The sequence below is a fragment of the Tiliqua scincoides genome, chromosome 3, assembly GCF_035046505.1.
Source record: "Tiliqua scincoides isolate rTilSci1 chromosome 3, rTilSci1.hap2, whole genome shotgun sequence".
Taxonomy (NCBI): domain Eukaryota; kingdom Metazoa; phylum Chordata; class Lepidosauria; order Squamata; family Scincidae; genus Tiliqua; species Tiliqua scincoides.
In genome coordinates this window covers 33,907,645-33,968,592 of record NC_089823.1, presented here as the reverse complement: position 1 = coordinate 33,968,592, position 60,948 = coordinate 33,907,645, and the positions used below count along the sequence as shown (strand labels likewise).

The 60,948-nt window shown below is 43.0% G+C and overlaps 2 protein-coding genes across 3 annotated transcripts; one reads left to right on the top strand and one right to left on the bottom strand.

Annotated features, from left to right (window-relative positions):
• Positions 1 to 459: 459 nt before the first annotated feature.
• CCDC191 (coiled-coil domain containing 191) lies at positions 460 to 29,942 on the bottom strand. Its single transcript, XM_066620756.1, has 17 exons — positions 29,838 to 29,942; positions 28,215 to 28,253; positions 27,159 to 27,300; positions 25,767 to 25,913; positions 24,168 to 24,346; positions 22,776 to 22,999; positions 21,514 to 21,676; positions 20,396 to 20,586; positions 18,610 to 18,862; positions 17,656 to 18,110; positions 17,069 to 17,145; positions 15,919 to 16,001; positions 15,033 to 15,134; positions 14,120 to 14,263; positions 12,784 to 12,936; positions 6,142 to 6,296; positions 460 to 2,154 (listed from the first exon to the last, which is right to left on the bottom strand). Exons 1-17 carry the CDS (start codon positions 29,907 to 29,909, stop codon positions 2,022 to 2,024), a joined length of 2,712 nt encoding a protein of 903 aa, XP_066476853.1. The 5' UTR covers positions 29,910 to 29,942; the 3' UTR covers positions 460 to 2,021.
• A 271-nt stretch (positions 29,943 to 30,213) lies between these two features.
• On the top strand, positions 30,214 to 56,185 carry QTRT2 (queuine tRNA-ribosyltransferase accessory subunit 2). Of its 2 annotated transcripts, none has more exons than XM_066622331.1 (9): positions 30,214 to 30,336; positions 34,579 to 34,792; positions 36,650 to 36,705; positions 39,167 to 39,243; positions 41,302 to 41,511; positions 44,987 to 45,186; positions 50,296 to 50,447; positions 52,807 to 52,924; positions 54,537 to 56,185. In XM_066622331.1, the coding sequence occupies exons 2-9, from the start codon at positions 34,593 to 34,595 to the stop codon at positions 54,766 to 54,768; spliced, it is 1,245 nt and encodes a 414-aa protein (XP_066478428.1). In that variant the 5' UTR covers positions 30,214 to 30,336; positions 34,579 to 34,592; the 3' UTR covers positions 54,769 to 56,185. The 2 variants fall into 2 exon arrangements, with proteins under 2 accessions (XP_066478428.1, XP_066478427.1); XM_066622330.1 differs by having other exon boundaries at positions 50,296 to 50,450.
• The last annotated feature ends 4,763 nt before the right edge of the window (positions 56,186 to 60,948 follow it).

Sequence of the window (60,948 nt, the reverse complement as noted above, 5' to 3'; positions counted from 1 at the left end):
AAAAAATGGGCTTAAATATTTGACATTTGCTTGTTTTTCCAAAACATGGTTTTGATTAGCACAGTACTGGATTCCTCCTTAGCCACACAAAGCTGGTCTATAAATCTAAATGTGTTATTACCTCTCTGAGCCTGTTCATTGGGTACGCTGCCCTTGTGGTTGTAACCTGGGTTGAGTGTGGCAGTAGGCTTGAAGGTTTTTCCCCCTATACCGTAGGAAAAGGATAAGGACCTGAACTGAAATATTTGTTTATAATGAGGCACTCTTTCTCCCTCTCTGAGAGCCAAGTCAGATGTTTAGATAGCATTCTCTTTTTTAAAATCCAGACACGCTTACGTCCCACTGAAATCTCTGCCAATGCCTGGATGGATCAGGCATGTACCTAAATGGAGAAGTTTAGTCATCCTCAGTGTGGCTATCTAAATGAAATCAGCAAGGAATAAGGCTGAGTACAGGTATTGGTAGTATATTTCATCTTCTTGAACTTTGCCCAAAGCTAGACAGAGAATTACAAGTAGTAAATCATACCAGTCAGTTTCACGGCTTCCTGAGAATTCAACAGACTGCTGTGCTAAAATATACAGGTGTGCATCACTTAACAGGGATACATTCTCTGATCCCCAATGTTATGCAGCAGCTAAGCAAACATTCAGCCCAATCTGGTGCCTTTGTTGTGTAAACACTCCCTGCTAGACACCAGCTGGATGCACAGGCTACAGTGAAAAAGCAAGCACCAGCCACTTATTCCCTGCCCTTCTCCCACCCAAAGTTGGGTGCACAGCTAATGCCAGAGACTCATTAATGGCTTCAACGCTATTGCCAATTTTTAGCTTTTAGCCCAAAGAGCCAAACTTGACTGAAAGGGGCATTTGCAGATTATATTTGAACCCATGTCACTTCTCTTAATTTACTGTCAGGTACTCCAACTGGCTTCCAACACAAGTATCAAAATGGCTTTGATAATCAAGGGCATTTTAATGAGAATTTTTCCAACCCACTGACAGGATTTTTCTGACATTCAAAAGTTCAGGACACCCCCTACCCATCTCTTTCTCCTGATGTAGTCAAATTTTGAAGGAGCTTTGTGTCTCAAGAGTTGGCCAATGACAGAGCCACTCACTGTTGCTCAGATGTTCAGGATTAAAAACCATCATTGTATCAAATGCAGATTAAATACCCTTCTCTGTACTTGAGAAACCCTTGCATGACTTTAGAGTTGGTAACCAAGCAAGTTATCCCTTGCTTGGGATATTAAAGCATTTTAAAAATAGTGTATTATTTCAACTTCCTATGAACAAACATAAAATATAGTCATTTGCATAACGGGAGAAGTGTAAACAGTGAACCACAGAGATCCTGAACAAAAAGTGACATTTCAGTACCAAGAGCACATAGCTTACAGCAGAAGTCCATTTTGTGGCACAACAGAGTCACTGGAACCGATATGCTCTCAATACATACATATATGGAAGCTATTTGCCTATGGTGCACCTGTTATCATTGATGAATATGTGTGAATATTCACTATTCCAACCATGACTGTGAGAATCTTCCCACCCAATCATTGCTCTTCTTCCTGATGCGGTAGTGTATGTTTGGAAAATACCAATTTTTACTTTTTGCCCTACTTTTATAACTGTGGTTTTCACATTCATGCTGCGGTTACAGGATAGTACCACAAATAATAATAAATATCCCATAGATCTATGTGTCTGCATGTATGCAGAGGGGCAATGGTATTTTCATGCTATTGGTTGTCATTACAAGCAAGCCAACGGATGTAGACCGGAAGCTGGAAAAGAAAAGCACTGACCTGAGTCTCCTTTTGCTTGCAGCAAAAAGCTGGAGTTGATATTTCACTGGAACAGCAAAGATGCTGCAACACTGTGGAGAGAGACAAACATACACACAAGACTACAACTTCCTGGAATGTCTTCACAAATTCATTGACAACCAGTGAATGGTGCACATTAACTCTCTGCACCCAATTTTGCAGGCCTTAATAGTGTGGAATCCATAGGTCATCTTTGGAAGTCTGGGAGAATTTCAGCAACTTTCTTCCTTAACTGTTCTAGCCGCTTTTCCTTTTCCCTTTCTTCTTTCATCAGTGCTGGGAATTGCTTCCAGACCCTGAATGTACTCTGCATTATTCTCCTGTATGAAAAATTGTACAGGGAAAGACAAACCCAAAATACCAGAATTAAAAAGTAGCATGCATACGTCTGTTAAAACATGTATTAATAGGTTTCTTTCTTTTTATCTTGTTCTCACATTCTTTGTAAAAAAAATCCTACATGATTCCTGTGAATGCAAAGCTCACCATAAAGTGAAAGGAACTTAACTATTCACTGCACAACCTGGGCAGAGTTGAATGCACTATATGTTCTAGTTTACTAACAGAGGATGCAATTATTCCTACAACTGCCACCTGTTAAAATGGGTGTTGGGAGGACAGACGGACAGGATACTAAGATGAGCCCAGGGTGAAGACTGAAACTATGGGTGCAATCCTAACCCACTTTCCAGCACCGACATAAGGGCAATGCAACTCCGAGGTAAAGGAACAAACGTTGCCTAACCTTGAGGAGGCCTCCACGATTGCCTCCTAACTGCAGGATACAGCACATGCCCCACTGGCACAGCTAAGCCAGTGCTAGAAAGTTGGTTAGGAGTGCGCTCTAAGTCTTCATTTAAAAAAACACAATGCTTTTAAAAAAGAAACCCCCAAAACCCCTGGGGGCTAATGACAGTCCCTGTACCAGAACCAAAAACTGAACTGCATCCCACAGTGGCCAGGCTTGACTGTTGGACTGAAGTAAAGTCTGCAGCCTATGGCTTACTTCCTTTCAACCTGGAGCCCAAATGAGAGAGAGAAGAGACAATTTAATACAATTAACGCCAACATGCTTCTTAATTATTATTAAAAAATGAATGCCCCCCCCCTTTCTTCCTATATTTGCATTTCCCTTTTGTTATGTTCTGACAATATGCAGGTAAGAGAACCTTACACAGTGAATGCCTTGATGTCTCTGCTCAATTCTGGACTCTTTGGCCCCAACATCTTATTACTCCTTAAGTACCAAGGGAGAGCAAGTTGAGGCTTGTAGTAGATACCAATTATTTTTATAGAAAGGTAGGGTAGGAACAAAATGAAATAAAATAACTGAGCTGACCAAAAAGTCTTGTATCTCATTAATGGTAGATGAATCAGCTTGTTAAGACTAAAATCTTAATAATAAACTGAATTAATAACTGGTTTTAGCTAACAGAAATAAGTTAAATTATAGAAAGCAAAGATCACATATAGGCATCTCCCCCCATACTCACAGGGATTGTGCTCTGGGGCCCCCAATGGATAGGTAAACTGTGGATACAGGAAACCCTATATAAATTACAATGCTCCTTCCCCCCCACCCCCACATCCATTACCCTTTGTTTTTCTTTATTAGCAATAGAAACATGCATTTTCTTGTTTCTTGCAGGCAGCCTGCATGCTAGAAGGAAGAGACTAACAAAATGTTAACTGGAAGCTTCTTGCTTTCTGTTCACGTTCTGGCTGTGTCCCTTTAGCATTCAGGCTGCCTGCCTGTCATGTTCCTCAGTTAAGCAAGAAACTATTCCTCTGTTAAGCAAAAAATGTATGCTTCCACTGCTAATAAAGAAAAACAAAGATAATGGGCGCAGGAGCACAAGTGGAGAAGCACTGATAAGCAAACCTGTGGATACTGGATTCATGGATGGGGGATGCCGGTAATCATATCCAGAATGAGTCTAACATGGTACAGTTATTAGGTGAATGAACTATATAAATTAGGGAAACCAAATATCTTCCTGTAGGTGTACTGAAAATCTCTTCAGAGCCATCTTTTCCATGAGAACAGAGTGCTGGAGAGAATGCTCCAAGCTCTTCCCACACTGACATGATAGGAGGAACGAATGAGGCAAGTTTTAAAAGACTTGTTAAGACTACAGTGATCCCTTAGGACTCCAAAATCTTTGAGCAGCATGTAAAGCTCTTCTCCAACAGAGGGCAGAAAATAAATCCATTCTCCCACTGATTCCCGGGGGAGTCTGGGAACATCTGCCAGTGCAGAGAACAGAACAAATTGGAACAAGACAAATGCCAGCTCAGCATAATTCAGTGGGCATTGTGCTGGCTTCAACTGCTATGGAGAATTATCCTGCAAACTATATAGTGCATTCTTAATTCATAAGTGAATATTACCAACCACTAGTACCTCTTTTTTGGGGGGTGAAACTGCACATTATAACAACACATACAGGCTGGTTTGTAAACATGAATGCAGGAAAAGGGGACATTTGTAGGGAAGAATATGTGGGGGGTTTAAACCTCCAGTGCTCGATTCTCTCTTGCAAATGTTCCTCCCCTCGCATTACCATTATGATGCAAACACAGGGTTGGGTAACACTTGTTTGCTTTGTAACATGGGATTCTGCCCTAAATAGTTGTAGATTGTCTAGCTTGCATGGAGAACTTGGATCTCGTTATTCTATTTCCATCTGCACATATCCAGGACACCTTACCTAAAAAAAATTCAAAGACTAATACTTCTCATTACATAGCACAGCATTCTTCATTGTACTTTTGAAGCAGATCTTCAAAGTTTACAAAGAAAGAAAAGCTGGAGGAGTCAGCAAGAAAAATTTACAAAAGGAGGGAACTTGAGGCTCTATGGAAGAGTATTATTGACAGGGTATTGGACATTCAGTGATTTGCCACTTCCTTCCTCCATACCTGCCAATTCCAAAATATATTCAAAGGATTATGTCTGTGAACAGTTTGAATAGACAACTGACACTATCTGATATACTTCTAATATCAAGTACTCAAAACGGAAATGCACTTTAAAATGCATGCACTTTTAATAAAAAATGAAAAATGCAACAATTGTGGACTAACAGCCTAATCCTGAGCTGCCCAGAGCGTCCAGGCTCAGTGGCACCAAGAAGGGCTGCTGCCGAATCCTGCGCCTTCCGCGCTACCGCAGGAGGCTCCTCCAGAGAAGGGGACATTCGTTCCCTTCCCCCGAGTAAGGTAAGCAGTCCTGCAATGGGGCTACTCACTTTACTGCCGACCAAAAGGTCAGCGGTAAGGAAAAGGTGCTCGTGTAGGTTGCACAGCCCTCCACGAGCGCCCTGGGTCCTGCAGAGCACAGCTCCACGGATCTTCCTCCTGCCCATTTCCCCGGCACACCTCCCGCCTGCCCCTTGGCACGCCTCCCACCCGCCCTCTCTCTGCCCTCGTCGACCTCCCCCCTCGCCCCGTCCACACCCCTGCCTGCTGTTCTGGTGCTCTGTGGTCCGCTGAGCGGAAGACCGCTGAGCCGCGGAACCTGGGTGACCACCCCACACGCCAGCCAGTGCTGGGCTAGCACCGGCGGGAGCCTGGCGGTGAGCCCCGCAAACGTGCCTTACGGCAAAGAGCCATGCCGCCGACCACAGGATTGGGCTCTAATACTGTAAAATTTATAAAGGATGTTATTGGATATGAGATCCCAAAGAATCCAGTAACAATATTGTTAGGGCACTTGAAAGGACATTTCAGATCAAAACATTTTGTGATGGTGGACACTGCTTGTATTTTGATTGCAAGCATTGGAAGACTCCATGAAATTAATTTGCTGCCCCCCACCTTTTTTTTTTTTTTTGTCCTTGAAACAGTTTTGACATTTAAGTGAAGTTTTTGTTCACTATTACTCACACATTTTGGCCTTCGCTTTGTTTGTTCTCCTGTTTTTCAAGGTCAATGACTGATACTACTAGTTATAACTTTTCCCACTTTTTCCAATGAAGTAATATGCTCTTAAAAGCAGTTTTGTGATATGTCCTACTCTCAGTTAATGATTATGAGAGATTCAGAACCCTCAGGAAGTTAGATTCCCTTGACATCACTAAAGAATAGAAAAAGAGTCAAGACCTGGTGGACGACCATCTGAACATCACTAGGTTTTGAATACCTGCCATTCTTTAATTCTGTAACTAAAATATCAATAATTGCTTTACATTCATTTCTCCCAAGCATGCCCATTATGAGGACAATACATACAGGAAAAGGGTGAATATTTTTGGCAGAAAATACAATTCGAGTGAAAACAAGAAATATTGTATTTCTATAGTCACCTGTCACTATAACGATCTGCAGTCTTCTGCTTTTCCCAGAATGCACTTTTCTCTTCATTGAACACATCAAACCAAGCCCAAAGGACCTTCTTCTTAAGAGAAGTTTCATAGAGCTTATTTGCCTTCTCTTCCAGGGCAGATGAAAAATCCTTGTACTAGAAAGCAGGCCCAAGGAAGAAGAAGGGAAAACACATTTGAGCAATGGTTCAATAGTGAAACTGTATGTGTGTGTACAGGAAAACAAGACACTCAATAGACTTAGGATAAGAAAAGTAAAGTGTATGACCATGGCCAGAAACTTATATATAGTGGGTTCTCCTTATCCATGGGCTCAACATCCGTGGATCTGAATATCTACAGATGATGAGCCCACTGCTGAAGGGCCTCAGAGGATCTCCCAGTCACAAGCATAAGTGGCTACCAGAAGAGGCCTTCTGAGGAGGCGGCGTACTACTTCTGGAGGGCCAGATGCGGCCCCTAGGTATGTTACTGCAGTGCTGCACCCTTCCTGCAGTACCCACCAGGGGTCCTGGAAAGGATCCCTGCGAATACTGACAGCCCATTCTATTCCACAGAAGCACAAAATTCAGTATTGAATGTACAATTTATCATCTTGAGAATCTCAGCCTCTGTTTTTTAAAAGAAAAATCTAGGAAACAATCCTTCCCCAGCCAAATGTGTTGGATGAACAAGGAGCTATTGTTCCACTCTCCTCCATGCACACTGGAAACTGTTTGAAACTGCCACACAGGCTGATCTTGATCCAGCTCCTGGGTGCAATGCATGCAGAGTCCCTCAACACCACAATGATGTTATAGCAAGACAAGGACTGCCTGAATCTACAGGTCTGACCTTGGTATCTGTGGGGTATCCATTCCTGGACCCCCCCCCCCATAGATACTGAAACCTGCAGATAATTAAATCTGTGGGTTGCAGACCAACAGGTCGTCCAAACACGACTGGAACCTTGTTCCAGTTGGGTCCAGATTTAGGAGTCGTTCTGATGCCTCTGGAAGCATCAGAAGGGCACTTCCAATGCTTCCAGGGGGCTTTCTGAGGCCCACAGAGACACATGCAATCTCCACAGGTCTCAGAAAACCTCCAGGACATGACTGGAATGAGTCATGGGTCTGGGACATCTTCAGTTTTGAAGTCACGCCCATCAGCAGCCATTTGCCTTCCTGAGCTTTTGTAAACTCACCTGGGAAGGCCAGCCCCCTTTCAATCAGGAAGGAAGGAGGGGGGAGGAGCCAGCCAGGAGTATAAAGCTAGGCAGGCCATCGCGTGAGGCTCTCTGCAGACGCGTGTGGCCTCTGGGAACCCAGTGCCTCGGGAACTAAGTGCCAGGTAAGGCACAAGAGTTTAGCGTCTGGGCGAGTTCAGCAGCAGGGCGAGGAGGCCAGGGCCCCATACACTGCCCTTCCTCTTCCCTAGGGAAAAGGGCTGCTATCCAGTGTACGGTTTTTAAAAGGACCCCTAAATAAAACAACAACAACAACAACAAAAAAGCTATGCAGTCAGACAGCCAGCAGCAGGGTGGGGGCTATCCAGTGTTCTGCATCGAGTGCCACATGTATGATTATATGCCTCTGGGGCATAAGTCATGGGTGTGTCCTCGATGCAAGGAGCTCCAGGCTCTCAGGGAACGCATCCGCTCCCTTGAAGCCTTGGTGGCCGACCTGGAGAAGCGCAGGCAGCCAGAGGAGGACCGTGGGGAGACTTCTGGGGACGATCAGGCTTCGTCCCAACCTCAGGCGTGCAGCTCCTCGGCTGCCCGGGTGGGAAGTCTCGGGACTGGAGGACGTCATCCTGGAGAGGAGGGAAACAATCCCCTAGGGGGGATCCCTTCTCCAGGGGATGGGCCCGTATGCGAGCGCACTCGGGATACTCCTCGGCGGGAGGGGGGTCGGGGGCTTCTTGTAGTGGGGGATTCGATTATTAGAAACATAGAGAGGGGGGTTTGCGACGGATGTGAGGACTGCATGGTGACTTGCCTGCCTGGTGCGAAGGTTGCGGACATCACTTCTCGTCTAGACAGGCTAGTAGACAGTGCTGGGGGAGAGGTAGCGGCTGTGGTGCATGTCGGCACCAACGACGTGGGCAAGTGTAGCTGGGAGGTCCTGGAGGCCAAATTTAGGCTTTTAGGCAGGAAGCTGAAAGCCAGGACCTCAAAGGTAGCGTTCTCTGAAGTGCTACCTGTTCCACGCGCAGGGCCAGCTAGGCAGGCGGAGATCAGGGGTCTCAATGCGTGGATGAGACGGTGGTGTAGGGAGGAGGGGTTTAGATTCGTTAGGCACTGGGGAACGTTTTGGGACAAGCGGGGCCTGTACAAGAGGGACGGGCTCCATTTGAACCAGAATGGAACCAGACTGCTGGCGCGTAACATTAAAAAGGTGGCAGAGCAGCTTTTAAACTGATCCCTGGGGGAAGGCCGACAGGAGCCGAGGGGCATCCGGTTCGGGACTCCTCATCCCTATGGGATGAGGATGGGGAGGTTAGAGAACAACAAGACAAAGGCAGGGTAGGAGAAGAAATTGGGAAAGGTAGGGTGATGGGATGTGATAGACGGTTTGGCACAATGAGAGGATGCGGGGACAAAGGAGCGAATAAGCAGCCCATCCTGGGGCATTCCGTGTATAAATGCTTTTATGCGAATGCCCGAAGTCTACGAGCAAAGGTGGGAGAACTGGAATGTCTGGTGACAAGGGAAAATATTGACATAGTGGGCATAACGGAAACCTGGTGGAATGCGGAGAATCAGTGGGATACCGCAATCCCGGGCTATAAACTCTACAGGAGGGACAGACAGGGGCGTGTTGGAGGTGGGTGGCCCTTTATGTTAAGGAAGGGATAGAATCCAGCAAAGTAGAGATTGAAGGTGGGTCCGACTCCACCGTAGAATCTCTGTGGGTTAAATTACCAGGCTTGTGCAGCGATGTAATACTGGGGGCGTGCTATCGTCCTCCAGACCAGAAATCTGATGGGGACCTTGAAATGAGGGAACAGATCAGGGAGGTGACAAGGAAGGACAGGGTTGTAATCATGGGGGACTTCAATTATCCTCATATTGACTGGGTCAATTTGTGTTCTGGTCACGATAAGGAAACCGCATTTCTTGACGTGCTAAATGACTGTGGCTTAGATCAGCTAGTCATGGAGCCCACCAGAGGACAGGTGACTCTGGATTTAATTTTGTGCGGTACGCAGGACCTGGTTAGAGATGTAAACGTTACTGAGCCATTGGGGAACAGTGATCATGCTGCAATCCGTTTTGACGTGCACGTTGGGGGAAGAATACCAGGCAAATCTCTAACAAAAACCCTTGACTTCCGACGGGCGGACTTCCCTCAAATGAGGAGGCTGGTTAGAAGGAGGTTGAAAGGGAGGGTAAAAAGAGTCCAGTCTCTCCAGAGTGCATGGAGGCTGCTTAAAACAACAGTAACAGAGGCCCAGCAGAGGTGTATACCGCAAAGAAAGAAGGGTTCCACTAAATCCAGGAGAGTGCCCGCATGGCTAACCAGCCAAGTTAGAGAGGCTGTGAAGGGCAAGGAAGCTTCCTTCCGTAAATGGAAGTCTTGCCCTAATGAAGAGAATAAAAAGGAACATAAACTGTGGCAAAAGAAATGTAAGAAGGTGATAGGGGAGGCCAAGCGAGACTATGAGGAACGCATGGCCAGCAACATTAAGGGGAATAATAAAAGCTTCTTCAAATATGTTAGAAGCAGGAAACCCGCCAGAGAAGCGGTTGGCCCTCTGGATGGTGAGGGAGGGAAAGGGGAGATAAAAGGAGACTTAGAGATGGCAGAGAAATTAAATGAGTTCTTTGCATCTGTCTTCACGGCAGAAGACCTCGGGCAGATACCGCTGCCCGAACGGCCCCTCCTGACCGAGGAGTTAAGTCAGATAGAGGTTAAAAGAGAAGATGTTTCAGACCTCATTGATAAATTAAAGATCAATAAGTCACCGGGCCCTGATGGCATACACCCAAGGGTTATTAAGGAATTGAAGAATGAAGTTGCAGATCTCTTGACTAAGATATGCAACTTGTCCCTCAAAACGGCCACGGTACCAGAAGATTGGAGGATAGCAAATGTCACGCCTATTTTTAAAAAGGGAAAGAGGGGGGACCCGGGAAACTATAGGCCGGTCAGCCTAACATCCATACCGGGTAAGATGGTGGAATGCTTCATCAAAGATAGGATCTCAAAACACATAGACGAACAGGCCTTGCTGAGGGAGAGTCAGCATGGCTTCTGTAAGGGTAAGTCTTGCCTCACAAACCTTATAGAATTCTTTGAAAAGGTCAACAGGCATGTGGATGCGGGAGAACCCGTGGACATTATATATCTGGACTTTCAGAAGGCGTTTGACACGGTCCCTCACCAAAGGCTACTGAAAAAAGTCCACAGTCAGGGAATTAGAGGACAGGTCCTCTTGTGGATTGAGAACTGGTTGGAGGCCAGGAAGCAGAGAGTGGGTGTCAATGGGCAATTTTCACAATGGAGAGAGGTGAAAAGCGGTGTGCCCCAAGGATCTGTCCTGGGACCGGTGCTTTTCAACCTCTTCATAAATGACCTGGAGACAGGGTTGAGCAGTGAAGTGGCAAAGTTTGCAGACGACACCAAACTTTTCCGAGTGGTAAAGACCAGAAGTGATTGTGAGGAGCTCCAGAAGGATCTCTCCAGACTGGCAGAATGGGCAGCAAAATGGCAGATGCGCTTCAATGTCAGTAAGTGTAAAGTCATGCACATTGGGGCAAAAAATCAAAACTTTAGATATAGGCTGATGGGTTCTGAGCTGTCTGTGACAGATCAGGAGAGAGATCTTGGGGTGGTGGTGGACAGATCGATGAAAGTGTCGACCCAATGTGCAGTGGCAGTGAAGAAGGCCAATTCTATGCTTGGGATCATTAGGAAGGGTATTGAGAACAAAACGGTTAGTATTATAATGCCGTTGTACAAATCGATGGTAAGGCCACACCTGGAGTATTGTGTCCAGTTCTGGTCACCGCATCTCAAAAAAGACATAGTGGAAATGGAAAAGGTGCAAAAGAGAGCGACTAAGATGATTACGGGGCTGGGGCACCTTCCTTATGAGGAAAGGCTACGGCGTTTGGGCCTCTTCAGCCTAGAAAAGAAACACTTGAGGGGGGACATGATTGAGACATACAAAATTATGCAGGGAATGGACAGAGTGGATAGGGAGATGCTCTTTACACTCTCACATAATACCAGAACCAGGGGACATCCACTAAAATTGAGTGTTGGGCGGGTTAGGACAGACAAAAGAAAATATTTCTTTACTCAGCGCGTGGTCGGTCTGTGGAACTCCTTGCCACAGGATGTGGTGCTGGCGTCTAGCCTAGACGCCTTTAAAAGGGGATTGGACGAGTTTCTGGAGGAAAAATCCATTATGGGGTACACGCCATGATGTGTATGCGCAACCTCCTGATTTTAGGAATGGGTTAAGTCAGAATGCCAGATGTAGGGGAGAGCACCAGGATGAGGTCTCTTGTTATCTGGTGTGCTCCCTGGGGCATTTGGTGGGCCGCTGTGAGATACAGGAAGCTGGACTAGATGGGCCTATGGCCTGATCCAGTGGGGCTGTTCTTATGTTCTTATGTTCAGTTGGTCTTCAGCCGCTGATTCGGGATCCACTATGGATAAAATCTGCAGGTCCAAAATCCACAGATAAAGAGGACCCATTTCTACCTAGACTTTGAACAGTCTGTGCCCTCAAGCAGTCCTTAAACAGGAATACATTTTGTAAAGTCACAGCCCAAGAATATAACAGCACAGTGCCACATCACCGCTACATTGGTTGTGAGGAATTTTGCTGATTGGCCTATAACTCCACATATCCCCACCTTCATTATTCCACAACCTACTGGTAAGTGAAACAAGTCTTCCTCAGTCCATAGCAGCCCAGATTAAAATCTGTCAACCAAGTCTGCAGTTTGATTCTGCAGTCCTATGTATTGTTTACTTGGAGGCAAGTCTCACTGTAGTCAGTAAGGCTTACTCCTAGAGAAGTGTGCCTAGAGCGACTAAGATGATTACTGGACTGGGGCACCTTCCTTATGAGGAAAGGCTACAGCCTAGAAAAGAAACGCCTGAGGGGGGACATGATTGAGACATACAAAATTATGCATGGGAAGGATAAAGTGGATAGAGAGATACTCTTTACACTCTCACATAACACCAGAACCAGGGGACATCCACTAAAACTGAGTGTTGAGAGGGTTAGGACAGACAAAAGAAAATATTTCTTTACTCAGCTTGTGGTTGAACTGTGGAACTCCTTGCCACAGGATGTGATGACGGCATCTGGCCTGGATGCCTTTAAAAGGGGATTGGACAAATTTTCGGAGGAAAATTCCATTACGGGTTACAAGCCATGATGTGTGTGTGCAACCTCCTGATTTTAGAAACGGGCTATGTCAGATGCAAGGGAGGGCACCGGGATGCAGGTCTCTTGTTATCTGGTGTGCTCCCTGGGGCATTTGGTGGGCCGCTGTGAGATACAGGAAGCTGGACTAGATGGGCCTATGGCCTGATCCAGTGGGGCTGTTCTTATGTTCTTATGAAATGTAGCTCCAGACTCAAAAGCTGTTTTAGGAATAAACTTTTTTCCCTTGCTCACCTTTATCCAGACCCTGAAAAACCTCCTCAGTAGCAAAGAGAAATAAAGCTCCTCAGCCTGTGCTGTTTTCCTAGCGAGGGTCTCTTGGATATGATGAAGCCAAGCAAGCAGACAAGTCCTTTGCAATATGAAGCAATGATGCCTTTGAGCCATCTAAGCACAGAGACAGGAGAGAAAGACAAACACAAAAGTTTCTGAACTGATTGCTGAGAGCTGTAGCCATGGAAGTCCCACTGCAACATTACTCAGACTTAATATTTAAGCTTCCATCACCACTAACCTACAGTCTTGCTGTTTCTATTCATAATTCCACATTCACGTCATGTCTTCAGAGCAAGCATGCAAACCTTTCCACTTTGTGGTTTAATAATAGACTGCATTTTCTTCACTACTTGTGATATGAAATAAACAGCAAGTTCTTGATTGGTGACCAGAGTCACAAATATCCCTGACAGGGCCAGCTTTTTGGCAATTAGGCCATTTTGGCAGAACTGGGCCCTGTGCTTCAGAGGGGCCTCAGCATGGAATTGCCCCTGCATGGAATTGCCCATGCCTCAGCATGGAACAGCATGGCATGGCAAGCAGAGCAATGTCAGCCCACCTGCCCAAATGTCTAGCCTCTGAACGGCCCAAAATGGACCTCCTGCAAGCATCTGGCAGTGACATCAGCATGTCATCACCTATTTCTGGGTGCTTTGCACCTTCAGTGCATTCAGCGCAGGTGCATGTGAGTTGGGCCATATGGTGCTCCACTTTGGGCCCCACTGTTCCTGGGGCCAGCCCTGGTTCCTGACTTTGGGTGTGAATACAGATGACTATTATTTATTTATTGGTTCTATTTCTAGTTCATCCTAAGGGCAAGCAACATGAAAATCACAGCCTAATAAAACAGAAGGTAAAATACCCACATAATACAGTGCTTGATTATATCTTGCTGATAAAAAGCTAGCCCAAAATGAAATCTAACAGATTACCCATGATAAACATTAGGTGAGAAATTACCTTGCATTACTCAGTACGCATGCATTGAGGACTCACCTTTTGCATTGTTATATCCATGTCATTTCCTTTACCCTTTTAAATTTCACCCTGGTTGTTACTCACATCCCATGTTAGAAACAGTATGACAGAGGATTTCCCATAGTCAGCACATCCATGATGTATGAGCAAATCAGAAGAGATAGGGAGGAGGAAGTAATTCCTTCCTGCTGCTTGCAGAGACATTTATTGATGGACTGGACCCTTCACACTCCTGCTGTGGATATCCTGAGGAACAGTGGGAAGCTGGTTGAGGAGTTCTTAGGCAAGTGTACAAGGAGGCAACATTTTTACTTACCACCCAATTTTGCTGAGTTTGTTCTATTAGTCTTTTCCAGGGCTCCAGACCCCATTTTTTGAGAAGAACCTTATCATAATGTGCCTTGGCTTTTGACAGGAGCTCTTGCTCCCTCTCTTGTCTTCTCTTTTTATCCAGTTCCTTCTGCATGATTAAGGAAACAGAAGAGATCCAATTCATTCATTCATTCATCCAGGACACATCATCATCAAATTAATATTTTCAATTTGGTCTTGAAACATATTAGTAGTGTAATGAGGGAGTTGCTACTAAGAGTAGCAACTAAGAACTTCTCCAGACACTGTACAGCATCAAAATATTTTCACTTTCAGTAATTATTTACACACACGCAGGTCCACTAACTGCAGTTGCTGGTTAACAGCAATTCTTCTCTTAGCTGGTGCAGCAGTCACACATCCATTTCTACAGGAATAGAGACTGTGCTAATGTCACAGGCACCTATTAGATGGTGCAATGGCTTCACTGCCAGACTCACCACAAGACCATCACACACACAAATATAATTTTGAATGATCCAACAGTTTTTTACTGTGAGATCCCATTTATATGATGTGTCTACTCATTAAGAACAATTGCTTACCAATTTAAAAACAACAATCGGAAACCCAGCCCACAACAACACTAGCCCTGCTCACTTTGTTACATGAGGACATGAAGATGGCTTATATCAGTGACTGCCAATAAAGTTCCGAAAAAATAAAATGACTGGAATGGCAATTACAAGAGGAGAACAAAAGCAGGTGGTTTCTTCACCTCTGAATATCACTTTACAGAGACAGATTAGAGTCGCACCCCCAACTTATCACCAAGTGGCCACTGACTGTCTAGTAATGAGTGCACTCTCTACTGCTAGAGGTGTGAAACAGAAATGAGTTCACAATATTCAGTTCACCATTTTCTGCAGTCTCCTTTCCTCCCGCCTCTTTTCTAGCTGAGCTTCCTTTTCTGCTGCTTCTTGCCTCTGACGCTCCTCCTCTGCAGCCTGCATCTTGACCTGAAAATGGAGAAAAAGAACAAAGCGAGCTAAACCCACCACATTTGAATTCAACTATCCCCAGCCAAGGAATAGAGAATCCGCAAACCAGATGACTGCCTAAACAGTCTTAAAACATAAGAATCTAGACAATAGAAGCTTAATGTCTTGGGCCTGCCGAGTTCTATTACGCACAGATATTCTAGGATACAAGAAGATGATTTTCCTTTACCCTGAATCAACAGATTGATGCATGCTTCTGTATTCCTGAATGTTATTAATAATTAATAACAATAATTAATGTTAATTTAATAATTACAATAACAGTGATTAGCCATGAAAACAAAGTGAGATCTCCAGGCTGAGAAGCAGTATACTCCTCAAGTACCAGACACTGGGGACAAACAACTGGAGATGGCTACCATCATCATGCTCTGCTTGTTTTCCTTCTAGAGAGGCAACTGGCTGGCCACTGAAAACAAAATGAAGAACTAGATGGACTTCAATCTGATCCAGTACATTGTCAAACTTCTATAAAATAAGACAGTACTTTGTCAAACTTCTATAAAATGCTTCATGGTATACCTTGTAACTTATGAGGCAGACCATGAAGCGTTTTACCATGAAGAATTTGGTTTTCATTTTCAGATAAGATACTGGGCCTGCACCTTTGGTTTTCTTACTAATTTTTACCTGGCTTGATACTACTCTGCTTTTCATTCTGTTTTTTGTTCTCCAACCACAACAACCTAAAACTTCCCTCATGGGAAGAAAAGACTCAAGGCTAGCATTCAATTTTATTTACCAGATTCTCCTCTTCTCGTTTTTTCTTTGCTTCTTCCAGTTCCCTCCTTCGTTCTGCTCGCTGAATTGCCCTTTCTTCCATGGCTAGGGAATTGAGGCAAAAGGGGAATTGCTCCATTAAAGCAAATGGAGCTTTGGGACACAGATAATGTATCATTCTGTTTGTTGTACTTGACTTGACCTCACAATACCAATGAAAAAGAAAAACCTGCCCTGCTGCAGCAGACCGATGGTCCACTTAGCTTAACATTCTACCATGACAGTGCTACAGAGACAGAGAACATGATGTGCAGGACAAAATGGTGACATTATCCTGTAGTCCCCAATACAAGGTAGTTAAAATTCTATTATGTCAGAAAATGGAGCAGAACTGAGGAGGAACAGAATGTGACTGAACTTACTGGTATTATGGATGTGTATTGTGACTGATGGTTTCCTACATCCATTTCAGACAGAATTAGATCTCATCCCAGTCATTCATCCTAACTAGTATTCAACCATCCTGAACACCTGTCCCTCTCTATGCTACACCAGACACAAAACCCTGTCACCAAGATGGGGTTAACCAAAACAAGTCTTTGTAAAAGTCATGGGAGTCTCATGGAAGATCCTAGGGAGCAAGAGGTAGCAAGCAGGACAACATCAGTTCAGGTTTCACAATACTCTGTGAGGCAGTTTACAGAGAAGACAGTGGCTCATCCAAGGTCACCCAGTAAGCAACACATGTTCACACTGTGACTCATCATGTGTAAGTTCACACCACTTTGGAAAAAGCTCTGAAAGCTATATAATCAACTATCTTGGGGGCAGAGCCTGAACTAATACTGAATTGTGAAGATCTGGTGATGCTTTGTCATTCCTTAACCTAATGCAGCAATTGTCAAATTTTTCAGCATTGGAACCCAACTAAAAAAATGTTTCACTTTACCAGCAGCTAAAGTCTCTGTGGTTATAAAGATCAGTGGACAGCAGACACAAGTAGCAGGTTGTTTAACCCCTGATGCACAAAGCCTCATCTGCCCTGTCAGTTTCATGAACCATCCAAAATTGGGTTGTGACCCCACTGACTTAATGTGCTGTACTGCATTGTCTGTTCATTTACCGGAACTTCCCACAAGCATCCCAGGAATGGACATAAGCAAGGATTATACCTTTGAGTATGGGATGGGGTGAGGAAAGCACCTTCAGGTTCTTCCTGCTTTGTGCAGCTGGTTGGTGATTTTCTGACCTGAAAGAATCAGGCAGTGAAAAAGAGACAGTGCAAGAAAGCAAACATTTCACCTAGAGAAGGAAGACATTTATGCAATACAAAACAATCAGTGATTAGTTCTCTTTAAAATAAAAAAACCACCTACTCTCCTAGTCTGTAAAGCCATGTTAACTACAGTCCTCCCTTCACAAAGGAGGAGCATATGTAAATCCGCTGAAATTTATTTAACAGATTTATATCCCAGCAAGACGAAGCGTCACTATCACCACCTATATCAGCTGGTATCTTTTTAAGCTATACTGTGCCCTTCCCCTTCACAGAGAAACACCAACTGCCTTGGGAGGAAGACAAAACTTTTGCATTCTAAAATCATGTATAACAATACTGCACCACATTTAGCAATGTTCATCTTCTAACAAACCCACAAATAAGTTTCAAAGCATCACAGTGTTGCTTTGAGGCCGCTACCCCAATTGGATACTGTGTGGACACACTGGAGAACTAGATCTATGTGTTCTTGGTTCTTACCTTAAGGGCTGTGTATTCTTGTAATTTGATTGATTCTGATTTTCTTCCCTAGTCTTTGGAATAGGATTGTCAAGTACCATAGTAACAGCTGTAGCTCGCTCAGCATCCTCCCTGGCCCTCTTCAGCCTCTCGTTTTCCCGAAGTTCAAGAATTAGCTTTTGCTGCTCTTGAAGTTGCCACCTCTGTTCTTCAATCAGCTGCTGCTGGAAGGCATGACGATGTTCAAAGGGTCTCAAGAAGGCAGGACCCACTTTTTGACTGGGGGTAACGAGACGCTGTGTGGAATTTTGCAGTTGATTTCTAAACATGGCCCGGTCCTGTGCATTCAAAGCAGCATGCTTCAGGGTGACCTGCCATGCCCATTTGGGCTGCTTTGGTGAATGAAGATCCAATTTCTGACCTGTTTCTGGAGAAGAGGAATTTGCTCTTTCAACTTCTGCAGTTGAGGGCTCCTCCTGAAAAAGGATGAAATGCTTTTTACCAATAATAAAAATCAAAATCTCAGTTCTCACTCAACTAGCATTTTTGATATATGAAGCTGTAACTGCTCCCAGAGCCTCTCAGAGAGTGCTCCACTGGAGAACACCTTTGCCATATCCTATCCACCCAACTGTAGAATTTCCCAACTGTAAAAGCTGTCTGCCACCAAAACGGCCTCATGCAGCAGTGGGCTGTCTCTCTCTCCAAGCAGAGGCTGGACAGTCAACTGCCAGGGATACTGCAGTATTTGTCTATACTGAGCATGGGTTGAACTACATAATCGCCAAGGTCCCTTCCATTTCTAACATCCTATGAAATTTTGCAGGTAGAACGTCTCAAGTTCTCTCCCTGGCACCTCTACTCAAGGCTGGGAGATCCCTGTCAGAAACCCAGGAGAACCAGTTACTGTTGACAATGCTGGATGGACCAAGGATCTAACTACATAATGCAGTTTCTTATAGTTTTGTGACTTACTCTTTGTGATTTATTTACAGGTTGATCCTGGAAATCTTTAGTCTCATTAATTTTTTTGATATCCAATAAGCCATCCATAGCAAGTTTCCCTTGCACCACTCCCTCCAGTAACTTTGCCATTTTCCTCTTTGTTTCCTCCTTTTTCAACTGCAGCTCTCTCTTTTCCACTTCTGTGTGGCTCCAGCATTGCCATTCAACAAAACAACGGCGCAAAATGCATTTGTGATTAAACTCTGTAGCCAGTTGTTTTTTTCTGAAACAAACAACAACATGCCCATTAAAGTTAATGGGACCCACCACCACAACCTACCCTGGAATTTCCACCTAGACTTTAGAACTGTTTCAGTTCCAGTAATACCTTTAGCAGACAAAATGGGCAAATGCAGACTAAGAAAAAATACATGCAGGAACATGTGTTTACAAAAGTAAGGGCAGACTCCTAAGCAGGTCTACTCAGAAGTAAGTCCTATTGTGTTCAATGGGACTTACTCCCAGGAAAGTGAGGTAAGGATTGCAGCCTAAGAGTCATAGCTCTTTTTTTTTCAAGTAAAAGAGTTATGACTCTTAAGGCGCAATCCTAACCCCTTATGTCAGTACTTTCCAGCACTGGCATAGCTGTGCCAATGGGACGCGTGCTGTATCCTGCAGCTGGGTGTCACTCACTGAGGCTTCCTCAAAGTAAGGGAATGTTTGTTCTTTTACCTCAGAGCTGCATTGCCCTTATGTCAGTACTGGAAAGCACTGACATAAGTTGTAAGGATTGCGCCCTTACTTGTGTAAACACGTGTTCCTGCTTGTTGATTACAAGCTTTATAACTATTGCAGTAACACTGAGCAGAAAAGAGGCTGGCGTTAAAAGAGCTCAATTGGGTATACTCCCCATCAGAGGCATTAGGCCAAGGAAAGCAACTCAGGATATGCTGCCTGCAAAAAGCCTTCTCTGAAATGACTAGCCTATGGGCAAGTTATCATGCAACAGCCATACAAGACTGCATGGCTCAGATCATTCATTTAATTGATAAATTTATATCCCATCTTTCCCATGCCAAAGCAAATGCCTAAGACAGCTTACAAAGCTCCGTAGTAGAGCACACATGAGTTTTTACAATAATTGTTCTACGGGCAGCTCGCAGAACCTTTCTCTTCCAGATGGAATCCTTCACGGCATCGTCGTCACAACTGGCATCTGGATATGCCTTCCAAGCTTCCAAAAGGAGCAGTTTCAGGTTGGCCAAGCTATAAACAGCGACTCCTTCTGGCTTTGTCGTCTCACGACAGTTTTACCAACTTTCAGTCACCAATCCAAAATTCAACCAAGACTGCTCCTGCTTCGCATTCTTCAGGCAGTCTTCTGCTCAATGCCCAAAGCACACCTGCTGCCATATATATCTCATGTGCCTTACTCTGCCTATCCCTGCATTAGGCAATCAGATTCCTACTTTATAATCAGTGAAAGAATAGATTCTTTCAAAATGGCATTTACTTATCAAGGTTTTGTGACCATCAAGACCGTGAGTTTAGGCTCATACCGCAAGGTCCAAGAAGAAAAACACAAACAACAACAACATCATCAGAAATAGTTGACAAGTTTTACTCTTCGCAATAGTAGTTATAGAAGCTTATACTATGCTAACCGTGGTAGGCTTTGTGGGAGGGACACAGGGAAGTATGGCCTTCACAGTTTAAAACATAACTTCCAGCAGAGCCAGCCATGACATGAAGTAAAGTCAAACAGTTGCTTTGAGTTGAAGATTCCAAAGGGAGAAATCATGTTAAATGCTACTACCTGTTTTGGTCCCGAAGTTGGTTCTCCATTTTCTGAGTCTCCTGCTCCAATTTCTGAGACCATGTGTAGTCTCTCCAGGCCCGCAAGGCCTTCAGTTGGCACTTCCAGTCAGCAAGGGCCCTTGCTTTTCCCATCTTAAGCCTGAGATCCAGAATAACCTTATACCAGGCAGAAAAGTACTTCTGAAGGCACTGCATTATTAAGATTAAGGAAATAATTATATACCATCATGACACTCACTGCTCAGTCATTCCAGTTCTCTTAGTCCAACATTCTGAAGACAGCAGCAGGTGCTTCAAGCTCACTTGATGCTATACCTCTCGTCTTCACCAGTATCACAAACTCTCTGATTTGAAAACAAAGGCGCCAACAGGAGCCTTTTAAATACAAAACTAAACATTTTGTTCCTGTCTTGCCTTCATAACAGATTGCTCCTCCCTTCACCTTGTCCGAAATAATCTTAAGTGTGACAGTAACAAAGGGTAGTTATTGAAATGTCATTTTCTGTTTCAAGTTTTCTCCCTTTAAAAACCTTTAAAATATCTTAGATCTACTCAGGTCTTTAAATACTTTCTCATTACCTTTGTGGCACCATAATTACATAAATCACTGTAGCTACATGGGCATGCAAGTGGGATCTCCCAGCTAGAGAGTAGGCACTCAGGTGAACAAAGCCAGAACAGATACAACTCTTCACTGACTGTTAAAGAAGGGAGATGAAAAGAAGCATATGTGCATAGCCAAAGTGACACTGGCCTTGTTTATCATTACAAGTGCTCCTCCCTTCCCTTCCATCAGAGAAAGAGTGCATGAACCCAAAGTTCATGCTTGTAACACTAGACTATGATGTAGAGTTACATCTGAATTAAGCCATGGTGTTGTATTTCCATGTACGAGGTGGTTTTTACAGCAAGTCCCAGCTTTGCCATTCATCAGCTCACTTGCTACCAACAATGCTTTTTTGCCTTTTCTCAATCCTTAAGCTCTTAAGGAACATTCTGCGATCTCTGTGACTGCTTTTTACATGTATTAAGACAGCCTGATGAGCAGAGTTTCTTGGCTGAGTGAGAGCTCCCCAAAACCCAAGTTGGGATAAAACAGAGGATGAATATTCTCACCTTATGGTTTGCAGTGTCAATCCTGCTCAGTAGTTCTTGCATTCTGCTTTGTTTCTCCTTCCTTTGTTGTTCTTTCTCACAATCCAGATGGGCTGGCACAGCAAGAGGCAGGCCAACTCCTACCTGCTTCTGCATGTGATTCAAATTGTGCCGCTTCCTTTCCCTAAAAATAAAAAAATTCATGAGAAGTCAAAGGCAAATATTAGAGAGCACATCTCACTCTAAATTAGTTCTCAAGACTTTACGTTTAGGTCTGGAATATGGGGTATCTATGGCATCTCAACTTTTAATCTACATTATCTCTCACTCTTACTGTTTCCTACACCAGTAATATTCAGTGCATTAATATCACATAGTTCAAAAGAGTACTGTTCTAATAATATCATATAGCAAAGAATTACATTTCATAAAAATAAAAGAAAATATCAGTTAGAAATTGTATAAAATCATTGTTTCAAATATTGCTTAATAACAGTGGCAGTATAATGGTTTTAAGCTACAAAGGCAGCTGGAAAATGAACATATGCCTTATACCGAGTCAGACCACTGGCCCATAAAGCAACTGCTTCACATTGCTAAACCCATAATGAAGAGTAAAACTGCACTTTCTTTTAACTGCACTTAAAAGACATTCCGTATTTGACTTTTCATCAGGACCTTTTGATGTTGGCCCTTGAATGGAGTGATGCCTAAATTTTATGACTGAGATCTTTAAAAAAATTCTTGGAAGAAAGCTCATTAAACTTAATGGGACTTCCAAGTATGCATGCATAGAACTGAGTGGCATTCTCATAATTTTGAGAAAGATTATGTAATGTAGGACATCCTTAATAAACATGTTTTGGCTCCTGATTTAATCTGTACAGTATAAACGAAGGTAGCCATTGAGCTTTCCTGGATAGTTGTTTCAAACTGCAAGCTGAGAAGATCTAGGAGCCAGAAAAAGCAGTTTCCACCAACTTCTCAAAATCAGAATAAGATTTCACTGTGTCCAGGAGCTGAAGACAGGGATGGGACAGGACAGAGACTAAGCTTGGAGGAATTTGCAGAACCTTTGTTACAGGATATTTACATTAATTACATATATATCCCTAGAATTCAAGAGAGTGAACATAGTATTCCCATTCAGGCATTGACCACAGCCTGTCTTCAACAAGATTTCTGAAGCTTAAGATTGCTTAAGCTTCAACAAGATTTCTGTATCATCAAACCATGGCCAGAACCTAAAATGTACTTAACTAACCATGTTCTCTTAAGCTTACATTTTACGTGCTTCTTCCATGATGTGCCTTTTCTCGACCATCTCTTTTCTTAGCATCACCACCTGTTTTTGAATTTCCTCTTCTTCCCTCCTAGCTTTTAGCAATTTCTTCTTGTTCTCCTCTTGGAGCTGCTTCTGGGCTTCTGACACTGCAGCTTTTTTCAGGGCTTTCTCTTGTTTCTGAAGCTCTAACTCCTGCTGCCGCCTCAGACGTTTTTCTTTTACCTGAACACAAACAAAGCAAAAGTTCAGAGCAAAGACAATAACTCATTGTTTTATACTACTGGAACTCCTAGAGTAAAAATAGAATTTAAATGTGTTATTCAAAACCAATTCATACTTGCAAATGAGTATGTTCTTTTTCAAAGACATCTGTTCTGACAGTTGCATGGACAAATGGAATGTATGAACCAGAGTCCCACACATATCCTCTTCTTGCAGTTTACATGCCTACAGTGGCATCCTTAGAATCCTTGAGGACAAAAGCTGTGCGGATGATTAATGGTGAAATCTCCTCATATCTCCATGTGATCATTTCCTCCACAACCAGCACGTACAAAATTCTAGCTAATATGTGGGCTTACAAACTATTGGGCAAAAACAATAAAAAATGGAAGTCATGGGTGCAATGGTATTCTAAAAACTGGCCTCTGTTGCAGCACACAAAAATACATGGTGAGGGATAAGAGGACCTTGAATACACACTGATATCATCCACAGAAGACAATTTATCAGGTACTGGTGGGGCCTTGGTATCCACAGGGGATCCATTCTCAGACCCTATGGATACCAAAAACCGTGGATAATGAAATCTGCAATTTCAGCCCCTTTTAACCCACTGGAGGCAAATGGTGCTCCAGTCACCTCTGGAGGGCTTTCTGGCCTCTGAGGGCTTCAGAATGGCCATTTTGGCCAAAAAAAAAACCCCGCAAAAAACCCAGAAGTGACTTTTTTGCCCTTATAAAGCATTCTGAGGCATGGAGAAGCCCTCTAGGGGCTTCCCCGGATCTCAGAATAAGGCATAAAAACGTAGGGCAAGGTTGGGCCAAGTCCGGGGGACCTGTATTGAGCCAGATTCAGAATCCATGGATACAGAGGATACAGAGGCCCCACCTGCATTTAGTTTTGATCTCAACTGAACTACAGCACAGCAAGCAATCAGTAAACTCCAACTTAGAGCATAATCCTATGCATATCTACTCAGAAGTAAGTACTGTGGTGTACAAGAGAACTTACTCCCAGGAAAGTGTGGATAGGATTGTAGCCTGAGACAAAATGTTTCAATACTCCATCCAATACTCCAATACTTTTGGCAATTGTACCAGTGTACCAAAAGGTCATTCTACTCCAAGTTAAGGGTTTTTAATGTATAAATAATGCTTCTTTTCTTCACCTGCTTATGCCTCAGCTCCATGGTAATCCGTGGGTCCCTGGATTTCCTCTTCTCCTTGAAATCTTCAATTCTAAGGTCTTCCAATATACCACTGTCCACAACTTCACTTTGCAAGAGATGCTGCAAAAAATCTTGCACTGCGGTACTTTCCATTTCTTGTTCCAAATAACCATACAAATCTAGAATGTATAGGTCATATTAAAGATTGAGAAACTACTGCAATAAAATCCCTGTAGGGCTATATGACCCAAATCAATGAAAAGTGTGAATTGCTTGAAGTGTTTATACACTTTGAAAGGCATATGCTCCTTTCTCTGTAATTTATCTTGCTAACATTACATGGAAAAGTATTTGGGAGAACAGGTTTCCTCATATGGTATTATTAGAACAATTAACTTGAGTATTTTAAAATCCACAAAGGCAAACTGATTAATAAGGGAGCTGACACTTAGCCTCTGGAGGCCCTGACACTTTGAACATTTTTTATTGATTTTATTTAGAAGACTATACAACTTTGTGTTTCACAAACATTTTTGCCCCTACAACCACTGCCCCTTGTGAGCTATTTTTTTAAGGAAGGGCAACAAATAGTAATCACTTTCATTCTGAACTGGCATCGTTTCTTCAGACTGTGGCCAAATCAGATTGACTACATGGAGCCATGACATCATCATGTTCACAATGTTCACTGAAATCATGGTCTTGAAAAGAGGCAGTTTAAGGGGGAAGACTACCAGACCAGCTGCCAAGAGGAGTTCTAAATACCAAGCAAAAAGGTCTAAAAAAGCTTACTACGGGAGAGCCTTGAGGAACATTTTCCCCAGCCTGCAAGAGTCCCACTTGCATGCCAAAAAACGTTTACTGGGAAGTATCTGGAATAGTCTGAAAAAACATTTTACCTGACAATCGGTTTCCTTACATAATATGTGCAAGCGCATGGAAAAATATCAACATTCATTTTCCCCCCACAATATCTGATAAAGCTTAAATCATGGATGTATTACTAAAAACAAATAAAAGGCATTTTTTGAAAGACACAAGGCACAACCACAGACTAAAAATACACACACACAGATGGAAAACATCAGTTGGGCTAAGAGCACCTACCTGTGTGAATGGAGAGAAAAAAATTTCAAAGATACAGAACAAGGCATTTCCAAGCAGAGCAAACCAGAAATAAACTTATTTTATAACATCTTTTGCTTTTTTACACACACCATTCTTTTAGCAGTACCAAGGGAAATACTTCAGATCCACATGTTAAAGTTAAGGGAATGTTTTGTTTTTACAAGAAATGCAAACTAAGATATTTCGTTACTACAGCTTTTTGCTTGTAATGTTTGTACTGCTCAATCAATATTAATTTTCAAAGCAAATACAGATTTCCCTAAGCATTTTTAGTCACTATGTGTCACAAACAGAACAATCTCAACACATCACCATATTATTTTCTTGGAAAGTATATTTTCCAAATTCAAGGTTGTGACCTTAAGCACACTTACTAGGGAGTAAGTTTCCTAAGACTCATTCTGAATTCATCCCAGTTAAAACTGCTTAGGGTTGCACTGCCCTATTTGAAATCAGATCAAGTTCTCTCACCATCAAACTTCTCATACTTCTGAAAACCAACAGAGGGCTCCCCAGAAGGAACAGAGCGAGCAGATGGATCTTCAGCAGTGTCTTCTTGATCACTTGCCAGTTCTAACTTCAGTTTTGAATTCATCCAGTCACTGAGAAGCTCCTGAGCTACATTGATGAAAGTGATCAACAAGGAAAATGGGGTCAGATGAGACTATTTATTTTGATGACATTTATATAGCCATCAACAATAACAAGACCTGCTGGGTGGGAACAAAGGTCTATCAAGGTTAGTATCCTCCACAGTAGCTAAGATGTCTCTGGTAAGCCCACAAGCACAAGATGAAGGTAAACTTCTCGTCTAGCTGTTACATGCTAGTAACTGGTATTCAGAGGCATCCTGCGTAATGTTTCTGAATGTGAAGACTAGGAGCATTGATAGCTTTTTCATCCATGAATTTGTCTGATCTCCTTTTAAAGCCATTTATACACATCATACCTTGTGACAATTTAGGGCCCAATCCTATCCAGTGGGATTTCATATTCAAGGGCCGGTGCAGCCGTGCCAATAGGGCATGCACTGCATCTTGTGATGGGGCAGCAGTCACAGAGGCCTCCTTAAGGAATAGGAACATTTGTTCCCTTACCCTGGGGCTGCACTGTGGTTGTACCAGGGCTGGAAAATTGGATAGGATTGGGCCCTTAGTGAATTACAAAAGTGAATTAAGTACTGTGAAATGTACTTCAACTCTTCTGAATCTCCTGCCAAATAGTTTCATTGGATGGATGATCCCAGGTTAAGTGATGAAAATGGGAGAAAACTTTCTCAGCTTATTCATTTTCTTCATATACTGCATAAATGTATAAAACTTAACATGTCCCTTCTTAAGTCCCTTTTTTTTGGTAAACTAAAAGCCTCAGATGACATAACATTTCCTTATAACAGAAAATTGACCACTGACAACCACCCCCAATAGCAGTACAAGTAGTCAATCTCCAGCAAACTTCAGGTACACCTTGGAGCTGCAATTCTCAAAAGGCAGTTTGCAATACAGCAGGGTGCATGTCTCTTATTTTCCAATTAAACCATCTCAAAAATGCCAAAGGTGCTTTTGGGTGCACCTCACACAGCACACAGTATGTGGCCAGTGACTGCAGGTGGATGATTACAAGTTTTTTTCTAGATTGGAGTGGTCAACCTTTCAGCTTCACGGCTCTTAGACCTTTAACAATTGTGTAGAGGTGAGAATTTCAGCAGGTGCACCTTGTCATCTGTGAGATGACAAGCTGCACCTACTGAAATTCCCTCTTCTACACAATTGTTAAAGGTCCAGGACCCCAAAAGTTGAAAGGCTGACCACGCTTGTTCTCTCTAGATCAAAAGGAGCTAACAGTATCATGGTTAGGAAATACCTTCGACATATGCCTCATCATGATCTTGCAACTGCTCTGTTGTTTCCAAATCCAGCGCTGGACCATGAAGACTTCGAGAATAAGATGACTTTTTATTAGAAAGGGCTTCAGAAACAGCAAATTCAGAGGCGTGCTCCACTCTCTAAGAAGAAAAGAATGAGATACAGAAAAATACTGTAGATACAGCTGGATATACTACAGCAGGGGTGTCCAAAGTTTTTGGCAGGAGGGCCACATCAGCTCTCTGACACTGTGTCGGGGGCCGGGGGAAAAAAGAATTAATTTACATTTAAAATTTGAATAAATTTACATAAGTTTACATAAATGAATATATTAATGATGAACTTATATTAACGAATGAAGGTCCTGCAATAGCTCAATGCCTATAAAATGCCTTGTACAAAGCAAGGCGGGCCTTTCCTTTGCTTCCGCTGCTGCATCACAGATGTGAAAGAGCAAGCAGTGGAGGGAGCTTTCATCCCACAGTTCACAAGAGAGGTCAAACAGTTGCCCTCATGCTGAGAGAAGTTGTGTTGGGCCAGTGTGGGCTTCAACAAATCTCCAGAGGGCCAGAGGCTCATTGGAGACTGGGGGATCTCTGAGGGCCGCATTGAGAGGCCTTGAGGGCCACAAGTGGCCCCCGGGCCGGGGTTTGGGCACCCCTGTACTACAGGGCAGATAGCGGGAGTAAGATTAACATGCTTTGCATACCTAAAGTCCTAGGTTCAATTCCTGACATTTTTAGTTAAAGATTTCTGAAACAGCAGAGCTGAAATATGATGAAGAGGAAAGTTGGAGACTAAAACCCAAATGAGGTATTTTTTTACTTCATACTTCTGCTCTGTCCCCTATTCCTCCCACTCCCTGGATTTTGAAAAAGAACTGAGGCACACCCATTAAATGGGAAGAGCACTTGGAATACTGCCTCAGGCTTCAGGAAGCCTTGGGCCAGTCCTATTAGGATCACAACCTTGTAATCCAATCTTATCCAGGATGATTTTTTGGAAGTCCCACTGAATAAGTAAACAAACACACCACATCACTTTTCACTCTTACCTTAATCCAATGCTCCACACTGTCAGGATCAAATTTTGGCTGGGAGACAAAAGAGATTAAAAACAGTTTAGCATCAACTCACCCCTTGAGCATTCATATTAACATGATATTTAAGGACCTTTTTGTTTAAATTGAAGATTGTACTTCCTTACAAGGCCGAAGGCATACCAGGGCTATAATTACAAACAGAATACATTACAGAATAATAGTGCAATTATTATTCTGCATTACAGAATAGTGCAATTCCATTCAAGTTTGCTCAGAAGTCCTACTGTGTTTAGTGAGACTTAGGGCACAATCCTAACCAGATCTACTCAGAAGTAAGTCCTATTTTGTTCAATGGGGCTTACTCTCAGGAAAGTGTGGTTAGGATTGCAGCTTTACTCCCTGGAAAGTGTGCACAAGATTGCAGTGTTCATCTCTCACTGAAATGACTGTGACTTACTTCTGAGTAAATACAATTAAGATTATGTTGCTTAACAACTGCAGAAGCTCCTTCAACCATGTTCCCTTTCAGGGCTTAGCACTGCTGGAAGGGACATTTGGAAGTGACTTGCAAGAAACTATTTCTCAGTGCCTGAAAGTACTGAATACCCTTTCACTTTGCATATTGTCAACAGCCATGTTATAAAACAAATTCCCATTGAAACAATGTAATGGTGTCCTCAATGATATTAAGCCATCCAGTGCGATAATGACAAAGTTGTGTGGCAGTCAATAAACCGCATTTTGCATATTTCAAGCCATATAGGATGTTATCAAGCCATCTTTCCTTTGGTCTTCCTCGTGGTCTTTTCCCAGTACTTGTGGCATCATATACTTGCTTGACTAGGTGGGAGGTTCGTACACAGTGTACGGCCAAAACAGCGCAACCTGGATTTTAAAACCTGCACTGAAGGGGGTTTCTCATCTGCTTGGATTCATACAGCTTTATTTCTCCATTGATACCACCACCTAACTTTCATTATTTTACACAGACAGTGGGTGGCAAAACTGTCTATTTTCTGTTGATCATGTTTCTTCAGAGTCCAGGTCTTGCAGCCATGTAGTAAAGTAAGAAATGCCACTATAGGCTGATATTGAAAAAGCCAGTCTGCAGAACAAATTACACAAGATGATTCGATAAGCTGAGGCAGTAGACTTCTGGCCTGTTCCACTTCAGAGAGTAGGGCCATATTTTGGAATCCTTCCTCCATGCAAAATAACATCACTGCCTATAGTAAATGAGCACATCAGGGAAAAGTCTTAGCATGTTTCTTGGTTTGCATACAGGATTTTGTTGTTTTGTGCTTGTAGGAGGCTTTCTGAATATGACTCCACTGCAGCCTTAAGCAGACAGAACAGAATTTTACCCCCACTCAGAGCCCCATCCTATGCTTGTCTACTCAGAAGTAAGCCCATTAGAGTGAATGGGGTTACTCCCAGGAAAGTGTGGACAAGACTGCAGCTTCAGAGCCCCATCCTATGCAGGTCTACTCAGAAGCAAGCCCATTGTAGTCAACGGGGCTTCCTCCCAGGTAGCGGTGCCCAGGACTGCCACCACGCATAGTGACGAATAAAGGCTGGATCCAAGCGGCGGCAGACCGGCGAGACTTCAAGGGCTTTCAAGGCCTCGCCTCCTACCTTCCGCCGCGGCGAGGGCCGGCAGAGACGCCGCCAGCGGTACAGTTCGGGTCGGTGCCTGACGACGTCCATAGCAGCAGGAAAGAGACGCGCGCTTTCCTCTTGCGGTCGCCTCTAGGCAGGAGCGCGCGGGGAACAATGGGAAATAAAGTCCTTCCCTTCGGGAGAGCGCCGCAAACTGGGAAGAATCGCAAACTACGTCACCCAGGCCGCCTCGCGAGCCCGAGGCCGGCGTACTCCGGAGTCGCCATGGCAACGCCGCCCTGGGGAAACCGTTTCTTCTCGCGATCGTCGCTCCGTGATGACGACGGGCATTCTGATTGGCGAGCCGGCGCGTGGAGGTTGCTGCTGCTCTGAGTGCGCGCGCAGACGTTGGTGGGGCTCACGCGCTGGGCGAGGTGGCGCTGAACTCACTCGCCCCTCCCGAGGTCCCCGTGGCCGCCGGGTCCTGCGCGTCGCAAACCAGCCCGTCTCTGCTGTGCCACACGCGAGGAAGCGGGTGGGTGTGGGCGCTGTACCGCGAAGGAGACAAGAGCTTCCTTACCCGGCGTGTCGTTGAGCTGTGGGACTCCCTGCCACAGGACGCGGGGAGGCGTCTGGCCTGGGTGCCTTTAAAAGGGGGCTGGACAGGGTCCTGGAGGCAAAGTTCATCACAGGTTACAAGTCTGTGGAACTCCTTGCCACAGGAGGTGGGGAAGGCGTCTGTCTTGGATGCCTTTGAGAGGGGGCTGGACAGAGTCCTGGTGGAGGAGGCCATCACGGGTTACAAGTCTGTGGAACTTCTTGCCACTGGTTTGGTCTGTGGAACTCTTTGCCACAGGATGTGGGGATGGCATCTGTCCTGGATGCCTTTAAAAGGGGACTGGACACAGTCCTGGAGGCACAGTTCATCACAGTTTACAAGTCTGTGGAACTCCTTCCTGCTGGATTGGTCTGTGTAACCCCATCAGGGTTATAAGCCCTGATGGGTATGTGCAGCCTCCTGGTTTTGGAAGGAAGCTACCTCAGAATGCCTGATGCAACAGAAGGCACCAGGATGTGAGTCTCTTGTTGTCTTGGGTGCTGCCTTGAGGCACCTGGTGGGCCACTGGGAGATACAGGAAGCTGGACTAGATGGGCCTGTGGCCTGATCCAGCAGGGCTCTTATGAAAGCACTCCCTTGCAACTGGTATTCAGAGGCACACAGCTACTGAACCTGAAGCACATAGCAAGTGGTTCTTACACATTTAGCACCATTTTTTAGAATGAGAATCTGTCAGGTTCTGCAGTGACATCATCAAGCAGGAAAATTTTTAACAATCTTAGGCTGCAATCCTACCCACACTTACCCAGGAGTAAGTTCCATTGAATTTCATTGTTAAAAGAATATACATAGCAGCTTGTTAAAAGTACAGGGCTGTAACATTTCCCCAAATGCAGTCACATACCATGGGAGCATTAAGTCTAATATATTAAAAATAAAATATTGAAATGACCCTGGTGGGTCCCAACACACAGTTTGAGAAACACTGGAGAGTGTAGTGATTAGAGTAGTGATTGATAACTTGTTCTCCATTAATTTGTTCAAACTCCTTTTAAATCCATCCAAACTACAGGTTGAGACTAATTATTGACATGGGTTCCATTCCAAGCACTCACGTGGATGGCAAAAATGCATTATAGCCAATTTAAAAAACAAAGTTTCTTTGCTCCTGTGATTTAAAAACAGCCTTGCTGACCTTTGTGATGTAAGATAAGAGTCATTAAAAAGACAGTCCATCAATCAGTCCTCCTCCAAGAGCTTAGAAAGGAACTTCACTCAGCCCCTCCCTTCACCAATGCAAAGTGATCACTTTTCTTTCACGTGTTCAGGGGGAAGGGAGGGGTCCCCTGGAGAGAGAAGGATTGATGGATTGTCAGCCAGCTGCCCCGCCCCCCTCTCTAAGGAGGCTATTGTTAAAGGACTGTTCAGTTTTTTAAACTGATTTTAAAGGGATGCATTTTTCTCCTCCAGGAATCAGCACATTCCTTCTCATTTGCAGGGGCCATTCATGTTGAGTCAAATCTGTGTATAAAAAATCCATGTATAAATAGGCTGGACCTGTATCACCATATCTTGGGACAACAGATTCAAAAGACTAATTATGTGCTATGTGAAGAAGTATTGAATCTCCTTTTGTCTCTTGCCAGTCAGTTTCATTGGCTGAGCCCTGACTCTCATATTAGAGCAATAAATCTTCTCTGTATCTCTGTATCTTTTCCACATGATTCATAATTTTATAATAATTTATAGTCGTGTTTTCCTTTGATCACCTTTTTTTCCAAGCTAAAAAGCCCCAAGCATTGTAACCTGTGGGCCAGTATTTTATCACCTCCGTGATGGTGCTAAAGTTGCATTATGAAATGAATTTTTTGGGGTATAAATTAACATATGTTCTGGGGACCCATGGAAGATGGTAGCAGCTTCCATAAACAGGAAAAAAGGCATCATTATTTGATTAGCCAGATAAATAACAACTACTCCCTCTTACCATTTTAGACTGAGCTGGTCATGCAAGTAGCCCATGTGTCTACTTGTGTGAGCAGTTACTGCATCTGAATAAGGGCCTAATCCTATCCAACTTACCAGCACCAGTGCAGCAGCAATGCAGCCCCAAGATAACAGAACAAACATTCCCTTACCTTGAGGAGGCCTTTGGTACTGTTTCCCACCACAGGATGCAGTGCACACCCCATTGGCACGGCTGCATGGAGCTGGAAAAGTGGATAGGATTGGACCTTACTCCGTAACATCTATGCTGACACAATATGATCCTATGTAAGTTTACCTAGACATAAATCCAAGTGAATTTAATGTAGACTACTCTCAAGTAAGTGATCATGGGATTGCCAGTTTATACTGCAATTGTATGTGTGCTTATTTTTGAACAAATTTCTTTGAACTCAGGGGCTTGCTTCTGACTAAGCTTGCATGCTGTTAATCTTTTCTCTAATTTCTTAGTGCATATACAGCTGTAAGAGGATCCTAGGCAGTGTTTCTCGAGGTTTGTCCTCCGCTGTACCACTTCGCGTAGTCCTATACATACATACTCAAAGCATACATACACAAAGCATACTCCTATACGTACTGCGGAATAAGAGTAAGAGAAGGAAGTAGTCATGGTCACTTTGGAGGGGAACATAAAACAACAAAACAGGAAAAGAAAGTCTGATTGATTGGTGAGGTGAAGGAGATGCCTGCACAATTTGAGACTCTCATAGCTCAGCAGAAAACCCATTGGCTAATGCATGAGCTGCATCAGTACAGAATTTGTGGAAGAAAATGTAGAGTTGTGTGGTGATTCTGTACTTTCCTGTATGTTAGTTGCAACCTCTTCAACCTCCCCAGACTGAGAGCAAAGTCCAAAGTCCAGCTGAAATGTCTGCGTGACTTCCTCTTTGCCGACGATGCAGCTGTCACTACCCACTCTGCCAAAGATCTCCAGCAGCTCATGGATCGTTTTAGCAAGGCCTGCCAAGATTTTGGACTGACAATCAGCCTGAAGAAAACACAGGTCATGGTTCAAGATGTGGACTCACCTCCCTGCATTACAATCTCTGCGCATGAACTGGAGGTTGTCCATGACTTTGTGTACTTTGGCTCAATGATCTCCGACACTCTTTCTCTCGATACTGAGCTAAACAAACGCATCGGTAAAGCAGCTACCACGTTTTCCAGACTCACAAAGAGAGTCTGGTCCAACAAGAACCTGACGGAACATACCAAGATCCAGGTCTACAGAGCTTGCGTCCTGAGTACACTTCTGTACTGCAGCGAGTCATGGACTCTCCACTCACAACAGGAGAGGAAACTGAACGCTTTCCACATGTGCTGCCTCCGGCGCATTCTCGGCATCACCTGGCAGGACAAAGTTCCTAACAACACAGTCCTGGAACGTGCTGGAATCCCTAGCATGTATGCACTGCTGAAACAGAGACGCCTGCGTTGGCTCGGTCATGTCGTGAGAATGGATGATGGCCGGATCCCAAAGGATCTCCTCTATGGAGAACTCCTGCAAGGAAAGCGCCCTACAGGTAGACCACAGCTGCGATACAAGGACATCTGCAAGAGGGATCTGCAGGCCTTAGGGATGGACCTCAACAAGTGGGAAACCCTGGCCTCTGAGCAGCCTGCTTGGAGGCAGGCTGTGCAGCATGGCCTTTCCCAGTTTGAAGAGACACTTTGCCAGCAGTCTGAGGCTAAGAGGCAAAGAAGGAAGGCCCATAGCCAGGGAAACAGACCAGGGACAGACTGCACTTGCTCCCGGTGTGGAAGGGATTGTCACTCCCAGATTGGCCTTTTCAGCCACACTAGACGCTGTGCCAGAACCACCTTTCAGAGCGCGATACCATAGTCTTTCGAGACTGAAGGTTGCCAATACAATAGTTGCAAAGGACACCTTTCACCTCTTAGGTTTAGCAAGGGGAGAGCAACTGTCCCTCTTCACCTCAGCATAGCTTTTTTTCCAGTGGCTGTTGCTGATGTCTCTTTTGTATTCTTTTTAAGAGTGTAAGCTCTTTAAGGACAGGGAAGTATTTATTGATTTATTTCTGTGTAAAGTGTTTTGTGAATTACTGTGTTGAAAAGTGGTGCAGTATATAAAGACTGGATTTGTCTTGCTTGAGCTCTTGCATTGGTGATCCTGGAGCCCATGCCTCACCATATGCCAACTGTGTCATCAGTGCTGACCATGTGAATTAATTTCTGGCCACTTTCTTTCAGGTGTGTTAATCAAGATGAAGTTGAGCCTCTCCAAAGTACTTGGTGGCTGTCGCCTAGGCACACTAACAAATCTTGGCAGGAAAGGAGTTCAGTCCATGGAGATCCCGGGTTGCCTGCTTTATACAAAAATGGGATCGGCACCGCATCTTACCCATGACACACTACAGATGGTCAAAGGCATTCCTGTTGTTGCACAGGTTTCACTTCCAGCAATGTAAGTGCATTATTACTACATGTGCTCTTTCAAGTAGCAAGCAGAAGGAACTATGAATAGTTAGGCACTTCTGAGCAGCTTTCCAAGTGAAAGTCCTTGCTATCATAACAACAGATCTTGTCTCTGAAAGAAAGCTCTTTTTCTGGTGTATCTAACTATCATTAGTTTCGTTGATTCATTTCCCGTCCTGGAAGCAGCATGCATTACAAATAGATCTTGGCTGCTGGGTTTTGTTTTTGATATTTGCAAAATAAATTGAAATTCAATTTTAGTCAATAAAATGAAATAAAGTTTTTAGGGGGTATATCGCTAAATATTACCAATTTCATTCCATGTCAACCAGTCATTCCTTGGCTTCTTCCATGTACCTTCCATTGGTTTGGGTGGTGCAAGGTCTGCTGGGGTGTGACTCCATAGGTGGCCGCAGGGGCAGCTTCCAACCTGAACCTGAACCGCAAGGCCTTCCTCACACCACCACCATGCCACACAGCTTCCAATGCAGACTGTTAATCACTAGATCTATCTCCTGTTGATGTGAAATATTTGAAACATTTGCATAACATTTGGTTATTTTTCATTTTTACAGATGTAACAGAATCAGATTCTGAGATGTTGGCTTTATGTCTCTGAGTGAAATATCATGACTTCTTGGCTTGTAATGGTCAAACTGATTATATGTCAACTGTAACCACTTACAAGCCATAGCCCTCTAAGAGCCAATTAGTAGCATGCTGTCAGTTCCTTACAGAAGCATAGAGCTCATTTTGACTCATGTTTGATTTACTGTGTGGATGGGATATGACAAACAGTTCCCTTTCTATCAGTTGAGAGCCGCAATAGGCTCAGTTGGTAAGCAACCACTAAGTAGTGAGTGGTGGAATTCACTCTCAGCTAAAACAGCTTTTTGGCACCTGTTAGAATGTTTGGTATTAAAAAACATAAGAAACATAAGAACAGCCCCACTGGATCAGGCCATAGGCCCATCTAGTCCAGCTTCCTGTATCTCACAACGGCCCACCAAATGCCCCAGGGGGCACACCAGATAACAAGAGACCTGCATCCTGGTGCCTTCCCTTGCATCTGGCGTTCTGACATAGCCCATTTCTAAAATCAGGAGGTTGCACATACACATCACGGGTTGTAACCCGTAATGGATTTTTCCTCCAGAAACTTGTCCAATCCCATTTTAAAGGCGTCCAGGCCAGATGCCGTCACCACATCCTGCGGCAAGGAGTTCCACAGACTCCACAGACTGACCACACGCTGAGTAAAGAAATATTTTCTTTCGTCTGTCCTAACCCTCCCAACATTCAATTTTAGTGGATGTCCCCTGGTTCTGGTGTTATGCGAGAGTGTAAAGAGCATCTCTCTATCCACTTTATCCTTCCCATGCATAATTTTGTACGTCTCAATCATTTCCCCCTTCAGGTGTCTTTTTTCTAGGCTGAAGAGGCCCAAACGCCGTAGCCTTTCCTGAAAAGGAAGGTACCCCAGCCCAGTGATCATCTTAGTTGCTCTCTTTTGCACCTTTTCCATTTCCACTATGTCCTTTTTTAGATGTGGTGACCAGAACTGGACACAATACTCCAGGTGTGGCCTTACAATTGATTTGTACAACGGCATTATAATATTAGCTGTTTTGTTCTCAATACCTTTCGTAATGATCCCAAGCATAGAATTGGCCTTCTTTACTGCTGCCGCACATTGGGTCGACACAGACACTCTGTCCACCACCACCCCAAGATATTTCTCCTGATCTGTCACTGATCTGTCATATTGTATGTTTAGTTCATCCAGTCCACCTTTTGCTGAAATTCACTTACTATTGTTTTGTTGTGTTTTCTGTTTTGGATGTAGGGTAGACCTTCAGGAGGTTTTGGAAGACTATAAAGAAGGACTTGGAAAGTTCATAGGTAAAATTACATGCCAGTGTTATGGGGTAGGAGGCTGGGATGTTTAACCTGGTAGTGTTTAGTATGGTATTTGAAAGGGTATATTTGGAATAGGACATAATGTATTATATTAGAAAATAATGATCATGTAAACCACTGGTAATTGCACTACTAGGATACTGTGACTCTAAACCAGTGATTTTCAACCTTTCGCATCTCATGGCACACTGGCAAGGCACTAAAATGGTCAAGGCACACCATCAGTTTTTTCACAATTGACAAGGCACACTTTGCTGTCGATGGGAGGCTCACATCCCACCATGGCCCTATTAATAAATGCCCCTCTCCCAAATTCCCACAGCACACCTGGGGACCATTCGCTTTACAACAGTGTGCCACGGCACAGTGGTTGAAAATGGCTGTTCTAAACACTTGGAATTAAGAGTCTGTGCAAGGAGCCCTACAGTGATTATATTTCATTGCATGGAGGATCCCAGCTCCTGGCAATATATTTGCGTAAAGAGGCCATTACATACAAGACCAGACAACATTGTGCATCATTGCAGAGTAAACCCAGTTCTCAGCAGTTCATGCAGAATCTGATTAATTCTGCATATGGTGGCCACCAGATATAGTCAAGCTGCCAAGTGGGGAAAGCTTTAAAGTAGTCCCTGTGCACCCCAGCCTCCTTCAGAATCATGACACAACTTGAAATCAATGGATGAATTTGGTAGTATTGGGATACATAATTGAATACGATTCATCTGGAAACTTTTGAGTAGTGGTGCCTCGCAAGACGAAATTAATTCGTTCCGCAAGTCGTTTCGTATTGCAAAAATTTCGTCTTGCGAAGCACGGTTTCCCATAGGAATGCATTGAAATTTAATTAATGTGTTCCTATGGGCAAAAAAAGTCAGAACAAAGACAAATTTGGTTTACAAGGTGTTTATTAAGTGCTCTTTAAGGGCATACATACTGTACAGAGGATTTCAAAAATTTCAAGCACAAAACTTCAACTTTTTAATTTTAAAAATTCATCTTGCGAAGCACAACCATAGAAAAATTCATCTTGCGGCACCGGCACCGTGTGACCTTGAAGCAGCTGACAAGCTGAAGCCGAGCTATTCCATCTGCTCTGAGCGTGGGAGGATGGAGGCCAGAATGTGAAGCCAGATCGGAATGAAACACCTGAATGTAGTGGTTCTTGAAAGAAAGAACCTTCTTTCAAATTGTAAAAATCCCTATTCAATAAGAGATTTAAATAAAAGCCTGTCTATGTAAACTGCCTTGAATAAAGTCTTGAATAAAGACCAAGAAAGGCGGTATATAAATACCTGTTATTATTGTTATTATTATTATTTCTTGCGAAGTACGGCCATAGAAAAATTCGTCTTGCGAGTCACCAGAAAAATCGCAAAAACGCTTTCGTCTTGCGAGTTTTTCGGTGTGCGAGGCATTCGTCTTGCGAGGCACCGCTGTACTCTGTTTCTGCTATAGTCAGTCAGCTACAAGGATAAAGATTGTGCTCTGTTTTTAACAAAATCTAAAAATTTTTAATGATTTTTGAAGTGATTCAAAAATACCAAGTAGATGCGTGCAGCCTTTCTGCTTCTCTCCATCCTGTTTTCAGCGCATCTTTAACTTGATGGAAAGTTGCTTGGGAGGCAGCCTACCAGTGGAGGAAGAAGAACAGACAATTTGTTTTTATAGACAGTTGCCCTAGAAACAGAGCTGCAGAACCTGGAAGAGTTTTTAAGCTATTTTCAGCCACTGTGCTCTGAACTCACATGGCACACCTGCAGACCCCTCACAGCACACCAGTATACTGTGGCACACTGGTTGAAAACTGCTGATTTAGACTAACAGCCAGAACTAGGTTATTTATATACAAAAGCCTTACTGACTTAACAGTTAAATTGGGGAAGTTAACTAGGCTCCTATGAGAAGCCCTGCCAGGAAATCTATGTCTTAAAAACTTACAGTGAACACTGCTCATAACTTTAGAAAGGAAGAGTTTAAAAGCATTAGATCTGTTGAAACCAAGCTACCGTTAGAGATGCAGCTCTAACATTCAATCCCTTCTTGCTGAAGCTCTCAGTCTTTTGACACTTGTTATCTTTAGAAATTTTGGTCTGAGGTAGTTTCATCAGTAAGGCTAAACTGTCACACATCAGGTGCCCCAAGAGAATTTGTGCAGGAGACGAGAGACTCAGCTGTCATTTTGTCATTGCTGTGTTAGCAGTAGTAGCGTTAATCAAACCGAAACCCATAGGACATGGGTTTAGACTTTGAAAGCTAGCCTTCTTGGCTTTTGTTTCTGTCTTCCAAAAGGAGTACAGAACTGATCAGCAGAATTTTATAGTAGCTGGGGAAATGAATTAGCTCTTAACATTTACTCAGAAAGGATAATTTGTGTACAGAAAGTTACTGGTGCAGCCTTTATCATATGTGTATGATTTCTGTATTTTTATTGTGTACTCAGGTATGCCAGACTCAGTTCTGTACTGTTCCCTCTATGACCCAGTTGTCTCCTCCCCACCCGGCTACAACAACAACAAGGTAGAGTTGGCATGATGAAAATGTTCTGACATCTCAGCTGTTAAATATAGACAAGTGCAGTAAAACTCTTCCACTACCAACTATACTCCCCCCCCCCCCCGTGACTGTAGGGGTATAGTGATGGGAGCAAGAGTTTGGGACGAAAAGAGTAAACAACCGAAGCAGAGGGTGGTAACTCAGAAAGTTCAATGTCTAATTTTTCCCCCTCATTGTGTCATAGCATTTAAAGTTTATGTACGACACAAACCATAGTTGTATATAGCATTATCTGCATGTCTGTAATATTCTGATTTGATAAAGATGACACTTATACAGAAAGGAAACTTATTTTTGGCTGGAACAGGGTCTGTGGAAAATTAGTAAGTGTGATACTGTAGCTGCTGGAGTAATTGCCCAAGAGAACAGAGGCTGGTTCATCCTTTTAACAGATGTATCAAAGCCTACATTAAATGAATGTCTGTATCAATTTGAAAATTAAGAATCAGCAAAAGCAGTACAGTCCTGTTCAGTGCAACTGTCTGTGTTCACTGCATTTAATTATCTGCAGATGGTCCTGAGTGTAGTATGTCCCTCAGCCATGACAACCTTAATAACTCATTTTTTTAGACATATTTGTGAAACTAGTGAGAATTGGTGCTTGAATAATAGTTCGTATTAACACAGACGTTGTCACAGAACAATAACTGTAATTTAGCATTTTCGGCTGCAATTCTAAATGTGCTTACTAGAAAGTAAATTTCTTTGGACACATTGGGACTTACTCCTGAGTAATCGTGCACAGATTGCACTGTTGTTTTTGTAATAATAAAATGCAGAGAGAAGAAGGAGGCAAACGTGGTCATGGAAGATTAAATCAGATTGATAAATCTCACCCATACTGCATGTGTTCCCTGTAGTTATCATTATTGGTGCAACCTTCACAGTGTTTCCTCCTATAATGTTGTAATCACAATATCACAATGCCACAATTCCTATGCTTATGTTAGAGATGGGATCTTACACCAGATAGAGTAAGGATCATTGCTCATGTTAACGCACAACTACTCTGATAATAAATAATATAAATGCAGATAATTTAGATGTAATTTTCAATTTAACTATTGGTATAAGTCTTGGGAAAAGTATCTAAATGTGTAATTCACCATCCCAAAAGACAGAATCCCTGAAATCACTCTATTGCAGAGAAAACTTCAGTCTATCACTATTATTTCTGTACTTACAAATTTGAAGGACAAATAAAAAATGAGTTCCCAGCTCTTCCATAGACTTCTGGCTGTCTTAGGGCAGGTTAAGATTTGTCCTTCCTATCTTGGTTCTTATGGCAGCTTTATGTTGGTTTTCTTTAGTCTTCTTTATGGTCAGTTCAGAGCAGATCTCAGAGGCTCAATAACAGATGTGCAGACATTACTTTAGGATTCTCAGCTGAATTTATGAGCTCTCTCACTCCTAAAGATTGTGTTGGAGATTATGTAAGCTAATACAACATCCCTGTCCATGGTTTCTCAATGGTCATGGCTGTCTTTCACATGCAAGTCAAAAGGTTATGCAATTATTGTGCGCTGCATCTTCATATGTGAATTGATTGTACAGCTTGTGGCTAGACTTAGCAAGAGACTGCTAAGGGCAGAATTACATGTTACAGAGGATTTGGATTTGCCACTAAATCCAGCAGCTAAATGCCACATTTTCTGTCGTCCCTTTCTGGCATTCCAGTTCAACGGTTCATACAAACTTGATTGCACTACGGTACCTGTTTCCCTGGCCCTGCTCCATATCATTGGCTGCAGCTGGCATGGGTGGCCAGTTTGCATCACAATGAGGTCAGGAAATGGAATAAGCTGTGCTAGAGGAGACACCTATAGGATGTGATCAGAATTCTACTCAGAGCTGCTGTTTTCACTGGCAACTTGTGTTCTTTGTAGTTCTGCTCTGGATTTTCAAGCTTGGGATGTTGTAAGTGAATGAGACTGTGTTGTTCCATTAGCAGGGTTTTTATCATCCATTGAGTATTTCCAAATATATCTATTTAAACTTATTGTGTTTCCTTGTCTCTAACAGACAGTTTCCATCTGGGGTTGTGGAGGGCGAGTAGAAATAACACCTTCAAAGTTCATGGCCATTCAGCGGGCTCTCCAGCCAGATTGGTTCCAGTGTCTCGCAGATGGAGACACTATTGCTGAAGAAGTCTCCAAGAAGAGGGCCAAGAAGTCTGTGGACCGATCACTATCCTTTTTGGACGAGTGCTTACAAATGCAAGAGAAAATTCCAGTAAGGGCTAAATTATTTGATGCATTATCACAGCAATTGCTTTTTCTCTGTATTTTGCTGAGCTTTGCAAGGCTCTCAGAATATGGGTAACAGAATGCTGGGAGTGCACAACAGATTGGCATGACAGCTTGGCAAGTTTGAAGTCCTGTATTTATCTAAAGAATAGAATAGACATACCTGTTTATGTATCAGTATCAGCAAAACAGTGACTACATGCTTCCACCTTAACAATAAATTAGCTAATGTAGCACTGAAGGTCTATCTAAATAACCTACTTCCTTACACTCCCCATCCAAAATATCTTGGAGTAACTTTGGACCGGACTCTCTCTTATAAGTCACACCTCAAGAACACGGCTGAAAAAATCAATACCAGGGACAGCATACTCCAGAAATTAACAGGAACAAGATGAGGAGCTTTAGCCACTACTCCCAGAACATCAGCATTAGGATTGATCTACTCCATAGCAGAATACTGCACTCCAGTGTGGCTTAACAGCTGTCATACTAACAAGATTGATGCCAGATTAAATGAAACCATGAGGATCATAAGCGGCTGTATAAGACCCACTCCTGTCTGTTGGCTCCCTGCTTTGAGCCACATAGCACCACCAGCCCTGCAGAGACAAGAGGCTTTAGTGAAAGAATATAGAAAAATCACTAACAACCCACTTTTACCAGTGCATGCCAATCTTCCTCATCTATCAATTGGTAGGCTTAAATTCAGAAAGCCTTCTCTGGCACTCGCACGACATCTGCACAATAATTTCCACATCAATGCCCAATGGAAAGTTAAATGGGCAGTCCAACGCCCAGAAACAGGTAGATATATAGATAATCCTACACTTAAGGTGCCAGGTTTAGACTTACCTCGCCAGCACTGGAAAACTTTGAACAGGATCCTTACCTTACATGGTGTTTGCCAGGACTCAATGTTTAAATGGGAGCTAGTATATACCCCAAAGTGTGATTGCAGGTTTTCCTGCCAAGCTATATACCACATTGTGTCTGGCTGCAAACTGAGGTCGTATACTGGTCCATGGTTCAACTTTTTCAATGAAGGCAACTCTGTCCTTGAATGGCGATAAACTGGACATTAATATTTGATCTAGTTCAATTGTTATATAAGTCCATGTATTATATGCCATACGCGAAATAAATAAATAAACCTGTTTATGGTGCCCTTGCATCCTCTCCCACATTCTTCACTCTTTACTTGCATTTGTTAGGACTAAAAGTAAGACTTAATCTCCTTCTGTTATATTAGTGCAGTTTTATACTCCACAGTACAGATTATTTTAAGTCTCAATATTCTGGTGCTCTGCATTGCAACCAAAAGCCAGTTTGTTAAGAGAAACTTACTATTTCCACCAAAAATAAGTACATCATTTATGCTAATTGGTGCCACATTGTACATTCTCACATGGAAACGCAGGGCCTAATTTTCCAGGACTGGTGCAGCTGTACCCATGGGGCATGTGCTGCATCCTGCAGTGGGGGGAGAGTCAGAGTCTTCTTCAAGGTATGGGATCATTTGTTCCCTTACCTTGTGGCTATAGTGTGGCTGCACTGGTGCTGGAAAGTTGGACAGGTTTGGGCCCTAATTTCTGTGTCAGAAACTGTGTACAGGTGGAGCCTCGTTATTCGCGAGGGTTCCATTTCTGGAACCCACGCGAATACTAAATTTCGTGTGGAACCAAGTCATGTGAAATTTGGGCTCCACCCAGCTCCAAACACAACTGGAGCCTTCCTCTGGTCGTGTCTGGAGCTGTTCTGAGGCCTGTGGAGGCTCCACACCTCCATGGGCCTCGGAAAGGCCTCTGAAAGCGTCAGAGGCCAGTTCACCAGAGGTGACTAGAGCTGTGCTCCAGTTGCCTCCAGAGACGCTTCTGAGGCCTGTGGAGGTTGCGCGTAGCCTCCACAGGCCTTGGAAAGGCCTCCAGAGGTCCTAGAGAGGCACTTCTGGTTTTTGTCCAAAAAGCGGAAGTGCCTCCCTAGGATCTCCGGAGGCCTTTCCAAGGCCTGCGCAGGCCGCGTGCAGCCTCCACGGGCCTCAGAAAGGCCCCTGAAAGCCTCCAGAGGCTCTTATGAGTACCATGGAGGCTGTGCGCAGCCTCTACAGGTCTCCGTATGGCCTCTGGAGGTCCCAGAGAGGCACTTCTGGTTTTCGGCCAAAAACCAGAAGTGCCTCTCTATGACCTCCGGTGGCCATTGTGAGGACCGTGGAGGCTGCATGCAGCCTCCACGGGCCTCAGAAGCACCTCCGGAGGGCTCAGGTGGGGCCAGGTCTGGCTCCACGCAGGTCTTAGGGACCTGCATTGAGTCAGATTCGTGGTTAAAAATATTGCAAATAAAGAGGCTGTACCTGTATAGTGACCGCTAACCGTACATGAAAATAATGTTCTGAAATTAGCATGTAAAGTCAAAAACATGTACAGTCAAAACTACTTAATAAATTATTCTTAAATAATAATATACAATAAATAATAAAAATAAATAAAATAATAATAATTATTAAATAAATATAATATATAAAATGATAATAATAAATTATATAATAATAAAAATAAAAAATAGTGCCCCTTTAAAAACTAAAATCATAGTATGAGAGACACTTGGCTAACAGACTGAGGCAAAGAGGCAAAGAAGGAAGGCCCATAGCCAGGGAAACTGACCAGGGACAGACTGCACTTGCTCCCAGTGTGGAAGGGATTGTCACTCCCAAATTGGCCTTTTCAGCCACACTACACGCTGTTCCAGAACCACCATTCAGAGCGCAATACCATAGTCTTTCGAGACTGAAGGTTGCCAACTGCTAGTACGAGAGACACACTTGAGACTAAAGGAACAGCAACTTCATTCTCCCATTTCAAACTTGCTCCAAGACTTGGAATGGAATGGTGGACTGAACTGCATGCACTATTTAAACTTTTTTCTCTCTTATTTTCATTACTTTTTTTTGACCAAGTTCACATAAGTGCACATAAGATATGAACCAACTGCATTCCTTTTGGGTATTTAAAATGTTTATATCGCTGCCTTTTCAAAATTGAGGCAGCTTACAAGAAGTACCACAACAGTAAAAATATAGGAAAATAAAAATCCCAGTGCAATACATACACTCTACTCCAGCCATAATTGGAGCCATGGAGAATACCTACTCTTATATCTGGAGCTATCAATTAACTAATAAGAATTGTGTATCATGTAGGCTCACGGGCTCAGAGCTCCTTGCAGCAACTGATGGTTTGTTGATTCATGTGAGCCTGACTATTATGTATATACGTACATTGTGTATATTGAAACTCTTGTCTAAGAATCACACCCTATTCATGTGGTGGTGGTTGTTGTTGTTGTTGTTGTACTGGTCACAAATATGGTGCAACAACCCTCGCAAGGAAGATATTTTAAATCATTCATCTGCGCCAGGGTACAGTGGAGCTAAAGAGCCTATTTATCTCTTTCTCCCAAACCAGGAATTGCAAGAGAGCATGATGATTGGGGTTATCGAAGGTGGGGACGTGTTGGAGGAGAGGCTGAGGTCAGCTAAAGAGACTGCCAAGCGACCTGTGGCTGGCTTCCTGCTGGATGGCTTTCAGGGAGATGCCATGGCCAAGGAGACAAAGTTGGAGCTCTTGTCCTCAGTTTCAGCAGTGCTGCCAGAAGATAAACCAAGGTCAGAGATAAGTATAATTTTTATCAGAACCATTTGTGGACCATTTCTATATAAATTTCCAGAACACACTTGCCCTTTCACATGTCAGGGAACATAGTATTATTTGGTGCTGAAAATCAAATGTTGATCACTTACACTAAAACTTTCTGCATCATTAGAAAAAGGCTTGGCTAGTTCCCTGCCTTTCAACTTCATAGTCTCTTCACAACTGAACCCAAACTCAGTTTTACTCTTCACAAACCTGCCTGTTTTCTAGGGAGAAAGCTTATGGCCAACTACACATCACAATAAATGCATCCTACATGCTTAACATTTGTTTGCTAAATAACAGCTGCCAGGATTCTTGAGCCATATCTGGACCATGGCATAGGGCAGTGCACCGTAGCTTCCACTGGGATCACAATCCATGAGTCCTTCTCCCCCCCCCCCCCCCCCCCGCTGACAGCTAATTCATCTAAGAGGGAAAAACCCATTAGCATCTGCAGATTTCCTTTTAGGCAAACAGCCATTGGAACCAATGTGGAAGGATTAAAATTCTCCATGCTGTGCCCTGAACTTGATCAGCCCCTTCCCCCAAATGACTTTTCTTTTGTAAAGAAACATTAAGCACATCAGGACCAATGATGCGTTTACTGTAATATATAGTTTGACTCATTGAGTTCTTAACTGTGTCTCAAAACAGCCACTGAATTTGTTTTAGTGATTTCTGTGAAGGCAACAAGACTTAAATCTACAACAGGATACAGATTGTGTGGGCATCCTTTCCAGTGTGGTGTGGTGAAAGAAATAGTATTAGTATATTAGTACTAATTAACACTAGTTAGCAGTAGTGTGCACATAATTGATTAAATAGCACTGTCTCAACACATTTTCAAAACTAAGTATCTTGATAACATATTCTTATGATAACCTGTTCATATGTTATCATATGATAACATATTCATACAGGCCTATTCTTGCTATCAGGCCTGTATGATAACTTGTTGGTTGTACTGATAGAAATTAGCATATTTCCAAACTGGACATTTTGGGTATAGGTAGGCTCAGGACTTTGCAGATTGACATACCTTTCTAAAAGGCCAATCCTAACTTGCACTGGAACAGCTATTGCTTGCATTCTATCCAGCATGAGGTAGGTGCTAGCTGGAGGACAACTCAGAGGAAGGGGATATTTTTTCCCTTACGCTGTGCAGTGTGCCAGCCAGTCCTATGGGGCTACTTGGATCTTTGCCAATTTTTCTTTTCAATTAGCAATTTTGCTAGTGCAAATCCAAGCAGCTCCTGTAAGGCTGATCAGGTCAGGAATGGGGGTTAGGATTCAGCCTGCACTTCTGTGGCCAATCCCACGCCCCCTCTTGGGCACAATCCTCCTCCTGGCCCATCCTCCCCTGCCAAAAAAGCCCCCTCCTGCCTCCATTCTGCACTCCTGCCACCTCTCCCACCCCCTACGCTGGCCTGCCTCAGCTGGCATGAATTTACTCCATCCAGGCGTGGATCCAGCTTATAAAACTTTCTCTAAAGGAGCCATGAATATGTTTTGTGGGAAGTTTGTGACACTCTTAGGCCAGCTCAGGGGGCCTGCGCATGCACAACGAGCACTGTGGACTGTGCTCTAAGTATCTAGTGTCACCCAAATAATGATGCTCCTGTTCAGTGTCTCCTGGTAGGAGGTTTGGTAGGACAGACCTCTTCACAGTGCAAATGAACAGCTTCTATGTTTCCAGTAATTTCATGTCCAACTTCCTAAATATGTAAAAGAAGAGAGAATTGTTTTGCATTTGCTTGTAATTTAGAGATCAAACTTTGTTGCATTTGGGAATTGTGTTGCTTTGACTTCAAATAACTCCTCTTTTTCAGCAGAGTGCTTCTAATGTTGTTATCTCTGCAGTCTGTAGAATAAGATCACTCGAAGGGCTTATTGAGATAATAAAAATGCAGAAATCTCTCTTGGCAGTTTTTGAATAAACTTCCTCTTTCCCCCAAGAGAAGTGTGTTTGCAGTACTGGAAAGCAGGCAGAGCATATCTTTCAAAGAAAATAAAAAGTTGGAAAGGTCTAGGGAATTGCAGGGAAAGGGGTAGCCTTGCAGGTATATTTTTTGTTTTATTTTTTTATTTTTAAGGACTACATGAATACCCCTGCAATTTAGTGGTATAGAGGAGAAAAACAAAGTCTCTAAAGGAGTGGCAAAAATGTGAAAGTCACAAAATAGTAGAGGTGTATGTTTGTCCACATGCAAGCATATGTGAATAGAGTTACATCGCTCATTACCACTGATGTCACAAGTATCTAATATATCCATTTTCAACCACTGTGCCGTGGTTTATTTATTTATTAGTCGGGCCAATGGGGGATGGTGTGCCAAGGCAGCTGTTAAAAAAGTTGCCGTGACCATTTTAGTGTCTTGTCAGTGTGCTGTGAGATGAAAAAGGTTGAAAATCACTGATCTAATAGGACCTTATGTACAGCATTCCATGTTGCAGTGCCCCCATTACCTGGAGCATTCAAGCAGCTAGGTTGGCTTAGGGATGCCGTAACTCCAGATAGGCAGTGCGGAGGATCGTGAGGTTTTCTGCCCCATTTAACTACCCTCTTAGCTCTTCATTCACGCAGTGTGCTTAGAGCGGGGGGGGGGGGTGTCAAACTCATTTCATTCAGCAGGCCAAAGTTAGTATCCATTGTGCCTGCTGAGGGCTGAAAGTGACGTCATTAAGCAGGAACTGACATCATTAAGCAGGCGATGACCAGAAACAAGCACTTAGTTCTCACATAGAAACTATCTTTTCCATCTCACATAACACCAGAACCAGGGGATATCCACGAAAGTTGAGTGTTGGGAGAGTTAGGACAGACAGAAGAAAATATTTCTTTACCCAGCGTGTAATTAGTTTGTGGAACTCCTTGCCACAGGATGTAGTGATGGCATCTTACCTGGATGCCTTTAAGAGCGGATTGGACAAATTTCTGGAGGAAAAGTTCATCATGGGTTACAAGTCATAGTAAGTAGGTATGTGTAAGCTCTTGGTTTTAGAGGCAAACTGCCTCTGATTGCCAGATGCAGGGGAGGGCACCAAGACACAGGTTGTGTCTGTTGTCTTGTGTGCTCCCTCGGGCATTTGGTGGGCCACTGTGAGATACAGAAAGCTGGACTAGATGGGCCCTTGGCCTGATCCAGCGGGGCTCTTCTTATGTTCTTATGTAAATGGCTAAGGAGAAAACATGCACATCTCAAGCATACTTTTAAGATATGGGAGAGTCCAATTATTTCTGCTGCCCTTTCAGCAGCACCACTCTGCCATGCACTGTTCCCTCTAATTTCCCCCCCCCCCCCACCCTGTGGAGCAGTGCATAACCACTGTTATCTTAAAATGGGCAGTGACCAGTCTGGCTTAACTATAATGATCATGCCACCCACATCCTCCAGTCCTCCCTCGACCAGCATTCACCCTCTAATGCTGCCTCCCTCAGTCACCACACCCTGGCCCAGAGTTACTTAGAAGCATCTTCTATCCTTAGCATCTTTCCTTAGAAGCATCTTTTCTGTCAGTGCTCTGTATTCACATCTGGCTACCAAGCATCACTTCTATCTGCAATCTGCACACAGTAGGCATTCCCTTCAGTAGGCATCAATTGCATGAGCACCCCAAAACCTGCAGGTCAACTGCGTCAGCCTCCTCTTCACAAGCTGCACTTCTTCCTCCCTTAAGAACATAAGAAGAGCCCTCCTGGATCAGGCCCAGGGTCCATCTAGTCCAGTTTCCTGTATCTCATAGCAGCCCACCAGATGCCTCAGGGAGCACACAAGATACTTGCATTGTGCTGCCACTCCCCTGCATCTGACATCCTATTGACCCTCTCAGCTCCCTAGCAAAGACACTAGACTGCACTTGGGTTTAACTTGGGCAACTTTATTAAACACAAGTGACCAATTCTTAAAGCATGAAATCTACTGAACCCACCTTCCCTCCTTCGTCTCCCTTCTCCCTGTAGCACTTGGCTTAGAATGGAAATGGCTAGTGGCAACAATAGTAATGGAGGGAAGAAAAATGTGCCTGTCAAATTTTGACAGACAGCAGCTTGTTTTTAGCAAAGAGTAACCTTGATTGCTGCTACAAGAATTGCAGTTAAGGAGCTGCAGTTGTTAATTGCTTGTGTAATTGCTTTGTGAACTGAATAGCATTTTCATATCTTGGAAACTTTAAAATATAACTCATTCTCTGAGTTTTCTAGGGCCAGAGTTTAATTATGATCAGAAAAATTATTTTGGACAAATGACAACTTGTTACTACTTCAATGTGTATTTTCTCATCATCTGCTAAATTTGTTGACCTAGATTAGCTTCTACAATTGTCAGCACAATCATTATTCCTGCGGGAAAGCAGAACTGCTGTTTTTTCACCTCCCCAACCTTTGACAAAACTGACAGCTGAATTTGGAGCCTACCATTACTATTGCTGATAATAACATAAGAAGCATGGGTGAATCCAGCTGCATTTTCAAGTCTCAAGGGGATGTTTTAGTGCTGGCTTTTGGGGAAAATGCTGTTGAAAACAATTACTTTGGGTGAAATGAACTCTATGATATGGAGGGCATGAAGAAGAAATATGCAAGAAGCCAATGCCAGTTTTTTTTTATTTTTAATGACAGGTCCCCAAAGGATAGGAAGTAGGTGTGCTTTCATGCATCCTCCACTCTGAGAGGTGTCATTGTCTCCCATCTCTGTTTTTTATGCCTATTTGCTAAATAGCAAGGAAGTCAAGCATAAGGCAGTGAAATGAAGGCAACCTGAACATTTCTGATTTCTCAGAGGGTCTTGTAGTCGTGCTAACAATCCACTGCCTTAACTATTAAGATATGTTAGGGAGGTCAAGTTCCAAGTCCATTCACGTGTTTAGGATTGGCTATAATTATGTGTATACAATTTTGTATAATTGTAATAAAAGAATTACACACACACGTAATTTTATATTCAATTTAATTTTGTGATATTTTAATTGTAAGTATATTAAATTTTAAGGTACTTCTGGCAAGTCATGTTATATATCTCAAGAAAGACAGAGAAAGAGAATAACTAGATTGAAACTGTGTTTTATCTTCATATTTCCTACAGACTCATCCATGGTATTGGCAGGCCTGATTTGGTGCTGGAGTGCGTTGAAAGAGGGGTGGATGTTTTTGAGAGTTGTTTCCCTTATCAGGTGACAGAGCGAGGCTGTGCCTTGTCATTCAGCTACAATTATCATCTGGATCCTGAAACAGCAGGTAGTCGTGTGTCTTCACGATCTGTAGTCACAAATGGGATCTGCACATGTGTAAAACTTGCTTTAGAAAATTCTGTGCTTTAGGGCCCAATCCTATCCAACTTTCCGGTGCTGATGCAGTTGTGCTAATGGGGTGTGCACGGCAACCTGTTGTGGGTGGGCAGTCACAAGGGCTTCTTTGTTCCCTTACCCCAGGGTTGCATTGTGGCTGTACTGGCATTGGAAAATTGGATAGGATTTGGCCCTTAGCCAGGAAACTAGTGCTTATCTCTTCTTTCCTGAAAGGTGAGGTCCCACCTCTACACGTACCATAAGGACAGGGTGAGTGCTTGCCCATTCAGTTCTCTTGTAGATGCTGCAATAGCTGAAGAGAAAAATGTCACCACAGTGAACTTGCTGTGGCTTTAGTCAGGTTCATTTAACTTTTCATCCTATATTTTGGGTACAATGGTTTTTCTCAGTTCTTGTTTTGTTGGGCATTTCTTCTGGATAATAATTAACAATGCTCAGCTTTTGTGTAGCACTTTTTGAGTATGCAAAATATTTCACATACATTATCTATGTTAAGGTAATTCTTCTCTTTTCCCCCATTTAGTTGGTAGCCAAGCCAGTTCCTGAACTATACTTTTCCTTGTCAGCTTCACCTTACTGAGTTCCTCCCTAAAAAACTACATGCATTAATGCAAGTCACTCATAACAGTCTTGTTTTTTTATTGCAAAGATGAAGTTTTTCAGACAGACAAGGAACTTTCTCTTCATCAAAAGATTTTCAACAAGGCTGAGTGACTGTCACTCACATACAGGGCAAGTGCGAAGATTAAGGCAACAGTAAGGCAGCTGATGGTTTTCTTAATGGCTTCATCTTAGTGTTCTTCATGCCTGGGTAATTCAAACCAGACAAGTATATCTTTTATCACATTTTTCAGAAGTCTTCCTTACAATGTGACAAGTGATATAGATTTTAAGGTGCAAAGGGGGAGGACTCTTCTCTTTTGTCCTCTTTCATAAGACAAGCTGCAGAATCTCTCTCCATCCTTTCCAGTAATGTATGCTGGAACTAGCAAATAAGTTTTTTCCCCAGAAAACTCCAGTCTAGCTGCAAGATTTCCAGAGAATGGAGGGAGTTCTCCACTCCACCCCCATGATTTTGTGAAGATTTCAGCCTGCTGAAACATAAATCTGTCTTCTATAACATAACTGTTCTCTGACAGCTTAAACTTTCTGATTTAAATCCTTTCAGCAGTCTGACATCCTGTCAGTGCAAACATGGAGTGTGGCTTAGATACAGATTTCTTGTAAATTGTCATAATAAAAATAAGTCTGCCAATTAGGCAGCTGTTTCAGTCTACTAAGTGCAGTTTAGGCAGTAAGGAATTTCATAGTGTATTTTGGGAAAACAAAGAAGACAGTAAAGTAACAAAAGCACAGCTATCTGACGCTAACAAGATTAGTTTACTTTCCTTCCATCTGTCTTATTACTTCTTGAATCGCCTCACTTTACTTGGCCACACTGTAAAGTAAAACCTCCAGTTAACAGAGTTCAGTGGACATTGAAAAGAATAGACAATTTCTGATATCCATAAAAGTTCATTAAGCCATTTCTGCCCAATGTTGCATATATGCAATAGGGACAAAATGTGTACGCCTGTGGGCTGGGCAAAAACGGGTTAACCATCCCTTACAGAGCAAGAAAGCTTTGTAAGGTAGTTAAATGTTGGAAAGGCAGGATCACCTACTTTCCAGGTTTCCCTCAGCATTGCCACTGCTTCTCAAGCAGGGCACTCTAGGAACAGAGATGTTTCCATTCCTGAGGCTGTTCTAGGAATAGAGTGTTCCAGTGAGTTCCTGAAGAATTTTCCGTTCCTACAGCAGGCTTGGGAATGAAGAAATTATTTCTAGAGTACCCTGCTCAAGGGCAGGATGGAGACTGGCAGTGCCAGGACTGAGGGAGTTCTGGTAGGTAGGTAATCCTGCATCTGACCTCCTTCCTGTGCTTACCTACACTAGAGAGCTCTATTGTTGCTACTGCTCCTTTCTCCACCAGAACACTCTCCATTTTTGAGTGCCCTGCTGGAGAGCAGAACAAAGTGGTAGCACCAACGGAACTTTCTAAGATAGGGGTTTAACAGGCGAATGGTGGCAAGGGGTGTCTGGATTTAACAGACTTCTGACGTAACTGACACGTTTTTCCCTAATTAGTCCAATAAATCAAGCATTCACTGTGCAGTGTGTATCATTTGAAAAGTCAGAAAGAGTTTATATCACTAATAAGAATCTCCTTGAAGTCCTTGATATCAGGTTAGGGCCCAGTTTTCTATTTTCATTTTGCCTTATTAATGAAATACTTTACTTTATTACAGTTCTAATAGAGAATGGTAAACTAGCTGCAGAAAAAAAAGAGGACCAAAAAACAAAAAGTGAAACATGTGAGGGAGCTCAAGACATGAGTTCATTTGAAATCTGTTTGAAAGACAAAAGGTATGTTGATTTGGGAGTTTGCTTTGAAAGTTTAGCTTCTGTTAAATAATACTTCAAGTTGTTTTGCTGCCTGTTTAAAACAGAGACCCAGGTCAAACATAGCATTAACAGCCAATCCTATCTTCAACTGGCAAATAGCATGCAGCAATGCCGGCACTGGCTCCGCTGTATGCTGCGGGCTTTCCAGGGACCCTGACATGATGGAAAAGTAATATCTGCTTACCTACTGTGGCATACCATGGTCCCCAGAAGTTCTGCTTAGATCTGCACAGTTGTTTGGCTGAAACAAGTCCATGTGGACCCAAAGGGGCATGGCAAGGCGGCTTAGGATATTGGTGGTATCATTGCCTTCCTCTAACATGCTCTCCGATAGTCCCTCTCCCCATCCCAATCCTCCCCCTCCCTGCACATGTTCAACCCCGCTGCAGCTTACCTCCTCCAATGGTAGCTGGGTGCTCCAGTGGCACGTGTGTGGAGTCATCAGCCATTTGCACTGGGGACCACATTTCACACATCTGCATGTACCAATAAAGAACATCTTTTGCTGACAGAAGACTAGTTCTGTCTGTCAGGTCTATGTTCTGGATAAGGCAGAAACACAGCCAACAAGGTGGTTCAGGAACAGGTGCAGATTGCTGGAGTCAGCAGGATCAGCAAACACCTGTGACTGCCTCACCCTGGGTGTGGCTTAGCCTATACTGATTGGCCACTCCAACTACTTAATGTTTGGTCTGTTGAGCTTCCAGTGCAGCAGTAGGAGACTACTGAACTGCTGCCAGTAACTTGGGAGGCTGGATGTGAGTATATACATGTTGTTACTGACCATGGAATGAACTTTGACTGTGTATCTTGGAAAACTGATTTGGATTTGATGTTTATGGACTGACTGCTCATCGTGCTGACTAGGACTGTTTACTGATTACTCTACCTGTGATAACCCTTGCTCTGAAATATAACCACTGCATTCAAAGAACTCTGCTGGTGTATGCTGTTTTGTGTGCCTGCTCATCCAAGGTTCCATACAACTCTTTACCAGACAAAGGGTTGCAACTCTAACACTGTCAGCGGAAGGCATCCATAGGATTGGGCTGAAAATCATAGTTTTTTGCACCTGAGAATAAGCTACCTCTTGTACGCAAGGAAAAGATTTTAAGTTTCCACTTTCACTTTAGAACCACAGTCCGCTGTTATGCCCATATTTAGTTGTAACGAAGACAAAGTATATGTAAATTTCATAATCACATGTTCTTTCCTTAGTTTATCCCTACCTCCCCCTACTCAGTTGTCATCCTTGTGTTGATTTTTAGATTTTAAGGCCCCTGGAAGTGGGGACACATCTTGTGGCTTGTGCCTGCTTGTGCTCATAGCAACATGTATGAATCAGTCTACAGAGTCCTCTCACTGGCATTAGAACAATGGTTTAGTGCTTTTAGCCTATAAGCCCATCTTTAGTTTTAATAAAACATGCCAGTCATAATGCTGTGGACATCTGTTTCTTAGCAGTTAGGATGATTTATAGTAGGGCTATGACCTGCTGCTTCCTTGTGCCTAATGTGTAGATTTAGAGGGTTGCATTATATCTTTAGCCTTAATATGTTCTCTCCTTTCTTAGATACCAAGGTGACTTTGGCCCTTTAGTGAATGGCTGCTCATGCTACTGCTGTCAGAATCATAGTCGTGCCTACATTCACCACCTCCTCATGACCAATGAGTTGCTGGCTGGAGTCTTGCTTATGATGCATAACTTTCAGCACTACTTCAGTTTCTTTTGTTCTGTTCGAGATGCTTTGAAGGAAGGCAAACTGAATCAGCTAAAGGAGACCATCACCAGGCAGGCCCTCTGAGACTAAAAATGCACAAAGAGTCTTGGGTGAAAAAGAACCCATCAACAGGAAATTGCATATATTGCCAGTCATTACTTTCATGCCTCTGATCCCTGCAAATGTAGGAGAAATCAACCAGTCCAGTAAAGGAGCTAGGAAAGATAAGAGCTGAAGACAGTTTAAAGATATCCAGCACTAGGCAATCATCTTTATCTACATAAACTGCATCAGTAATCCTCAGGAACCGATTTTGGACTGCAACTTCATTATGGCTGGCATCACTCAGTATAGGATTTTATGTAAATTGGAAGAGGTTGATGAATATGAAAAGAAGATTGTCTCTGTATAACAGGCTCTGCTTTACTTTGACTTCCTGCTCATTGAAAACTAAGCTACCATTTTGCAAATGGGATCAATCCTTGTAGCAGTCCACACTCCTGGCAGCCTGAGAATCTTGACTCTTCATTGTAGCTTGCCTGTCCCTGCAGAACATCAGTGGCTAATCTTAGGCTGCAATCCTAAACCCACTTTCCTGGGAAGAAGTCCCATTGCACACAGTGGGACTTACTTCTGAATATACGTGCATAGGATTGTGCTCTTAGTTCATAGTTTTAATAGTCATCAATAACTGGGACATTTTAGCATCAGGGTTTTTTAAAATATATTGCGCTATTCTTACTTGTGAGTGTTTGAGCAGATTGACTCCATAGTACTTCCTGCTTTTTGCTATGCCACAGAAACATGGGCCGATAAGACTATAGTCACTGCCATGCGAACCACCCATCGGGCACTTGAAAGATGTCTCCTTGGGACGAACCGCTGAAAGCAATGGCAACATGGTCTCAGAAGTCAAGGCCTCCGGCAAGAATCCAACATCCACAACCCGCTCAAGTACATGGCTTCTGCAAAGCACAGATGGGCCAGACATGTCATCCACCCAACAGATGACCTGTGGAGCACCAGAATCACGCACTGGATCCCATACCATGTCAAAAGAACCCAAAGCCAACCAGCTACTCGCTGGTCAGATACCTTTTCCAGGTCATTTAAACAGGGACTGCTGCACTGGACAACAGTCGCACTAGACCAAAAAACATGGAGTGAGTATGGGCCACAGTGGAAAGATTGCCAATGAGGATGGACCATCAATGTATTACGCTCTTTTTCTCCTGTATCTTTCCCTCTTTTCTAGGTGTATGAATGGTTAAAAGCATGGCTTTGGTAAATGTGGTTGCACAAATGTCCATGTGTGGCAGGACTGTGACAATAATGGAGAACTCTGTTTTTATCTTCTGAATCTTATTCAGCTCAATCATGTTATTTTTACAGGATTTTTTGGCACAAATGAAATCTTTGTTTATTGCATTTCATAGGATATTTCCATATGGCACTTGTACATTTGTATTTCATGGATTATATAAAATTAAAAAATAAACGAGGCCCTTGTGCATAGACCCTTTGTGCTTCATCCCTGCTGCAGTGCATAAAGAGCTGCGTGTTCAAACCTACCAAACACATGGTTTGTGTACTTAGACTTGCAAAAACCAGCCACCTATTTCAAAGTATGGGAGGGGGGACTGAATCCAAAGCACAGCTTCCTGCCAAACAGGTAATTGGCATTGGCACTGCCATTGCTCACTGTAGTAGTCATTTGCTAGAGATGTGATATTTTCCAATGACATAAGCCACCTTTGGGAGCCTCTTCGGGGATGGAAAGGTGGTGTATAAATAACCAAATAGATAAATATGGACCTGATACAGCGTGGATCACTTCTCTCACCAGTCTGAACTCCGTGCAGCAGCTTCATTCAAAAGACCTGATTCAACAAGATTAAAAAAAGATGTCTGCAAGGAAAGATCCTGCATATTGATTTGGGCAGTGGGGAAGGGACTATTTAATATCTTGCCAGTAACAGTAGCTTATAAAGAGTTTTAATAATAAAAAACTTTTTAGTTTTGACATTATTGGGGGGAGGGGGTGGTTTCAAAGAGATAGGTGAATAGATTCTGTTCCTGACTATTCCTTCCCCAAATTCTTAAAAGTATGGGCTTACCACTGCCTTCTGTTTCATGAGCTACCTTTTTCCTCTACTAATTTCTCTAATACCTGCAAAGACCACTATACTTTGTCCAGAATAAAGTACCTTGGGAAAGAAGCATGGAGCAGCTGTTTAACAGAGTAACATTTATTCAGGAAGCAAATACATGATGTGCTTGCTTAAGGCAGTTATTGGGTTCCCAGAATGTGACTATTATAGGTTTCAGAGTTAAGTCCCTTTCTTATTTGAAAAAGGCTATTAGGACTTTTAATGGTAGTAAGACCCACATTGTTGCTTTGGTTATGCAGGGCTGGGCATAGTTATTTTATTTGTTCTCCTGTCTGCTAACCAGAGTAGCATTCATGAGGTTGCTTAGCAATTAGGTTGCAGCTTAGGGCAAAGAAGCCATAACCATCTAGATTCTAGACAGAGAGAAGAGTCCTAGCTCTATAGGAGAGCACATGGTTTACATTCAGAAGGTTCTGGGTTCAGTCACCTGGCAACTCTGGTTGGAAGAATCTCAGATCAGGAAAGATGCCTTGGAGGGCTCCTACTGCTGGCTGTTACTTACAGACCAACTCACAATAAAGCAGGTACCTGAGCTATAAATACTGAAGGAGATTCATCAGTGTTGTACAGACTAGAATATTTTTTCTAAAGGCTGTTTGATACCCAATAAGTTTGGCAAAACTAAGCTTTGCACAAAGTATGACAGATTTTAGAAACCACAGTAATGTGCTAAACATCAATATCTGGGCAACATGCCCCCTGGCTGAGGAGAGAAAACACTTCTATTACTGATTTGCAGCCTCATTAAGCATATCTCATTAATACAAGGTGTGCACTAGATTCTGAGCTTTGAAGCCCTTCTTGAAAGAATGGCTATACTAGTTGTATTACTCAGGCAAGTTGCCATATTTCTAATTAAAGTTACGGAGACTCAATGATCAGAGCAATGACTTGCAAATATCCTTGTTTGGGTTTTATTGTTGAGCGCTGTACAGCAATTGTCAAACTGTGGGTCGTGAGCCAATTTCAGGTGGGTCCCTGAATTCATTCCTTTGAATATTTTTAATATATTAGACTTGATGCTCCCATGGTATTTGACTGCATCTGGGGAAATGTTACAGGTCTGTACTTTTAACAGGCTACTATGTATATGCTTTTAACAAGGATAGTAAATGGGACTTGCTCCTGGGTAAGTGTGGATAGGATTGCAGCCTAGAATTGTTAAAAATCTTCCTACTTGATGATGTCACTTCTGGTTATGACATCACTTCCAGTGGTTCCTGACAGATTCTTATTCTAAAAAGTGGGTCCAGGTGCTAAATGTGTGAGAACCACTGCTATACAGTATCAATACTGTTTTAAAATGTGTTGTCTACATCTACATGTAGTGCTCAAACTCTACCATAATTGCAATTTACAACATTGATTATACCAAAGTTGTGGTATAAGCACTCTGCATGATGCTATATTTTTAGCACTTCAGGCCACTGATACTGCTGGCTTGGAGGAAACTCAGTGACCAAGCTGGCCAAAGCTAACTCTGCCTAACTTGAGAAATGGTGTATATAGGCTAAGAACAATATAACCAGGTACATTTCTGGTACATCCCTACGTAGCTATGGCACTGGAGTAGCTGACATTTCAACTCACCTTTGTATCCATGCTTTGAAATAGCAGGTGATCTTTTATTTCCATGCTGTGAAATCTTTGCCAACTAAAAGCTGAGCCTTGAGTGTGTTCTGATAATTGCTGGCTTTTGGGTGTTGATGAGTGTTTTGTTGTTGTTTTTTAATAAAAGCGTTAGATTTCACAAACCATTGTGCTTTGAACTGGTCCTTTTTAAGAGCAGTGATGCTTAACTGCTTAACCAAAGTTCTCTGAGCTATATTCCCAGGTTCCCTTTGCACCTTCGATGCATGACAGCAAGCACAATAATAGATCCAAGGGCTTTGTTGGTCTGCAAGCCATAATGTTCAAAGGAAATTAGTGCCCAATAATAATAATAATAATAATAATAATAATAATAATCCTTGCCACTTCTGGGGGTGCTTGGCCTCATTGTTTTGAGTCTGCTTCCTTTGGCTCAACTATGACACAAAGTAGATGCCACTGCTCCAGGTTCTGAATAAGCCTGTTGGATAGGGACTGTGATATTTCCGTATTCTGTACATTGCCAAGCACACCACTGATACTAATTAAATGTTAAATAGCAATAGACAAAAAGGAGAGAGTAGGATGTAATCATACTGAGGGTACTGCAGTTCTCTGTGTTCACTTCCCACATCACAGCACCTTCCAATAATGCTTATGGTCTGATGATAAAAATAGTCTGAATAATATTAGCAGAAGAGCAATGAGATAAAAAGAATAGAAAATTAGATTTACTAAAGACGTATCACACACACTGCTAGGTAGGTTTTCTATGGGTGGTCCTAATGCTTCTACAATTTTTTGTTATCTTAAGCCATAAGAACATAAGAACAGCCCCACTGGATCTGGCCATAGGCCGATCTAGTCCAGCTTCCTGTATCTCACAGCAGCTCATCAAATGCCCCAGGGAGCACACAAGACAACAAGAGACCTGCATCCTGGTGCCCTCCCTTGCATCTGGCATTCTGACATAGCCCATTTCTAAAATCAGGAGGTTGCACATACACATCATGGCTTGTAACCCATAATGGATTTTTCCTCCAGAAACTTGTCCAATCCCCTTTTAAAGGCATCCAGGCCAGATGCCATCACCACATGCTGCGGCAAAGAGTTCCACAGACTGACCACACGCTGAGTAAAGAAATATTTTCTTTTGTCTGTCCTAAACCTCCCAACACTCAATTTTAGTGGATGTCCCCTGGTTCTGGTGTTATGTGAGAGAGTAAAGAGCATCTCTCTATCCACTTTATCCTTCCCATGCATAATTTTGTATGTCTCAGTCATGCCCCCCTCAGGCACCTCTTTTCTAGGCTGAAGAGGCCCAAACGCTGTAGCCTCTCCTCATAAGGAAGGTGCCCCAGCCCAGAAATCATCTTAGTTGCTCTCTTTTGCACCTTTTCCATTCCCACTATGTCCTTTTTTTAGATGTGGCAACCAGAACTGGACACAATACTCCAGGTGTGGCCTTACCATCGATTTGTACAACGGCAGTATAATATTAGCCTTTTTGTTCTCAATACCTTTTCTAATTATCCCAAGCATAGAATTGGCCTTCTTTACTGCCGCCGCACATTGGGTCAACACTTTCATCGACCTGTCCACCACCACCCCATTGCCATTGCAATTATTGCTACAAATAAAATTTGCATTGGCTATCAGGGACTCTGTGCCACTAGAAAGAATTTTTCCAGCTTCACTCAGCACCCACTGAGGTTTCAAATTTGGTATGGTCAGAAAGCTTTTAATGAAACTCAGAGCAAAACATTCTGGAGATCTTTTAAGTTTTAATCCCTTCCATAAAGATTTGGCCACCTTCCCCTTCTTAATTTTTTTTTTTAATTGCATGCAATAGAGGCAGGCTAAATGATTGTGAGAGATCTTTCCAATGCATCTTTCCTGAGAATCTGCATCATTCCTGATACTGTATCATGGTGGTGATGTTGAAATACTCCAGTGTTGCATGACCTCAGAGCAAAAAATTAAAAAAAAAATCAAATAGCAAAGGAAAGCTATCTTTCCTTTCCTTTACTATTTGATTTTTTTTTTTAAATTATATTATAGTATTTACATACAACTTCAAGGCAGACTTAAGGCAGTTTTCATAAGCAGGCTGAACACAAACCCCATTTTTTCATGAGGTTTTTACAAGTATTCCATGAAAAAATTTCATAGAACCTCCCATTTCTCCTGATGTTTCACTTCATAGTGCGGTCATCATTCTGGCTGCTGACTCTTGAACCCTCCAAGCTCTCTCAGGCAGCTACAAACCAAGCTTCAGAATGTTTCTTAATATGTTATCAGTTTTTGCCAGCAATTTCTTGCAGTCTCTCAGGCTCTATTCCAAGCAGCTGATCCTGCTTAGATTTCTCAGACAGCTCAACCTCTAGACTACACCTCCTGCTTTCTTTTATTAGCAGGCACTATCAAAACACTCCTAGAGCCACCAGATATGAAGTCAATGATGTTAATATCAACTAGCATTTATGACCAGATAATTACCATT

What these genes read in the sequence shown, in the direction of transcription:
- QTRT2 (XM_066622330.1), top strand. Translation starts at nt 34,593, where the DNA reads ATGAAGTTGAGCCTCTCCAAAGTACTTGGTGGCTGTCGCCTAGGCACA. An exon ending in CAGGTTTCACTTCCAGCAAT is followed by an intron (nt 34,793 to 36,649) that starts GTAAGTGCATTA and finishes TTTTGGATGTAG; the next exon opens with GGTAGACCTTCAGGAGGTTT. An exon ending in CTGCCAGAAGATAAACCAAG is followed by an intron (nt 45,187 to 50,295) that starts GTCAGAGATAAG and finishes TATTTCCTACAG; the next exon opens with ACTCATCCATGGTATTGGCA.
- CCDC191 (XM_066620756.1), bottom strand. Translation starts at nt 29,909, where the DNA reads ATGGACGTCGTCAGGCACCGACCCGAACTGTACCGCTGGCGGCGTCTC. An exon ending in ACCCCATCCCATACTCAAAG is followed by an intron (nt 16,002 to 17,068) that starts GTATAATCCTTG and finishes TCAATTCCCTAG; the next exon opens with CCATGGAAGAAAGGGCAATT. An exon ending in GCAGATCGTTATAGTGACAG is followed by an intron (nt 2,155 to 6,141) that starts GTGACTATAGAA and finishes TTTTTCATACAG; the next exon opens with GAGAATAATGCAGAGTACAT.